The following is a 72,089-nucleotide window of genomic DNA, read 5'->3' as shown; positions in this document are numbered from 1 at the left end:
ATTTCTTAGGCAGAAAAATATTTTACCCTGGAGCCAATGCCAGTGACTCGCAGGAACCAGACAGTGGAGAGAGGAAATTAACTAAATGAAAGTAAAATGCAGAGGGTTTGGACAGACAAAGTACAAGGGAAAGAAAGAGAGCAAAGAGAATGTAGATAAAAGTGTCCCTTTTAGTCGCCTCTTACGACAAGCAGGGAATACTGGGGAAGTATTCTATCCCCCCTTCCCCAGGGGGGAATACTGATAATAATAATAATAATAATAATAATAATAATAATAATAATAATAATAATAATAATCCATCCATCCATCATCCAATCCTACATGGCCCCATGAGGAGCGTAGGAGCCTGGGGCTAGGCTGTTGATCCTGACATTTAAGATGAGAGTGACCAGCCTCACTCATCCCTGAGTGGCATTACATGAGCAATAAACCCCAACCACCCCTTGGATATAAACCTTCACCGGCTCAATCCGATTGAAGTGCAATAATTACCCACTAAACCACCAGGCGCAAAAAATTTGGTTATATGGTTACCACCCAGCGTAGTAAATGGTTTCCTGGTGTTCAGGAAACCATTTGGCTTGTCACTCAGTATAGAGTCACCCACAGGCAGAAGGAAGAGGAAAGAATGAAGGAAAGAAAAATAGAAGAGGGAGTGTTAAGTCACCCGTAGGCAGAAGGAAGAGGAAAGAACGAAGGAAAGATAGAAGATGGAAGGAAAGAAGGATGGAGGAGAGGAAAGGGCAGGCACCCAACAGCAGCACTACATCGATTGGGTGGATGGTGAGCGCCCCCACCCACCACTAAATAATAATAATAATAGTAATAATCATCATCATCATCATCATAACAATAATAATAATAATAAATAATAATAATAATAACAGGAATGATAAGAACAAGGGGAATAATAATAACAACCTCACCCAGGGCAGGACACAGGGGTGACATCCACAAGCCACTGATGGACTGGGTGGGCAGCAAGTTGAAGGTGTGCACAACGAGCCTCAGTCCTTCTTTGTAGCAAAACATCATCAGTTTAGTGCGGTGGGTTGCGTATATGCTTTTCTGATGGACCTGGGACAAAACACAAGCACCACTGGTCATATTCTAATGTGGAGAGGATGGAGAGTGAGAGACTGATGAGGAGAGTGCATGTGAGTGAGGAGGAGAGGGAGGGGGATGCCAAGGATTAGATGAAGGGATGGAGTGGAGAGGTATATCAGAGGGGGGGGGGGTGTTGGGAGCAGGGCAGTGAAATGGTGGGGGACAGGGCGACATGGAGGCGATTTGTTTGTGGCCACCCCTTATGGGATTAAGGCGCCTGGCAGTAGACAGATAGATAGATACTGTCACTAGGTGTAAATGAAGATGCTAATAATTAAATGGGGGTAAGTAAATGTAAATTATGTATAAAAGAAGCACAAATGGTACTGAAAATAGGTGTAAATGGGTAAGCTGATGTAAACAGATGCCAAATAACACACCTTAATTTCTCCGATGTGTGGATCATCAGCCGGCTCATAGGTCTGGCTCCTCAAACACAAATAAAGGACCGTCACTGGGAGGTGGAGGACTTTGGCGGCACGGTACTCCTCAGTCAGGTATTCCATGTCGACAGTACAGGTGAACTGTCAATGAGGGAAAGATGGTTACAGCTTGTGTTCATATGATGGAACTAATTACATGGAAGGTACACATGAACTGTCAATGAGGGAAAGATAGTTACAGTTTGTCTGTGTTCCTATGATGGAACTAAAAGCCATGGCTGTGTGAAACTCCATGAACTTTAGCTGTGAGGTGGGAATGACTCTCCTTGGTTACCAGCTAATATAAAATTTATCTTTCAGTCTGAATACACTTGTCCTGCAACAGAGGTGAAAGAAGCAGGTCTGCCATAAGCTAAATTGAAAAATACATAAAAACAGCACTTGGGTTAAAAGGGCTTAAGAAAATGGTATGTAATGAAGGTGTTAATGAAGGTTATTCATTTGTTTTTAAAGGCTCCAACATGCTTACACGTGTCAGCCTTGGTCACCTAATGGCGGCTCTCCACGCTGCACGATCTATTGCAGCCTCCCTGTTCAGTCCCTTAACCCTGAGGTCACACTTTATGACCTCGTCCCATGTCTTTCTCGGTCTATCCCTCCTAACCCCACCCCCAATATTAACACTTCTCACCTTCTGCACCCAATTATCATCCCCCATCCTCTCCACATGTCCAAACCATCTCAAACTACCTCTCCTCATCACAGCATTAATACACTCCAGTCCCATCCTACCTCTCAACTCTTCCATCGTAAACCCGGCCCCCCCCCCCAGACCTTGCATGCAGGGACGCACTGCACATCCACCTAATCATTGTCATTTCTGTACATTTGAGCCGGCGAATATCCTCCTCCTTTATCATAAACTTAATAACTTTATCTGTGAACAGTTGGGTAGGGACACCTTCACGTGGTGGCAGTGATATAACCACCTGGCTCCACTGCCTAAACTCCTTCCCCATCCTCCAAATAGAGGAATGTGCACTGCAGGGGAAAGACACCTTTGGTTTACAGCACTCCAGTCACAGGACAGGGCAGGAGAAGAGCAACATAACCAGGCAGTGGAACTGTCTAGTTATTTCAGTGCTACCATGTGAAGCGTCTCTCTCTCTCTCTCCATCACTAAAAATAATTAATGCACACACACACACACACGCAATGGGTCAAAGAAGAGACACGGTTTCGAGGTGAGGACACACCAGCAAGGTTAGATTTACTGTTCACCCACGAACCCGATGTAATAGAATCATTGAAATATCTCTGTCCTTCAGGAAAAAGTGATCATGTGGTCATTGAGTTCCAGATGTTAATAGGGAACGTCGAGCCAAGAGACGAGCTTCATAGACAGGGAAGATACAACTTTGGGAAAGCTAATTTTACAGGATTGAGAAACTTTTTTGAAAATGCGGATTGAAGAAAATTCAGAGAAACAAGAGAGATACAGAGGAAGTGGGATATCTTTCTAGACCTCTATAATTTGGGAGTGGAAAAATTTGTACCAAGAGTAAGAGGGAAAGAAAACAGGAAAAAGGAGTGGTTTAATAGAAGGTGTATGACAGCAAAAAAAGAGAGAGATAAGGCGTGGAACAACTGGAGAAAGAGAGGTAACAACAGAACAAAGGAAGAATATAAAAGAACTAGAAATGAATACACAAGAATATGTAGAGAAGAAGAAAGGAATTTTGAAAAAGGTATAACAGACAAATGTAAGGATGAACCCAAACTGTTTTATAGATTTGTTAATGGCAAACTGAAACAAAAGGAAGGAATCACCAAACTGAAAGTAGAAGGAGAGGTCTTTAAGGATGCGGCAATGCAAGCAGAAATAATGAACAAACGTTTCCAGTCAGTTTTCACTAAAGAAAAGGAGTTTGTGGAAGGGGAGGGAGTGATTAGAAATGTTCCGGTGATAAAAGATACAAAAGTGGAGGTACAGGAAATGTATAAATTACTGCAAACTCAAGATGTAAGGAAAGCCCCAGGACCTGATGGAATTTCTAATTGGGTACTGAAGGAATGCAGAGAACAACTGGCGGATAAAATTCACAGTTTAATCGTATGCTCACTGGAAGAGGGGAAAGTGCCACAAGAATGGAAGAGGGCAAATGTGGTACCAATTTACAAGGGAGGAAACAGGGAAGAACCCCTGAATTATAGACCAGTGTCTCTAACCAGCATGGTCGCAAAATTGTGTGAGAGAATCCTGAAAGACAGATGGATAAAATATCTGGAAGAGATGAATATTTTGGCTGAATGTCAGTTTGGATTTAGAAGTGGAAGGTCATGTGTTTCTGACTTGTTGAGTTTTTACTCAAGAGCGATTGACGTGGTACAGAAGAGAGATGGTTGGGTGGATTGTGTGTACTTAGACTTAGAGAAGGCCTTTGACAAGGTACCTCATAAGAGACTAATGTGGAAACTAGAGTATATAGGAGGACTGAAGGGGAAACTTCTGGAATGGATGAGAGACTTTTTGAGAGAGAGACAAATGAGGACAGTAATAAAGGATAGGATGTCTGGATGGAGGGAAGTAACAAGTGGAGTCCCTCAAGGCTCGGTGTTGGCGCCAGTAATGTTCCTGATTTACGTAAATGATATGGTAGATGGAGTGAACAGTTATGCAAGTCTGTTTGCTGATGATGTAAAGATCTTGAGGAAGGTAGAGGTTGAGGAGGATTGTAAAATACTGCAGGAGGATTTGGATAGGATACACAATTGGAGCCGGACGTGGGAAATAAAATTTAATGTAAAGAAATGTAAAATATTGGAAATGGGTAAAAGTACCAGGAGTCCATCACTGAATTATTTGTTGGGTAATGAATTAATCACAAAAGAGAGAGAAGAGAAAGATTTGGGAGTGCTGGTCCAAGATAGTTTGTCACCAGAAAAGCACATTAACAAGATAGTTGGAGAGACTTATAAACTCTTGACTAACATAAGAGTAGCATTGCATTATATGGATGAGGAGATGATGAAAAAATTGATAGTGGCCATGATCCGCCCCAGGTTAGAATATGCAGCGGTAGTGTGGTCCCCACACAAAAAGAAAGATATAAACAAGATTGAGAGAATACAAAGAACAGCAACCAAGATGGTCCCCAGTCTGACAGACCTGTCATACAGAGAGAGGCTGGAAAAAATGGATTTGCCTTCCTTAGAGGAAAGGAGAAAGAGAGGAGACATGATTGCAGTGTTCAGGACCATGGTGGGAGTAGATAATATTGACCGGGAAGATCTGTTTGTATGGGATAAGAGAGCAACAAGAGGACACGGCATGAAACTGAAGAAGCCAAGCTGCTTGAAGGATATCAAGAAATATAGTTTTCCTTATAGATGCACAGACCTGTGGAGCAGCCTGGGCAAAGAAATCGTCCAGTCTAAAAACTTAAACGAGTTTAAAGCTAAATTTGACTTATTGAGAAACAGTGACGGAAACCCACGAGCATAGTACATTCCGTGTATATCACAATTAGGTATATTAGGTAAATACTTAAATATTTGGAACGAATTAGACAAAGAGGTGGTGCATGAGAAAAACATTCACGTGTGTAAAGGTAGACTTGATAAATGTGAATATGGAGACAGGACAACACAAGCATTGCTCAATTCCTGTATACTACAAATAGGTAAATACAAATAGGTAAATACACACACACACACACACACACACACACACACACACACACACACACACACACACACACACACACACACACACACACACACCATATTTACCATGGGAGGTGGGTGGAGGGAGTGGGGGGGGGCAGCTTGACTTCAATTTCAGTGTGCACTTTCTTATGACTGTCTCCATGCCTTCACCTCAGGGGAGCCAGACTTCGACTCCTGTGAAACAAAATAAATCAATTAGGAAAAGGTGTTAGGGAGCTTTGATGGTGCTGGATGGATTTATGTAACACAGGACAGAAGGGTGTAATAAGCACAATAAATCACTTAGGAAAAGGTGTTAGGGAGCTTTGGTGATACTGGAAAGATGGAAAATACATACACACACACACACACACACACACACACACACACACACACACACACACACACACACACACACACACACACACAATATCACTTAGGAAAAGATGTTAGGAAGCTTTGGTGGTGTTGGAAGAATTTCTGTAACACAGGACAGTAAGGTGTAATAAGCAAAATAAATCACTTAGGAAAAGGTGTTGGTGATACTGGGAAAGAAAAATCACTTTGGAAAAGGTGTTAGGGAGCTTTGCTGGTGATAGATGGATTTCTGTAACACAGGACAGTAAGCTGTAATAAGCCAAATAAATCACTTAGGAAAAGGTGTTAGGGAGCTGTGGTGATATAGGATGGATTTATGTAACACAAGACAGTAAGGTGGAATAAGCAAGATAAATCACTTAGGAAAAGGTGTTAGGGAGCTGTGGTGATATAGGATGGATTTATGTAACACAAGACAGTAAGGTGGAATAAGCAAGATAAATCACTTAGGAAAAGGTGTTAGGGAGCTTTGGTGATATAGGAAGGATTTATGTAACACAAGACAGTAAGGTGCACTAAGCAAAATAAATCACTTAGGAAAAGGTGTTTGGGAGCTTTGGTGTTATAGGAATGATTTATGTAGCACAGGACAGTGAGGTGTAATAAGCAAAATAAATCACTTATGAATAGGTGTTAGGGAGCTTTGGTGATACTGGAAGGATGGAAAATATAGGAAGACAAAGAAGAAGAAAAAAAAGGAAAAAAAAAATCACTTATGAAAAGGTGTTAGGGAGCTTTGGTGTTATAGGAAGGATTTATGTAGTACAGGACAGTGAGGTGTAACATGCAAAATAAATCACTTAGGAAAATTTGTTAGGGAGCTTTTACTTATATATGCTCCTGTGGGGGAAACAGAGAAGGAAAATACCAGGTGTGAGTCTCCTTGGTTACTAGTCAAATTTATCCTTCACTCTGACTACACCTGGCCATCAACTCAGCTGAAAGGGGTTACAAAGCTTTGTTTAGGAATGAGTCTCCTTGGTTACTAGTCTAATCAACTCTCCAATCTGACTACACTTGCCATCAACAAAGCTGAAAGGGGTTATGGATCATTGTTATGAGGCAGGAATGAGTCTCCTTGGTTACTAGTCAAATCAACTCTCCAATCTGACTACACTTGCCATCAACAAAGCTGAAAGGGGTTATGGATCATTGTTATGAGGCAGGAATGAGTCTCCTTGGTTACTAGTCAGATCAACACTCCAATCTGACTACACTTGCCATCAACAGAGCTGAAAGGGGTTAAGGATCTTTGTTATGAGGCAGCAGGTCATTTGTTTTTCCTTTCTCTGTTATCTGAAGGCAAAAAACAACAAGCCAGACATGGCAGCACCACCGGGCTATTCCCGCCTGTCCTGGTGGAAAGTTTTCGTGTGACCGTAATTTCCAAACGGACACAAGCGTTTTGTCCGGATAGTGGGTAACATTGTACGAATAATGGTTTGCAACAGCCAGGTGACAGGGTCCAGGTAATGGATGGTCTGGGTAGTGGTCATCTGGATAATTAAGAGATTACTGTATATAAAATATCTAATAGATAAAATGCAGAAAAATTATAGATACAACAGATAATATGTAGATACAATGGAGATAAAATGCAGGTTCATCCATCCATCATTCAATCCTACATTGCCCCATGAGCAGCGTAGGAGCCCAGGGCTAGGCAAGTTGGTCCTGACATTTAAGATGAGAGTGACCAGCCTCACTCATCCCTGAATGGCATTACATGAACAATAAACCCCAACCACCCCTTGGATATAAACCTTCACCGGCTCAATCCAATTAGAGCGCCTTAATTACCCACTAAACCACCAGGTGCCATAATTTGGTTATATGGTTACCACCCAGCGTAGTAAATGGTTTAAAGTGTAAAGGAAACCATTTGGCTTGTCACTCAGTGTAGAGTTACGCACAGGCAGAAGGAAGAGGAAAGAATGAAGGAAAGAAAGATGGAAGAGGGAGTGTAAAGTTACCCATTGGCAGAAGGACAAGGAAAGAATGAAGGAAAGAGAGAAGAGGATGGAAGGAATAGGCAGACACCCAAAGCAGCACTATACTGAGTGAGTGGATAGTGAGTGTCCTCATCTACCACATAATAATAATAATAATAGTAATAATAACAATAGTAACAGTAATAATAATAATAATAATAATAATAATAATAATACCTGTACTGTATATGGAATTCTGATCTACCCACATACACCAATATACAGTAGTTGCCTCAGCCCTACTGTATTTCCCTATTACAAATACTGTACTTACCGAGATATGGTACTTATAAAGGAAAGAGGTGTGGGGCCATCTGTTGTGTGCAAGGGGAACTGCCAGGCCTCAGGTTATATGCTGTATGGAGTAGAAGAGTTAGATGTACAATATTAATAATAATAATAATAATAATAATAATAATAATAATAAAATAAATAAATAATAATCATCATCATCATCATCATCATCATCATCATCATCATCATCATCCAGACCTCCTTTCAAACCCTAGGACAGGGTGAGGAGTAGCAACATCCAGACAGCCCAAGGTTGCCCAGTCCAATAGGCCACACTTCCATTCACTCATCATTCAAGACCCCAGAATCCTGGCTCTATCCGATATGCCAAAAACTTTCACCACATTCTGTAGCTTCACATAAATGTATCTGATAGATAATAATAACTAATTTATTTATTTATTTTTTATTGCCAGATGCCATAATCCCATAAGGGGTGGCCATTTGACCTTGAGTTACCGGTATTTGTTTTACAGGGAGGGGCACTAACCCTCCACCAACCCACGTATGGTTTGGTTATATGGTTACCACCCAGCGCTGTAAATGGTTTCTTGGCTTACAGGAAACCATTGGCTTGTCACTCAATGTAAAGCAACCTGAAAAGGAAAGAAAAGCAATAAGAAGTGACAGGAAAGATGGGAGAAATAGGAAGAGAGGAGGGCAGGCACAGAAAAAGAATGATAAAGGCTAAGGAAGAAGTAGGCAGCACTACATCAAGTGAGTGGATGACGGTCGCCACCACCCACCACTAATAACAATAATAATAATAATAATAATCCAAGAGGTGGTTGGGGTTGATTGCTCATGTAATGCCACTCAGGGATGAGTGAGGCTGGTCACTCTCATCTTAAATGTCGGGACCAACTGCCTAGTCCCGGGCTCCTACACTCCTCATGGGGCAATGTAGGATTGGATGATGGATGGATAATAACAATAATAATAATAATAATAATAATAAAAATAACAACAACAACCAAATTATTACCCTACTTGGTGATATGATGAGCAATACCGGTACATTAATAACAATTACCATCACAATAATAATAATTATAATCTATCTATAGTCAGACGCCTTAATCCTGTAAGGGGTGTCCACAAAAAAATAGCTTCCATGTCGCCCTGTCCCCTGCCATTTCGTTGCCCTCTCCCACAGCTCACACCCCCCTCTCTCACATACCTTTTGACTCCATCTCATTCTTGCTCTCCCCCTCCCTCTCCCCCCCCTTCCACCTCCTTGCATACATTCTCCTCGTTAGTCCCTTGCTCTCCATCTTTTCCACATAAGCAAACCACCTCAGTGTATTTCTCCTAACGCTTCCTATCATATCCACATCCACGTCCACAATGCTCCTTCACTTCCTCATTTGTCAGGCTGTCTCTCCATGTGACTCCACAGGCTCCTCTTAAATAACTCATTTCCACTGCTCTCACTCTTGACTTGTGTCCCTCCAACAACGTCCAAGCTTCACTTCCTTACGTTAGAGTTGGTATCACAATACTGTCTGCAGTGACTTTTTTACTTCCATACTCACTTCCCTGTTCCTCATCACTGCTTTCAAAGAACCAGCAACCTTTTGTCCTTGTTGCACTGCCTCCTCTAAACTTCCGTCCTTCCTCAATTCAAATTGGAAACAAAATCCACTCCACAAAACAATCGTCAGTACAGCAGACGAGACATGGATAATAAGTAGGATACAATGACAACACAAAAAATCACTTTTACACCCAAAATAGTAAAAAAAAGAAAAAAAAATGAAATGGAAAAAGTAAATGCATTTGGGTACATTTGAGTCTCTTCCACTATGCCAGAAACAAACACTCACAGGCAGGGCTTAAGGAACATCATAACAACAAGGGGGACAAAATTAAGCAGGAAAAGCTCTGCCTCCCTCTGCTACTTGGTGGTGGCTCTGGTGACCCTGATACACGTCTACAAGTTGTGCGCCTGCTGTGTGGATTCCTGCAATCGTCAGGGCAGCTCACCCGCCTGTGACCGAAGACACTGCGTCATCGGCTGAGGAAAGGCAGTGGGTCATGTCCTCAACTGTGGTCCTTTATACCCAGAAGAAGATGAAGGTCATTTATCACCCTGAAAGTAATGAGAAAAATACAGAAAACAAACTGGAGGAAAACAGTACAAACTGAACTGATAAGGTCTTTTTGCTGTTTAAAGTGTACATTTACCAGATTTTTTTTTTTTTTTTTGGTAAAAGTACACTTTTATTGCTGAAATAAGTTTCCTGGCAATTATGATAGGATGTTTTAGGCATTAACCCACCCAGACCTCATTCAACCTAACTTATACCACAATAGTGAATGAGAGACCTGATACTGTACTACACTCGTGTGGATGTCTTGCTGAGGGGGAGGGCACAAATTTAAACCAAGTTTCGTTTCGTTTCGATTTCGTTTCGTTTTTAAAGGCTCCAACATGCTTGCATGTGTCGGCCTTGGTCACCTAATGGCGGCTCTCCACGCTGCACGATCCATTGCAGCCTCCCTGTTCAGTCCCTTAACCCTAAGGTCACACTTAATGACCTCGTCCCATGTCTTTCTCGGTCTGCCCCTCATAACCTCACCCCCAATATTAACACTTCTCACCTTCCTCACCCAATTATCATCCCCCATCCTCTCCACATGTCCAAACCACCTCAATCTACCTCTCCTCATCACAATACCAATACACTCCAGTCCCATCCTACCTCTCAACTCTTCCATTGTAAACCCAGCCCCTACAGGCCTTGGATGCAGGGACGCACTGCACATCCACCTAATCATTGTCATTTCTGTATGTCTGAGCCGGCGAATATCTTCCTCCCTCACTGCCCAGGTCTCACTGCCATACAGCATTACACTCCTAACACATGCTGCATACAAAGACCCCTTAGCACGTAGAGAGAGCCCTCTCAATGTCAGGAGAGGCAAGAGCTCCCTGAACTTCTTCCAACCACTTCTCACCCTAGCCACAGAGCTAGCTCCAGCCCCACCTCCAGCACACAACATGTCTCCCAAATAACAAAACTCTTCCACACACTCAAGAGATTCACCTGCAAGTTCAATCCTTTCATGTCTGACAATCTCCACCTGCTCACCCCAGCACGCCGTACATATAAAATCAGCATTATCTCGCAGTCTACCTCTGATACCACTACATCTTTTATGCACCCATTTATCACACACACCGCACAAGATGGAATTACTTCCCACGCCCTTGTGGCAAACTGCACATGGCCACTCTCCCTCGTCTTCGACAGTACCGCCACCAACCCTAGATATCATCACTTTTGTTTTATCTGCATTTACCCTTAAACCCTTTTGCCCCATACCATCTCTCCACTTCCTAAACCTTTCCTCCGCCTCCCTTTCATTCTCTGCAATCAACACCAAATCATCAGCATACAACAACTCCCACGGGAGTCCGTTTCTAAAGTCACGTGAAAGGGCTTCAAGTACCATGATAAACAACATGGGACTCAAGACTGACCCCTGATGCACACCAACATTCACGGAAAACTCATCACTCAAATCTCCATTCACTCTCACCTGGGTGTGAGCACCCACATACATGGCCATAACCACCCTAACCAGCCACTCCTCCAAGCCAAGCTTTCTCATTGGCCACTTCACCACCTCTCTAGGGACTCTGTCAAAGGCCTTTTCCAAATCAACAAAAACAAAATAAAGATCCCTTCTCCTACCAATATATTTTTCCTGAAGCTGTCGAACAATGAATATGGCATCAGTGGTCCCCCTACCTGGCATAAACCCAAACTGCATCTCATCAGTATTCACTCTTTCTCTAATCTTAGCTTCTAAAACTCTCTCCATTATCTTCATTATCTGATCTAAAAGCTTTATACCTCTATAATTTCCTCTTTTCAGGGCATCACCCTTCCCTTTATACACATTTACAATTACACTCTTCAGCCAATCATCTGGGACAACACACTCATAAATAATCCTATTTATCAGGTCAGTGACTAAACTTACCCCTATATCGCCTGAGGCCTTCAACATTTCGGCATTCAACCCAGACACACCTACTGCCTTCCCCACCCTCATCCTGCCTATTGTCTCACTCACAGTAGCAGTATCAATCAAAGGCCAAGGGCCAGACACTGGATCTGCTGGCTCCAAACCTTCACTGTCCCAGTCAAACTCCTCATTCAACAACCGGTTATAATGCTCTCTCCATGCATCTTTAATATCCTCACTGTTCACCACTACCCTTCCTTCATCATTCTTCACACATTGCTCACCTATGATATCCCGATTATCTCTCTTCACCTGACCTGCCACCTTAAATAAATTTTTTCTTTCCCCATGATTTAGGTTATCAAGTAATTGTCTGTGACTCAGACTTTGCCCTGTATACCTCTCTTCTAGCCCTACGCTTGGCAGCCAAATATTCTTCTTTGCTACCACCCTTCTTCCATTCCCGGAAAAGCCTTCTTTTCTTCTAATTGCAGCTTCTACACCCTCATCCCACCACCAAGTTACTTTATGTCTTGGTGGTCCTTTTGTCCAACCGCATGTTACATCAGTAACTCTCAAGAAATTGTTCTTGAGGGCTCTGTACTGTTCATTAATGCCTCTGTCTACAGCTTCCTGTTCAGCCACCATTCTCCTCAACTCACTATAGAAGGCATCCCTTACTACTTGGTTTTTCAGCTTCCATATTTTCCTCCTAGTTACATAAGTCCTATTTTTCATCACTTGTTCTTTAAGCACCATATCACAAATCAATAGTTTGTGCTGCTGCACACACTCCTCACTTCCTATAACTTTAACATCCCTCACTAACCTCCTATCGGCCCTCCTAACCAGCAAATAATCTATCTGACTGCTATTTCCCCCAGACTCATACGTAATTAACCTACTGTCTCTTTTCCTAAAATATGTGTTGCACACAATCATGTCCGTTGCCTCCCCAAACTCGAGTATCCTTTCCCCTTCTGCATTCCTTAGACCATATGCACATACCCCATGCACTCCTTCATAACCTTGTGCTGCTTCACCTACATGACCATTTAAGTCCCCTTCCAAAATCACTATCTCATCATCCCGCATACCACCCACTACACGTATTAAATCATCCCAAAATCTATCTTTCTCTGATTCATCCAATCCTGCCTGTGGAGCATATGCCGATATAATCGGAGCTATCTTTCTTCCCAACAGAATTTTCACTACCAATATCCTATCGCTTACTCTCAAAACATTCATAACATATTCCACCCATTTCTCCGCAACCATCACACCAACACCATATCCGTCTGTCCCCCCCTGCCAAAACAACTTATAGCAACAGTCCTTCCCAACAATCTTTCTCACTGATCCCCCCCTGTACCGGACTTCCTGCAAACACGCCACATCCACCCACCTCCTACTGAATGCCTCAACGACTTGCCCTCAAACTTCCCACATTCCATGAACCCACCCTCATCCCCATGGGTGATTTACTGTCCTCAGGCTTGCTTTGAAACTTATTTTGTTTTGTCATCTTCAGTATTAACCCCTTAACCGCGGGGCGTCACTTTCGTGACGCTTGGGAGCAAGGGATCATACCGCGGGGCGTCGCTTTTGTGATTCTGTGTTATTTTGAATTCACCCGGGCTTCCAAGTGGGGGCTTGTATCATCTATCAGTACTGCCAATGTCCAACACTAGTCAGCACTCCTAATCTCATCTGTACTCCCATCCATTGTTGACAATTTAGCCATTTCTCCCCATTCTTGACTCCCCTCCCTACCCCCCCTCCATTACCCTATCCTCTCGCCTGCCTGGCCGTGCTATGCTAAGTAAATCTTCCCGGGAATTTTTCACTGATTTCATCCATTGAAATAAGCCCTATGTCCTATTCTTATACCAAATAATATATACAAGAAAGAAATAAGGTAAGTGAGAGTGCCAAACACCTGGAATTAGCTAATTATCACCTGACAACACCTCACGTGCACTCGTTCGCTAATTTTCGCTGTTTTTTTTCCCCTTGAAATATGCCCTATAATCTATTTTCGTAATAAATATACATGTAAGGAGGGAAGGGAAAAGCCTAAGTGATATTTACATTCACCTGGAACTACCTAATTTATAATGTATTGTCTAGATTTCCTGCCAATCATATCAGTGCTAAACAAAGATGTTTCAAGATCTAACATTGGTAGCTCTGAATATATATCTCCCAAGTAGGCCTCTGATCTATTTTCGAAATAAATATACATGTAAGGAGGGAAGGGAGAAGCCTAAGTGATATTTACATTCACCTGGAACTACCAAATTTATAATGTATTGTCTAGATTTCCTGCCAATCATATCAGTGCTAGACTTAGCTGTTTCAAGAAGTAATATTGGTAACTCTGAATAACCCCTTAGCAGGCCTCCAGCTGGCCCTCCGTTATCGGGTTACTCTCAACTTCCAAAGCGAGAGTACGTATGTTTCTTCTTGCTGACTTCAAGGCCTTTTTTCACCCCCATGCAAATGGCCCTGTGACCTTTACCCCCTACTAAACCTCGTGTGGAAAGAGGTAAAGGGCTGACAATTGATAAAAGAGTGACTACGATCTTTCAATTGAGTAAAACAGTGCAAGTGGAATTGTAAATAATGTGTAAACAGCAAGTGAAAGTAATGAATGTAAATATACGTGAACAATGGAAAATAGTTTTATAAGTTATTTCAAGTGACAGTGCACAACACAGTGTAAATAAAATAGAAATGTAAATAACGTAAATAAAATAGAGAACGTAAATAGAAATGTAAATGTGTAGTATTATAAGAATACGAGTATATACCCTAGGAGTAATGAAAGTGAAAGTTTCACTCTAGCATGTCTGAATACTATGAGTTATGAGAGTGAAGATGAAAGTGACATTCACTCTCAATGCCAGTATACAGGACGAGAAAGTGAATGCTACGTATTTTACTGAAAGAAATTGAATCCCTACAGTGACAATAAACTAATACTACTGAAGGAAACTTATGGATAAAGACTGTAGATATATATAAGTGTTATATAGTAATAGAAATATAAAGTGTGAGGGGTTTTATGAATAATAAATGACAGACTACTAAGAGCGAACTAGTGCCAGTGCGACGATCAGACGCGCTCGTAATTTCCGTTGCTTTCACAGTGTTTTTTTTTTTTTAGTATGGATCCCAAACTACTTGAAAATTGTAGAATAGTGTTTATAGTGTTTTTATCTGGCTGTGGTAATCATATTACGGGTTGTCGGAAAGTGTAAAGTGGAGACTTCGTTACCCTACTTCAGAGGTCTCCACAAGTCCTACGGTAACCGACGAAGGCTCAACAATCATTCCAGGAGAAAGCTGAAGGTATGTGCCATAAGCATATATAATTTTATTATTCTAAGACTAATAACTGATTTTTGGCAAATATTTTTTGAGAGTCTGTCGGAGCCCAAATAACCCCGCGGCACACGCAAGTCATTGGTAAACAAGCCCGTGGTGTAGGGGTTAATAAGGGGGACAGACACAGCACAGGTCCCACTCACTGCACAGTCCCAGGTCCAGGCAATGGATCTGGGACCCCTAGCCCACCAGCTTACCAGTGGCTGTGGTAGTGGCCTCGGGGCACCCTGCCAGGACAGCTGCAGGGACACCCTCCAAGCGCGTCTTGGCACTGCAAGTATCCCGCCATTATACACCCACTGATAGGGCAGCCTCCTGGGGCATATATACAATACATACATACATATATAAAACACAGTACTGTACTTACATAACATATGGACAAACATGACGCTATGCTTCCTCAATATTTAAATCCCCTATACAGTGAATAGCCATAGTAGTCCTAGTTTCCATTGGACTGGGAGACAAAAGCTACATTAACTTCTAAGTAGTTCCTCACCTGGAAGCTGTTGAGTAAAAGATTGTGAAAAAAAAAAACTACATTTACACATAAATAGTTCCTCACCTGGAAGCTGTTGAGTAAAAGATTTATTGTGTGTGGTTGCTTATTACCCCTGTATGTCTTACCCTTTTCACCTTTCACTCATTCCTACACCGGTACGTTTTTGACACATATCTCACCTTTGCCTTCGTAGAACTGGGAATCAAGGCTTCATAATTCAAATTTACTCAAGCCTAACCTTGAATAATGTCAAGATGTGCATTTAACCCGCCCCATCCCATCGACGTATGGGTACATTGCAACGATTTGCATTTGCCAGTCCCGGCGACGTACCGGTACGTCGTGCAATTGCAATGTGCATAATTTCGACAATTTTCAAAATTCGCGCTTGATTTGCGGTACGTACCCTCGCATGACCTTCCCCTACCTGCCACCAGGCGGGGACACTCGGCGACCCCGCGTGACCCGCGCTAGCCCACCACTCGTCCACTCACCTGGTAGCCACGGTCCTGCTCAGACATGGCTAAGAGAGGTCTCTCAGACAGCGAAATTCAAGTCGCCCTGGACACCTTTACCAGCGACAGTGATTCCCCACTGGACGATGAGGATATGGACAAGGATTATGTGCAGCCAGAGGAGGAAGAAACCACCAGCAGTGACGAGGAAGTTCCGTCTCCCAGGAAGCGGCAGTACGTGACTTACCATGCTGCTAGAGAGGGGCAGGAGGCAAAGAAGGCATGTGCAATATCCTATCCCTATCCCCAGCGTGATTTGGAACCAGAATTCGAGGACGAGGATGAGGACGAGGACAGAGCCGTGGGATGTGCTGCCACGAGGTATGGACATGAGGTGATAACACATCTTGGCCCAGAGCGCACACCACGTCGTATGAGCAGGTATGGGCCTAGCATTTTGTTTGGGGAGCTAGGAAGTCAAGTGGAGGGAGTGGGGAGTGAAAGGAAAAGTCCAGGGAGGATTAGGGAAAGTGAGAGTGACGTGAGTGAGTCATTGCTCTCCCTACGTAGTGTGAGGCGGCGTAGTGGATCACGTGGGCCAGTGCGGGTGCGTTCCTTATCACGTGGGGTTGTGCTCCAAAGCACGTCTTATGCTCCCCAATATCCCCTAACACATGGTCGAGCTAGGGTGCGTGAGAGAGCACGTGGTGTTGTAATGGAGGGGGAAGGTGGGGAGGAACCACTCCCCAGCACGTCTTATGCTCCCCAATATCCCCTAACACGTGGTCGAGCTAGGGTGCGTGAGAAAGCACGTGGTGTTGTCATGGAGGGGGAAGGTGGGGAGGAACCACTCCCCAGCACGTCTTCTGCCCCCCAATATTCCCCTGTTTCATCCCCACAGCCCCCTAATGTTCCTCAAGGCCGTAAGGGTAAGGGAAAGGGAAAGGGTAAAGGCAGAGGGAAGAGGAGTGACAGTGGGGAAGCCCTCCACACTCCTTCTCCCCCACCTCCCCAACCAGGATCTCCTCCCCACCCAGACGAAGGCGGTGATGGGGATGATGGGGATGAGGGATTTGTGTCGTGGGATTGGGAGGATGGGAGTGATTTTTCTCCCCTCATTCACCCCTTCACTGAGCAGGGGCGATCTGGCTGCATTGCTCCAGGAATTCACCGTAATTCCACCACGTTGGATTTTTTCCACCTGTTTTTCAGTGAGGCATTCGTGGAGCAGATTGTTTACCAAACCAACCTTTTTGCAAGCACCCAGTGCCTAGAGAGTGAAAGATTGGGAACAAGGAGTAGGCATTCTATCATCTATGATTACCCTGTCTCCCTTCCAGAAGTGTTCTTATTTTTTGCCCTGGTCCTTTTGATGGGTATTATAAGAAAGAATAGAATTCCTGCTTACTGGACTAGGGACCCTGTTATGTTTACCTCAATATTTGGTCAAGTGATGAGCCGTAACCGGTTTCAACAAATTCTAAGTCGCCTCCATTTCTATGATGCTCATGACCCTGCAAATGCAAACAACACTGATAAAATGAGGCGAATTAGGCTGGTCTTTGATCACCTCAGGCAAACCTTTCGTTCCTCATTCTATCCCTATAGAGACCTCGTCATAGACGAGAGTCTCGTGTTGTGGAGAGGCAATATTTCATTCAGACAGTATATACCCAGCAAAAGGCACCGTTTTGAGTTCAAGATCTTTGTTATGTGCGACTGTAGGACTGGATACATGCAAGACATAGTCTTGTATACCGGTGCACAGACAGACATAATAGAAGATAGAAGTATTGGACTGTCGGGAGCAGTGGTAAAGATGATGATAGAAGACTACCTTCATCGTGGTCACGTTCTCTACCTCGACAATTGGTATATTAGCCCTCTTCTCGCTCGTTATCTTCACACGCATGAAACGGGAGTCTGTGGAACCGTAAAGGTGAACCGGCGTCACATGGCCAAGGTAGGGCGGAAACTTGCAAGGAATGAGGTTGTCTTCTTCAAAGCCAACAACATCCTTGCAACAATGTGGAACCACAACAGAGAAGTAAGCCTCTTGTCCACGGTTCACCGCCCCTTGATGCACCGTACTGATTCCGTAGATTACCGTAGCGAGAACAGACGTCGTGTTTGGAAACCTGAGTGTGTCATGGATTACAATATAAACATGCGCCTCGTGGACCAGTCAAACTCCATGATATCGACGGTAGAGTGTGCCAGGACCACGATGAAGTGGTATAAAAAACTGTTCTTTCACTTGCTAGATATCACTGCTCTGAATTGCCACCACCTTCACGCCATGACAACAGGAGTTCAGGAAACATTTGAAGGGTTTGTGAGGGAGCTCACAAGAGAAATCTTTGCAATGTATGCTGTTGAAAGGCCCCAACATCGCACCCACACTGCCCCTATTGCCCAAACTCCCCAGTGAATATCCGGCCGCCATTTCCCCACTCCTATCCCTCCCCAGCCAAACAGACCTAGGCCCCAACGCAGGTGTCACGTGTGCAGTAATTCCCAGGTGAGACTCACGACACAGAGGAAGGACACCCGCTATGAGTGCGTGCAGTGTGACGTGGGTCTCTGTATTCACCCATGTTTTAGTGAATATCACACGTTGATGCAATTTTAGTATGGTGTGAATGCAAAAGGACGCAGAAATTATGAGGTAAATGCGACAGACAGACGCTCAGTGATATTATCAGTCATGTTGATCTCCAAATATTAGTATAAAGTGCATACGGGTAGAACATAAGTGAAAACATTGTATGTAAGTATATAAATCTGCCCTAAGTTGAAACTTACATAGCGAGGGTTTTATGATGCGATATTCTGTCGCTCAGTGCAATAAATACGGCCCATAATTATGTAATTATTATTATTGGAAATTCTTACGGGTATAATATAAGTTCAAATTATTGTAAGTGCTGATATATATTCTAAGTCAAATATTCATAGCGTGTGTATAGAGATGCGATTTCCTGACGCTCAGTTGAATGAATAAGGCACGTATTAGTGAAAATAAAAGTCAGCAAGTGGCAAAGTGTGTAATATATGTGAAGAATTAGTATATAAGTGTGTGAGCATTATGTTGGTCGAAACATTCCTTGCGAGGGTATTTTCATGCGATATTCTCACGCTCACTTGAATAAATAATGGCAGTAAGTATGTACAGTGCAGTATAGGGGTGTAAACGTGTGTAATGTAAGTGGGAAATTATAACTGGAGTGAATAAATAAAGTAGATGATGAAACATGAGTGTTTGAGATCGTGGTTGTTACGTGAAAATGCGCTAGCATATCGCTAAATGCCCTCGTAATGAATGAAAATAATTGAAAACCTTTACAGTGGTGGAGGAAAGGTTCTATGTAAAGGGGAAAATAATTGGAAAGTGATAAAACAATTTGGTATGTTGAAATACGAGTCATAGCGAGTGCGCTTACTAAGCTGATGTGCGCCATACTTTTGCTGCATGTCATCATAATGAATGAAAACATCTGAAAACACTTACAAACAGTTGTAATTGGTAAAATGTCATTGAAACAGAAGTATACAAGTAGAAAAAATGATAGGTTGACTCATACCAGAAACTTAGCATATAGCATGTTACGGCTCGGACCAAACTCGCTATGCTCGCGCGATGGTACAATGCTTATTTTTCATATATATGTGTCTGAAATCCATTATATTATTACTGTTATTGTTTATTAGTTCAAATTCAATAAATATAGAGGTGTTGTGTGTTGTTTCTCCCATTATTCCTTACCATAGAAAACGTAAACGCATATCCAGCCCATTACAGAACACGATACCTGCCGGGGGGAACCGCACCTGTACGGACCACTTATAGACCGTGGGAACCACTTTCTTTGTGATTTTCCTTCGTTTCTCGACCTAAGCGGAAGTTTTAGCAAAAAAAATTTTTTTCCAAAAAGGCTCGGGGCTGGGGGATGTCATAGGTGCGGAAAACCTCGGGACGTGACGGGTTAATAAGAATATGTCCACACTTTCCAACACATTTATTTTAAAGGGTCACAACAACAGTTTCGGGACAATTCGTCGTCAAGCCAATTCGCCGTCACAACAATAACAAGACAATTCGGCCTCAGGTCAGGATCGGGAAGAGATTCCGATCCTTTCTTAGCCTCCAGTGTGATGGTCTTTTCAGTGGAAGTATAGAGACTTAACATAAACAGTACGGCATGTGCAATGCCGTTGAATTTCACTGGGACACACACTGGATGGCTGTTTTTTCGATCAATTTTTACACGTTGCCCTCATCCGATTTTCGACTTTTCGTTAACATTTTCTAGTAGAACTGGTCATTCTAATAATCTTTTCTTCTATGACATTTCTCTCGCAAATTGATAATAAACGAGTTACACGCGATTTACTTCCGCCAATCACAATCACAGACAAGCGCTCGCTCTGTCCGCTCACCCGCTCACATTTGAAAGTTTGTCCCGGAAGACCAAACTTTACACGTACTCCTCATTTTTACACGTTGCCCTCATCCGATTTTTTCATCCAACCTGAGTGTTTCCTGTTGTTTTTGGTGTGATTCGATCGATATTGACCTTCATTTCTATCGCAAGTCGCTAGTTTTTGTTGAACGCCACTAGCGACTTCCGGTGGAAAGGACCGGTCAACATCAACAAAAATCACACCAAAAACAACAGAAAACACTCAGGTTGGATGCCTGTTATCACGTGAAACGTATTTTTTTGCGGTTCTTCCCCCTCCCCCCAAGAATACTGGGGGACCTGTGGGAAACCGGGGTGTTGGGTGGGGGAAAAACGCAAAAGCGAGTGATTTCCTACTGGAACTGTTATCAAAATCAAACGAAAAACACTAAAATCCTTCGGAAGAAAATCATTTTAAGCTTCTTAGGGAGTTCGTGTTTCCTAACTGGGGGGCTTCGCCCCCCAGACTCCCCAACCATGGCCGTGCTTCCTAACTGGGGGGCTTCGCCCCCCAGACCCCCCATGACATTAACCAAACCTCATCTAACCTAACCTAACCGGGTGTAAATAAGAAATAACGCATTTACCTAGCAGTTTACAGTTCCTCGTCTGCATCTGAAGAGTCGTCTGTAGCTGTAACAGCAAATGGTGACGGGCGGCAGTGCAACACTTTCTGATCCTCACGTAAAATGAGACTTTTGCCTTGATTTGGGTACTTTATTTCTCTTGAAGGTAAAACACCATGCAATCGTACAAAGGCTACAGTTTTATCTTCTTGCTGGTAGAACTGTGAAATACCAGTGAAGTAATAAATTTTGCAGGCTTCACAGTCCATGGTTGGAGAAGAACTGACTTTCAAATCTTGCGGGCCCTAACTAACGTAGGGTATTTGAAATTCTACTTTGTGATTGGCTGATTCATGTGCCACGCATGCGCTTTATCCACCCACACACATAACACGCACCAACGAACACACACAACTGTCCGACCACGGCAGGGAAAATCTCTCTCCCATAGAAAATAATAAGTGTAATAAATTGCATAACTCATCAACGGTTGATTTAAGACGGAAGTGTCATAGAAGAAAAAATGCTTAGAATTGCGTAAAGTGTACGGTGAGTTAGCCACTTTTGTTGTCAGTGAGTTGGGTGTAAGTACGAAAAAATACCAATCTGTGATTGTGATTGGAGGAAGTATATCGCGTGTAACTCGTTTATTATCAATTTGCGAGAGAAATGTCATAGAAGAAAAGATTCTTAGAATGACCAATTCTACTAGAAAATATTTTTAAAAAGTCGAAAATCGGATGAGGGCAACGTGTAAAATTTGACCGTTTTTTCGTATTGTGGAAGATGCAGACACCATTACAGTAAGGTAAGTCATGTATTGTGATTATGTTGCTCAGAGAATTGCTGGAAGTATGCTGTATCCTCCAGTCCCGATCCGTCGGCAGGGGAGGGGTAGGCTGGCATCGATATATTTAATATTGGTAGTATGAGATGAACGCATGAATATGGCCGCACTGCATCTGAGAAATCTTGCGCTGGTATGGTGTTGCCAACCCGAAAATTCATTTTTGGTCCAAATATCTCTAAAGAAATCAAAAGTCCCTACGTGTCCCTACGTTTCAAGTCAAAGCCCCTATGCCCGTCCCTACATGAATTAAACTTATGTTTCAACAAGAAATGCACGTAGTATGTTTCTAATGAAGTGATTAATAAGGTTCATGGAGAAAGGAAAACCAAAATAATGAATGCAATGGCATTTAATTACCTTTCTTAGAGAAAAAGTTATTTTTTTTTCAATATGCATCCAGTTTTCTAAATTCCTCCTATATATTAAGAATAAGAAAAATAAAGTTTATATAGCTTGTTTTCAGCATAGTTAATGATAATATGTTTCTTTGTCTAGATAGTTCCTTTAAGTATTCATGATGCTCCTGAGGGTGAAAATACAAAGTATACTTTATATGAAAGAGGAACAGTAAATAAATACAGCGATGTCATATTTCCTGCCACGAAATTGGATGTGGAAATTTATCTTCAGCTCCGAGGAAACAGTTTATAACACTTTTGGCATTTCAGTATCAGATTTCATTGGTAATCAGCACAGCAGTATAGCTAACTTAAGGCCTGAATGGAAAGAAAACAGCAAAACTTTACTCTTTATAACTGCATAAAAGACACAGTATTTATTGGCTGTTTTTCTTATGAAAAATTCTACTAATTATTAATGAATATCTGAAATCCCTAGGTTTTTAAGAATTTTGCCTGGGCATATATGAGAGAGGGGTGTGTGAGTTGGGAGCAGGGCAGTGAAATGGCGAGGGACAGGGTGATGTGGAGGCGATTTGTTTGTGGCCACCCTGAATGGGATTGAGGCGTCTGGCAATGGATGGATGGTCTTTCCATCTCTACGTCTTTGAAAATTAGAAAAAAATTCCCAGGTTCAGGGATATGTCCCAACAGTTGGCAACACTGCTGTGGTGAGATGAGTAAAATAGGGCATCAGATAAATGTGGTGTAAGAAATGAAGGCCCCGTTGATGCCAAAGGCTGGTGGGAACTGGAATACCCGGCCATACAGGACCCGTATTCTCTTAGCCATTCACAAAGACCTCGTTCCATGTTTCCTTTTTGGCAGGATGTTCTGAGTGAGTGCCAGTTCAAAAGCCACACCTCAGTGAAGCAGCGATGACCCTCACACCAAGACCTGTGGCCGATGCTCAGAACTGTTCACCAAGATGGGCCGTGCAGTGTAGTGAAGGATTTTATCACCACCTCTTTAAGGCATGGTAGAGCCTGTGCATTTCTTCTTGCTGAGATGGGTAAAGAGTTTCATTTTCTGCTCTTGTTGTTATTTTCTTCTGTATGCTACATACTGTAGTGCTGTCACCCTCCATAACTCTGTGACCCCATTATTGCACAATTTTAACTCCCCAAAGAATACATTTTTACTTTCAGGCAAACACAATTTTGTGGATAAAAAAATGGTTTTCTGATTATTTTTTGTGGTTCATTTCATTTTGACTCATTTTCAGAATTGCCTCGTTTCCCTGTTTTTCCTGCCTCCTCCGTCCCTCTATTGAATGTAGGAACCCATGCAGAGAAAAGAAACATTTTTGCTGGAAAATGATGGTTCATATCAAATGGACTGAATAACAAATTGGAAAACCCATGTTTTATCCAAACCTAACCACATCTAACTTAACCTGACTGGGTGCGCCTTTGCTCCTCAGACTCCCCAAAGCATTAATGTAACCTCATCTAACCCAGTCACACTGCAGGGAAGAAAAATGAGACAATGAAGTTGGCAGTTTTAAGCATTAATCTAACTTCATCAAACTAAGGAAGTGGTTGTTGCTGGTGATGAGAGGAACCAGTAGAAAATAAAACTGTATACCCACTGTTTGCCAGTCAGTATAAAAAATGCAACACACCCTTGTTATACAGTCACTATAGTGTACAGTCATTTGCTTGTGAGATCAATACAAATTTAACATTTTTTTATTATACAGTCACTGTGATGCCTGATTTCTCATTACCAGTCTGTGATCTTTTTCTTGCTTTCATGATTACAGTGCAAAATACAATAAACAATTGGCCGTGTGGAGAGTGAGAGACTGATAAGGAGAGTGTATGTGAGTGAGGCAGAGGGGGAGAGAGGGAGGGGGAGGCCAAGGATGAGATGGAGGGATGGAGGGGAGAGGTGTATGAGAGAGAGGGGTGTGAGCTAGAAGCAGGGCAATGAAATAGCAGGGGAAAGGGCAACATGGAAGCGATTTGTTTGTGACCATCCCTTACGGGTTTAAGGCGTCTGGCAATACTGTAGATAGATAGAGAGTTTCATGGCAGTTGTAAAATGGTGGTGTGCCCTACCCAACTAAGCATCACCGGATTAGCAAGTGGAAAAGCAGGTGAATATACAATAATGAAAGTAGTAGAATCAGTTAGTTTCAGGAAAAGGTGTATATTGAATTTATCTCATTAAAACCAAGAAACAGTGTGCACCAAAGTGTGTGCTGAGTGAAGTATGGTATTCTTGCCAGCAGACTGGCAGAGTTCACCATCTAACCAAATCTCTCCCAGTAAATGGTACCATAATGTTAGTTTTTCATTTTCATTTTTTTCATTCATTTTTTTTTCATCATCCAATCCTACATTGCCCCATGAGGAGCATAGGAGCCCGGGGCTAGGCAAAGATGAGAGTGGCCAGCCTCACTCATCCCTGAGTGGCATTACATGAGCAATGAACCCCAACCACACCTTGGATATAAACCTGCACCAGCTTAATCTGATTGGAGCACTGTAATTACCCACTAAACCACCAGGCACCAACATTTAGTTATATGGTTACCACCCAGCGTAGTTTTTTTTTTTTTTTTTTTTTTTTTTTTTTAATATGTGAACAGTAACTCTAGATGTATGGGCACACAGCATATTTTCCTTAGAGTGATCCTTTTCACAGGCTGATATCTGAAAGCATCAGCCCGGTAAGGAAGGCACCAAGAAGGAGGCGCTGCAGATCTTGGCTGAACCATGCAAGTTATTATTGCTGGGAGATCCTGACGGGGGGAAGGGTGGTTGCCTGGACACCTGCATGAGGGGACCTTCGTGGATGGAGTGAGAAGGTGAGTTATGCTTAATTTGTACCTTACCCAGAATGAATGAGAATTACAAGGCTTGATGAATAAAAATATTGATGATAATGACATATGTATTTTCCTTTTTCTGGATCATAACTGCTCCATGTATAAGAGTGAGAAGAGAATTGATGGTGATGATACTGAATGGAGATTTGAGTGATGAGTTTTCCGTGAATGTTGGTGTGCATCAGGGGTCAGTTTTGAGTCCCATGTTGTTTATCATGGTACTTGAAGCCCTTTCACGTGACTTCAGAAATGGACTCCCGTGGGAGATGTTGTATGCTGATGATTTGGTGTTGATTACAGAGAGTGAAAGGGAGGTGGAGGAAAGATTTAGGAAGTGGAGAGATGGTATGGGGCACAAGGGCTTAAGGGTAAATGCAGATAAAACAAAAGTGATGATATCTAGGGTTGGTGGCAGTACTGTCAAAGACGAGGGAGAGTGGCCATGTGCAGTTTGCCACATGGGCTTGAGAAGTAATTCCATCTTGTGCGGTGTGTGTGATAAGTGGGTGCATAAGAGATGTAGTGGTATCAGAGGTAGACTGCGAGATAATGCTGATTTTATGTGTGCGGTGTGTCGGGGAGAGCAGGTGGAGATTGTCAGACGTGAAAGGATTGAACTTGCTGCTGAGTCTCTTGAGTGTGTGGAAGAGTTTTGTTATTTGGGAGACATGTTATGTGCTGGTGGTGGGGCTGGAGCAGCTCTGTGGCTAGGGTGAGCAGTGGCTGGAAGAAGTTCAGGGAGCTGTTGCCTCTCCTGACATTGAGAGGACTCTCCCTCCATGCTTAAGGGTCTTTATATGTGGCATGCATTAGGAGTGTAATGCTGTATGGTAGTGAGACCTGGGCAGTAAAGTAAGAGGATATTTGCAGGCTCAGACGCACAGAAATGACAGTGATTAGGTGGATGTGCAGTGCATCCTTGAGTGTGAGGCCTGGGGGGGCTAGGTTTACGATGGAAGAGTTAAGAGGTAGGATGGGACTGGAATGTGTTGATGTTGTGATGAGGAGGGGTAGATTGAGGTGGTTTGGGCATGTGGAGAGGATGGAGGTTGACGGTTGGGTGCAGAAAGTGAGAAACGTTAACTTTAGAGGTAGGGTTGTGAGAGGTAGGCAGAAAAACACCTTGGATGAAGTCATTGACTGTGACCCCAAGGATAAGGGACTGAATAGGGTGGCAGCTAGAGTTTGAGTTGCATGGAGAGGCGCCATTAGGTGATGTAGGCTGATGCATGCAAGCGTGTTGCAACCATTAAAAAACAAAGATGACAATGATAATGATTTTTGTCGGCAGATGGAGGAGTGGATGGTGAGTGTCATGGTGCCATCTTGTTCTGACATCAAGGTTGGCTGGAAATTGATGGAACCTGCTGACAGACAATACACCAGAGAGGAAGAAGATGGGAGAAACCTTTACTTTGCAGTGAACCAACGTGGGCTGCTGCTGTGATGATGATGGTGGACAGAATTGCAAGAAATCTGCATCCATTCATCTCACAGTGATGTTAAAGGTAAACCAGATTTCCTTTCCATATCCTTTGTAGATGCAGGCCTGGTCAGTCAGCCACACCCTAAGGATTTTTATACGCAGTGTCACTCTACCAGGGACCCGTTGGGTACGTCAGCTTAGCACCCTAGGAATTGTCAGGCATTAGGTTCTTCACTAGTTTAGCAAAGGCCAGTATGATCCCACATGTCTAGTGCTTCTGTATGTGTGAGAATTATTATTATTATTTATTTATTTTTTTTTTTTTGCTGGAGTTTTTGTGTATTATCTCTTCTTTAGTGATTACTGTTTGCATAGTACATGATAACATTTGTCTTTTGTTGCTGTTTATACCTTCTTAGTACTGTATCAGCATAGTCTGCATCAGTAGCAGCAGCACAATCACCCATACCTCTTTTCCTACCCTTGGATGGGGGGCGTGTGAGGTCGGGTGTAGAGAGTCAAAAAGAGAGAAGAGAGGGAGAGAGAAAATAACTAAGTCTGTCCAGTTGAATGAACCACACTAATAATTCCAGCTTCACTTTAGTAACATCAGTTTAACAACATAGTATTTGCATCAGTTAACATCATAGTATTTGTGTCAGTTAACATATTAGTATTTTGCATCAGTTAACATATTAGTATTTTGCATCAGTTAACAACATAGTATTTGCATCAGTAAACATATTAGTATTTGCATTGTTACATAGCCTATGATTTTATCATCCTTTGTATAATTCTAACGTACAGTATGCTGCATGTTTGATCACGATTCGCCTCGTGGCTTCCATAGTGAGTGTTCTACCTCACTCCCCCCCTCCTCCCTTATAGTAGAGTAAGTCGTTCTTTCTGTTGTTCAGAGCAGGATTGTCAACTCTTTGTCCCCTATGGCTTCATTTGCGCGTCCTTCTTACAAGTTGTATCAAGCTCTGCCGGCCCCTATATAATGAGCTCAGTCTCTGCATTAATTGCCACTTAGATCTACTCCTCATTTTGCTCACATCTCTGTCCTCCCCTGTACAGTTGTTATTATTGTGAGTGCTCAGGAAGTCTCCAACCATCTAGCAGCTGTGTAATTTGAGCATAAGTGTTATTACATTTTTCTTGTACTGTATAGCATAAGGTGTTAATTTGTAGGCCTAGTGAGGTTTTTGTGATTCATGTATATTTATGTCAGTCATTTTTTATAATATTTCGTATCTGTAATAAGATATCTTGCATTAACTGAGCATTATCTGGTTTTCTCATTTTATCAGGGCTGACTTAGATAAATTTACTCTTGCTAATTTCGTGTTAATAGAGGCTATTGCAGTTAACTATATATTTAACCTGTTTTTTGCCATTACATTATCCTTATGAGTCCTGAATGTTTAGTTGTTAGTTTGAGCATTAAACTTTAACTTATAATTTTACCTAACTCTTTTGTTTTGAACCTGGAACTTTGCGGGACAGTTTTCTCTGTTCCGTAACATAAATTTGGCGACCTCGCCAGGATATTCAGGATATTATCATAAGGATATTGCTTGATATTTTGTGACTGTGATCTATTCATGATGTCTACTATTACTACTCTTGATGAAGCCAAAGATTTTTTGTCAAATGTGCAAACAGTGTGTGATGTAGAAAACAGAACAAAGAATGAACTTAAGCTTGTTGCTCAACAATTGGGAATTGTTGTTCGCTCTCATCATTCTAAAGATCAAATTGTCGACATGATTAATGAAAGCTTGTTTAATGTAACTCCTCCAAATAAGCAAACGCAGATTGAATTAGCTAAGTTACAGCTAGCCCTGCAGGAGGCTCATGCTAAGGAGGCTGAGTTTCAGGCACGTTCTCAGGAGGCACAAATTGAACTTGCTAGGATTCAGACAGACCATGAGTATCGCATGAAACAAGGTGGAACTGGATCATCTAGCTCTGATGATTTTGATGTGGCTAAAAATGTTAAACTTGTCCCTCCTTTTAATGAATCTGATTTAACAAAATATTTTCAGTTGTTTGAGAGGGTAGCTACAGGTTTTAATTGGCCCAAAGAGTATTGGCCAGTACTCCTTCAAACTGTTCTCACCGGTAAAGCTCAAGTAACTTATGCATCTTTGCCTCAGGATCAATCTGATAATTATGATGTAGTTAAGAGCTTGATTCTTAAGGCCTATGAGCTTGTTCCTGAAGCCTATAGAGTAAAATTTAGGACAACTTACAAGCAAGATAAGCAATCCCATGTTGAGTATGCAAAAATCAAAGAAGATCTGTTAGAGCAGTGGTTAAATTCTAAGAATGTGGATTCTGATTTTGACAAATTTAAGCAGATGATTTTGCTGGAGGACTTCAAAAGGTGTATTAATAAAGATGTAAGCCTATATCTTGATGAGAGAAGAATAGATAATTTGTCTGATGCTACAGTTTTAGCTGATGAATATGTTCTCACTCACAAGAGATATTCTAAAGAAAAAAAGAAAGCTGAGAGTAAGTACGTTGCCTCTACTCAGAGTACAGGCAACAGGAAAGAGAATAAAGATGATGTTTCTCAGGAAGTAAATACCAGCTTCACCTCTAGATTTCAGAAAAGTAAATGTACTTATTGTAGTAAGCTTGGTCATACTACGGAGAAATGTTTCAGGAGACAGCGTGATGTGAACAAAAAGGAGTCTTTAAATATTCAGTCAATTGGTCTAGTGTCCACCCTTGAGAGTTCCCAAAATTCTTTAACTGAGTTAACTGAACCTGCTTTGAGGGGTAAATTAAATTCTCATGATGAAGCTTCTCTTTTGAGCAGTAACGTGGGTGGCAATCTCAAGAGTTCATGTGCTAATTTCCTGTCTGATGGTTTTGTCAGTCCTCTGGACAGTAATGACAGGAAATCAGTTAAAATATATCGTGATACAGATGCTTGCCAATCCCTTATGCTGACCAGTGTTCTAGGCTCTAATGTTAATTCCTTTGATGAAACTGTAATCTTACAAGGTGTAGGGAATAATTACTTTTCTGTCCCTCTGTGCAGAGTGAATTTAGAGTCTGGTTTTGTTAATGGTTCCGTTATGGTTGGGTTGGTTGAGACACTCCCAATGTCAGGTGTAACTTTCTTACTTGGAAATGATATTGGTGGAAGTCAAGTGTGTCCAGCTCCTCAGTTGTCTAGTGAGCCAGTGGCTGCGGCCCAGGATTGTGATGTCCCTGATGTGTTCCCTGCATGTGCTGTCACTAGGGCTAAGTCTAAAGTTACTGGTGACTTAGAGGATAATGATGATGATGATGTTATCCTAGCTGACACTTTTCTTGCTAATTTGGACCACTCACCAGATGAGGCAGTACCCCGTAGTGTTGATAATTTGTCTCGTCAAGAGTTGGTTGAGTTGCAGGTTGCTGACCCTGAGTTGAAAGGTCTAGCTAACTCTGCTTGCAGTGAGGAAGAGTCAGCTGGTGCTTCTACTTGTTATTATATAAAGTCAGGAGTACTTATGAGGAAGTGGAGACTGTCTGTGCAAAACAAATAAAAATAATTCCAAAGCTTATTTTGTGTGGATGTGATGGAGTGGAGAGGTACATGAGAGAGGGGGGTGTGAGCTGGGAGCAGGGCAGTGAAATGGCGGGGGACAGGACGACATGGAGGCGATTTGTTTGCGGCCATCCATTACGGGATTGAGGCGTCTTGCAGTAGATAGATGGGTAGATTATTTTCTATATAGTGCACATCACATGTTTGGTCCTCCCTTGGAAAGCTTATTGTATTTAGCATCTTGTTCCAGAGTTCTTTCTGTAATCTATTCATCTGTCTATCTATCTATAGCCCGACGCCGTAATTTCACAAAGGGTGGCCGTAGACAAAACGCCTCCAAGTTGCTCTGTCACCCACCATTTGACTGCCCTCCCCCCAACTCACTCCCCCCTCCCTCATATACCTCAACTCCATCCCTCCACCTTATCCTCGGTCTCCCCTTCCCTCTCCCTCCCTCCACCTCACCTACATACACCCTCTTAGTCAGTCTTTAATCCTCCATTCTCTCCACATGTCCAAACCACCTCAGTGTTGTTCTCTTTCTGTAAACACTAATATTTTATAATGTCAGTAATGTCACCAGGGTTAACCAAATGTATAAAACAGCAGTAGACAAAATTTGAACATGTTACTCACCCAGGTCAACTCTGGAACTGTCTCCCTCTGTCTGTATTTCCTACTTCCTGTGACCTCCAGTCTTTCAAACGCAGTGTGTCCAGGCATCTCGAAATGAACAGATCTTGAATTTGGCTCTCTTTTGTGTTGTTTTTGTTTTTTCTTGGAAGGAACGGTTTGCGGGCTCCTGGCCTTTGGTTCCTTCTTCCTTGCATTACAACAAAAACATTATTGCTGTTTCTTGTGCTGATGTCCCAGCTGTGATCACTGACATGTGCTACTTCAGGGGTATTCCCCAGGGATTCCCCAGAATAAATACAACTTCTATCTATCTATCTATTGCCAGACGCCTCAATCCCATAAGGGTGGCCACAAACAAATCGCCTCCATGTTGCCCTATTCCCCACCATTTCACTGCCCTGCTCCCAGCCCACTCCCCCCTCCCTCATATACCTCTCCACTCCATCCCTCCATCTCATCCTTGGTCTCTCCCTCCTGCTCCCCCCCTCCACCTCACTCACATACACTCTCCTTGTTAGTCAGGCGCTAATAATAGATGGTATAAATATACCATAGCATGTAATTAACCTCTGATGTAGGCAGCTGTGTTCAGTGGGATGTTTTATATGTTATCCTACACCATTGTCTGGGTTAGATAAAGCTGAAATAAATTCTCTTACAGTTAATTTTGTAGTAAACCATTATTATCATGGATATGTGGTAGGTGGGGGCGCTCACCATCAACTCACTCAATGTAGTGCTGCTCTTGGGTGTCTGCCCTTTCCTCCATCCTTCTTTCGTGTCTTCCTCTTCTGTCTTTCTTTCCTTCATCCTTTCCTTTTCCTTCTGCCTGTGGGTGACTCTACACTGAGTGACAAACCAAATGGTATCCTATACACCAGAAACCATTTACTACGCTGGGTGGTAACTATATAACCAAATTTGGGCGCCTGGTGGTTTAGTGGGTAATTAAGGCGCTCCAATCGGATTGAGCCTATGCAGGTTTATATCCAAGGGGTGGTTGGGGTTTATTGCTCACGTAATGCCACTCAGGGATGAGTGAGGTTGGTCACTGTCATCTTAAAAGTCAGGACCAACTTGCCTAGCCCCGGACTCCTACGCTCCTCATGGGGCAACGTAGGATTGGATGATGGATGGATGGCTTGTCATGGATGTTCTACACTGACACTGAGGCTACACATACATGCAGACATAGTTGCCCAATACAGACAGAAAGCCAGCAGGTGGTGGAGTGAAGCTGACTGTATGGACAACAATTTGGGACAATAAAAAGTGAGAGACTGACGAGGAGAATGTATGTGAGTGAGGTGGAGGGGGAGGGAGAGAGAGGGAGGCCAAGGATGAGATGGAGGGGTGGAGTGGAGAGGTATATGGAGAGGAGGGTGTGAGCTAGAAGCAGGGCAGTGAAATGAGGGGGGACAGGGCGACATTGAGGTGATTTGATTGTGGCCACCCCTTACGTGATTAAGGCATCTGGGAATAGATAGATAGATAGATAGAAAAAAGCCCATGGACCTTATTGCAAGCTTCTACCAAAAATGGCCATCCCTCTGCCCTTTCTTTGCTACTGTCTGTACAGGTATACCTCGATATACGATGCCCCTAGATGCCATACCCCGGCTTAGCAATGGGGGTAAAAATACTGTACCAACATACCCTGCCTATCGATGGCCAATCCCCAGTATAACGATGGGTATTATTTTTTTACCAATTTTTATGATATTTTAGACTAAAATTGTGTGTTTAGGTTGATTTATAAACTGTTTTTAGATTAATGTGTTTTAGCCGTAGGTGGGGTGAACATTGTCATTTTGGGGTACAGTTTACTAAGTTTGATTTTTTCCAGACTTATATTTGGCAGTTTTTATCTTTTATTTGTTGGTTTTAGTGAGTTATTTACAGGTGTTAGGCTTAGGTTAGCTTCTTTTACAGCTGTTAGGCCATTAGATTGGCTTTAAACTTGTTTTGGGACTCATTTGGGTGGGTTTAGGACTTGGTTGGGGTGGAAACTCAAGGCTCAGAAACGCATCCCATTACTTTACATGTTAAATCTACTCCGATGTACGATAGCCCGCCTAATGATGGGTTCTTACTTAACCTGTTGCATCATTAAACTGGGGTATACCTGTATTTCCTATTGTCTTTGTCTTTATTTCCCACTTTCTTCCCCTGTCTGCATTTCCTACTTTCTTCCCCTGTCTGCATTTCCTACTGTCTTCCTCTGTCTGCATTTGCTGCTGCTTTCTTCTGTTTATTTCTGTTTTCCCCTGTTTACATTTCCTGCTGTCATCCTCCATCTTTATTTCTGTTTTCCTCAGTCTGTATTTCCTGCTGTCATCCTCCGTCTTTATTTCCTACTGTCTGTCCTCCAAATGTCGGGCCAGCACTGAACAGACCCAGCCCCCAAGTTGACGAAGGCTGGCTGTTGATATTACGTTTCTCTTTCCACAGTGACACCATCAGCAAGGCCTTGAAGCAGCTGCCAGTCAAATTTGCCTGCCAGGGTGTTGGTGAGGCCTGGCTGGACTGGTGGTGGTGGCACAACACTGGCTGCCAACAGGGTCATCTGGGGCAGCAGTTTTTAACCTGTGGTGCTGGCGTCCCGAGGGGGCGCTGAAAGCAGTATTAAGGGCTGCTGGAAAATGCTGTATTATTATTATTATTATTTATTTATTTATTTATTTATTTATTTGCTTAGTATTGGCATCCTTGATGTTTTACTTTTGGAGATTGTATAAAATAAATTGGTCAAGCTGTACTTCCCTTTACTTTACAGTACTTTATCCTTGTAGTTGTGAAGCAGCTGTAATGCCAGTACCAGATGCTGTAGTGCCAGTACCAGATGCTGTAGTGCCAGTACCACATGCTGTAGTGCCAGTACCACATGCTGTAGTGCCAGTACCACATGCTGTAGTGCCAGTACCACATGCTGTAGTGCCAGTACCTGATGTAATGGTGCTGCACTAACACCACACTACAAGGGCTGCTGATGCTGGAATAGGTCAAGAAACACTGACCTGGCAAGTAGGCTGGACAACAGGTTAGACAGCAGGTTGGATACCAGGCTGATATATCCTATTACTACTACTGCTACTATGACTACAAAAGCAAAAGCTACTAGTTACAGCTACAATAAACTACTATTACAACTACAAGAAACTACTACTACTATTACAACTACAACAAACTACTACTACAACTACAATACAAAAAAACTAAATAAGAATAATGCTGCACCTCCACCACAACTACTACTACTGCTACTAGCACACCACCACTATTGCTACTACTACTACTACTACCACCACCACACCACGACCACCACTACTATTACTACCACACCACCACCACTACTACTACTACTACTACCACCACCACACCACGACCACCACTACTATTACTACCACACCACCACCACCACCACTACTACTACTACTACTACTACTACCACCACCACCACCACCACTACTACTATACTACTGCAACTACTACAACTGCCCTACCACCACCACCCCTATTACTATACTACTACCACTACTACTACCCCACCACCATCACCACTACTACTGTACTACTGCTATTACTATTGCTGCTGCTGCTGCTACTACTACTACTACCACCACCACCACCACCACTACTACTGCTTCTAGTACCACCACCAATACCACCACCAGGTCCACCACTACTACTATTGCTACTACCACAACCACCACCACTACTACTGCTGCTACTACTACTACTAGCACCACAACCATCACCACAACTACTGCTACTACAACTACCACTATCATTACTACTATTACTACTACTGCTGCTGCTGCTGCTACTTCTATCACCATCACCACCACTACCACTACTACTACTACTACCGGTACTACTACTGCTACTACCCCTGCTACTGCTACTACTACCAGCATCTCAACCACCACCACCATTACTACTACTACAACTACTACTACTATTATTACCACCACCATCACCACTATTACTGCTACTAGTATTACATATACTACTACTACTACTAGTATTACATATACTACTACTACTACTACCACCTCCACTACTACTGCTACTCCCACCACCACCACCACCACCATTACTACTACTACTACTGCTACTACTACTACTACTACTGCTACTGCTTCTACTACCACCACCACTACTACTACTACAACTACTACTATTGCTTCTACTACCACCTCCGCCACCACCACCACCACTACTACTACTACTACTACGTAGTACTACTACTACTGCCACCACCACCACCACTACTACTACTACTACTACTACGTAGTACTACTACTACTACTACGTAGTACTACTACTACTGCCACCACCACCACCACCACCACTACTACTACTACTACTACTACTGCCACCACCACCACCACCACCACTACTACTACTACTACTACTACTGCCACCACCACCACCACTACTACTACTACTACTACTACTACGTAGTACTACTACTACTGCCACCACCACCACCACCACTACTACTACTACTACTGCCACCACCACCACCACCACTACTACTACTACTACTACTGCCACCACCACCACCACCACCACTACTACTACTACTACTACTACTGCCACCACCACCACCACTACTACTACTACTACTACTGCCACCACCACCACCACCACCACCACCACCACTACTACTACTACTACTACTGCCACCACCACCACTACTACTACTACTACTACTACTACTGCCACCACCACCACCACCACCACTACTACTACTACTACTACTACTACTATGTAGTACTACTACTACTGCCACCACCACCACCACCACCACCACTACTACTACTACTACTACTACTACTACTACTACTACTACTATGTAGTACTACTACTACTGCCACCACCACCACCACCACCACTACTACTACTACTACTACTACTGCCACCACCACCACCACTACTACTACTACTACTACTACTGCTACCACCACCACCACTACCACTACTACTACTACTACTACTACTGCTACTGTTTCTACTACCACCTCCACCACTACTACTACTACTACTGCTTCTACTACCACCTCCACCACCACTACCACTACTACTACTACTACTACTACCAGTACTACTGCTACTGCTTCTTCTACCACCTTCACCACTACTATTACTACTACTATTACTACTGCCACCACCACCACCACCACCACCACTACTACTACTACTACCACCACCTCCACTACTACTGCTACTCCCACCACCACCACCATTACTACTACTACTACTGCTACTACTACTACTACTACTACTACTACTACTACTGCTACTACTACTACTACTACTACTACTACTACTGCTACTACTACTACTACTACTACTACTACTACTACTGCTATTGCTTCTTCTGCCACCTTCACCACTACTATTACTACTACTGTTACTACTGCCACCACCACCACTACTACTACTACTGCCACCACCACCACCACCACTACTACTACTACTACTGCCACCACCACCACCACCACCACTACTACGACTACTGCCACCACCACCACCACTACTACTACTACTGCCACCACCACTACCATGGTCGGGGTTGGGATGCACGCCAGCAGAGATAAATAAAAATGTGATATTTCAGGTGAATATCATCAACCCAGACGACTAAATTAGCGCTGGGAGTATGGAGGGTGAGAGACTAACTAGGAGAGTGTATGTGAATGAGGTGGAGGGGGAGGAGAGCGAGAAGACCGAGGAAGACACGGAGGGATGGAGGAGGGAGGTATAGTTTGAGGGATGGGGTGAAAGTGGGAGGGATGGAGGATGAGACTAACTAGGAGTGTATGTGAGATGGAGGAGGAGAGATGGAGGGATGAAGTAGAGAGGTATATGAGAGGGGGGTGTAAGTTAGGGGTGTCCCCCCAACTTACACCCCCCTCTCATATACCTGCGACATGGCGGGGGACAGGGCGACATGGAGGCGAGTTGTTTGTGGACACCCCTTACAGAATTAAGGCGTCTGACTATAGATAGATAGATAGATAGATACGGATCATATTAAAGATAAATATTAATCAGCAGGATAAAAACGAGTCTTTCATCTCGAACTAGAGCTCGGTGAACCATAGAAGCTTCGAATCCTGTCAGTCACCCACTAACCGTGAGAGGGGGAGGACGCTCGAGCTGTGTGCATATTCTGTGTTGATGGTGTTTAAACAGCTTCCCCATCTTGCCGAGATGAAGGAAGGTAAGCGAGGATATTGTTCATCAGTTCTTTGATAATTACTAGTTCTTTGAGATGAACCAAATCGTCCTTATAATTGTGAAAGTGGTGTGGAAATAAGTTATCTGAGAGGAATGTGGAGCTACGTGGAGAGACAGACAGACAAATGAGAAGTAAAGGAACGCTGTGGTGTTGATGTGGATGTGGAGTTACGTGGAGAGACAGACAGACAAATAAGGAAGTAAAGGAGCGTTGTGGTGAAGATGTGGATGTGAGGAGTTACATGGAGAGACAGAAAGACATAACGAAGTAAAGGAGAGTTGCGGTGTTGTTGTGGATGTGGAGTTACGGGGAGAGACAGCCACACGAGTAAGGAAGTGAAGGAGCGTTGTGGTGTCTGTAGAGTTAAATGGAGAGACAAACAGACAAATAAGGAAGTAGGAGCGTTGTGGTGTTGATGTGGATGTGGAGTTACATTGAGAGACAGACAGACAAATGAGGATGTGAAGGAGCGTTGTGGTGTCTGTGTGGATGTAGAGTTACATGGAGAAACAGACAGATAGACAAATAAGGATGTGAAGGAGCGTTGTGATGTTGATGTGGATGTGGAGTTACGTGGAGAGACATACAAATAAGGAAGTAAAGGAGCATTGCGGTGTCTGTGAATGTAGCGTTACGTGGAGAGACAGACAGACAAATGAGGATGTGAAGGAGCTTTGAGGCGTTGATGTGGATGTGGAGTTACGTGGAGAGACAGACAAATAAGGAAGTAAAGGAGTGTTGCGGTGTCTGTGTGGATGTAGAGTTACGTGGAGAGACAGACAGACAAATAAGGATGTGAAGGATGCTGTGGTGATGATGTGGATGTGGAGTTACGTGGAGAGACAGACAGACAGATGGGGAAGTGATGGAGCGTTGTGGTGTGATGTGGATGTGGAGTTACGTGGAGAGACAGACAGACAAATAAGGAAGTAAAGGAGCGTCGTGGTGTTGATGTGGATGTGGAATTACATAGAGAGACAGACAGACAAATGAGGATGTGGAGGAGCGTTGTGGTGGTGATGTGGATGTGGAGTTACGTGGAGAGACAGACAGATAAATGAGGATGTGGAGGAGCGTTGTGGCGTTGATGTGGATGTGATTGATAGTGTTGGGAAAAGCACCCTGAGATGATTTGGCAACGTGGAGTTAATGGAGAGTGAGAGACTGACTAGGAGAGTGTCTGTGTGTGAAGTGGAGCGTGATCGAGGGAGAGGGAGACCGAGGAAGAGATGGAGGGGTATGGTGGAGAGGTGTATGCATGAGGAGAGTGTGAACTGGCGGGAGGACAGACAGATGCTGGACAAGGTGACACGGAGATTGTGTGTGGCATAGCACTTCTTCGTGACTAGCATCATATTAGAGTTTATTTCACGTAGCTCAGTGGCAGAATAAGACAATGCTGCGGCTCCACTTACAGAGCACTTCTTCGTGACTAGCATCATATTCCAACGTTAATCTATTGTTACATCTTTGCAGTGAAGATGGAGAGAGGGCAGTAATAATAATAATAATAATAATAATAATATGATGATGATGATGATGATGATGGTGATGATGAGTATGACTCTCTCTCTCTCTCTCTCTCTCTCTCTCTCTCTCTCTCTCTCTCTCACACACACACACACACACACACACACACACACACATACACCACATTATTTCGTCAACCCCTTCATTTGGTGACATCCTATTTCTCCCCTTCTCCTCTCTCTCTCTCTCTCTCTCTCTCTCTCTCTCTCTCTCTCTCTCTCTCTCTCTCTCTCTCTCTCTCTCTCTCTCTCTCTCTCGTGCGGTATCAAAACATAATAATAATAATAATGATAATAATAATAATAATAATCTCATGCCAGGAAGCTTTTTAGTCAGAGGTATAACTTCATTACGAGAATTAGACAAAGAAAACGGAAAAAATGGGGATAAACACTATGAGGCGAAAATACAGGTGTGGTGGCAAGATTAATTAGGCTCCTAGCACCTGTCCCCATCGGTCTGAAGGATCGGGGTTGGGTGGGGTGCAGTGGGGTAGGATTGGGGTTGGGTGGGGTGCAGTGGGGTAGGAGTGGGGTTGGGTGGGGTAGGAGTGGGGTTGGGTGGGGTGAGGTGGGGTAGGATTGGGGTTGGGTGGGGTGCAGTGGGGTAGGAGTGGGGTGCAGTGGGGTAGGAGTGGGGTTGGGTGGGGTGCGGTGGGGTAGGAGTGGGGTTGGGTGCGGTGCAGGGGGGTAGGATTGGGGTTGGGTGGGGTGCAGTGGGGTAGGAGTGGGGTTCGGTGGGGGGGGGTGCGGTGGGGTAGGAGTGGGGTTGGGTGGGGTGCGGTGGGGTAGGAGTGAGGTTGGGTGGGGTGCAGTGGGGTAGGATTGGGGTTGGGTGGGGTGCAGTGGGGTAGGATTGGGGTTGGGTGGGGTGCAGTGGGGTAGGAGTGGGGTTGGGTGGGGTGCAGTGGGGTAGGAGTGGGGTTGGGTGGGGTGCGGTGGGGTAGGAGTGGGGTTGGGTGGGGTGCAGTGAGGTAGGAGTGGGGTTGGGTGGGGTGCGGTGGGGTAGGATTGGGGTTGGGTGGGGTGCAGTGGGGTAGGAGTGGGGTTAGGTGGGGTTGGGTGGGGTAGGATTGGGGTTGGGTGGGGTGAGGTGGGGAAGGATTGGGGTTGGGTGGGGTTGGGTGGGGTAGGAGTGGGTTCTGTGGGTGGTGTGGGGTTGGGTGGGGTAGGAGTGGGGTTGGGTGGGGTGCAGTGGGGTAGGATTGAGGTTGGGTGGGGTGCAGTGGGGTAGGAGTGGGGTTGGGTGGGGTGCAGTGGGGTAGGAGGGGGCTGGGTGGGGTGCAGTGGGGTAGGATTGAGGTTGGGTGGGGTGCAGTGGGGTAGGATTGGGGTTGGGTGGGGTGCAGTGGGGTAGGATTGGGGTTGGGTGGGGTGCAGTGGGGTAGGATTGGGTTCAGTGGGTGGAGTGGGGTTGGATGGGGTGCAGGGGGTTGGAGTGGGGTTGAGTGGGGTGCAGAGGGGTAGGATTGGGGTTGGATGGAGTGAAATGGGGTAGAATTGGGGTTGGGTGGGGTTGGGTGGGGTAGGAGGGGGTTGGGTGGGGTGCAGTGGGGTAGGATTGGGGTTGGGTGGGGTAGGAGGGGGTTGGGTGGGATGCAGTGGGGTAGGAGGGGGTTGGGTGGGGTGCAGTGGGGTAGGAGTGGAGTTGGATGGGGTGCAGTGGGGTAGGATCGGGGTTGGGTGGGGTAGGAGAGGGTTGGGTGGGGTGCAGAGGGTTGGAATTGGGTTGGGTGGGGTGCAGGGGGTTGGGTGAGGTTCAGTGGGGTAGGAGGGGGTTGGATGGAGTGCAGGGGGTAGGAGGGGGTTGGGTGGGGTGCAGGGGGTTGGGTGGGGTGCAGGGGGTGCAGGGGGTTGGGTGGGGTGCAGGGGGTGCAGGGGGTTGGATGGGGTGCAGGGGGTAGGAGGGGGTTGGGTGGGGTGCAGGGGGTGCAGGGGGTTGGATGGGGTGCAGGGGGTTGGATGGGGTGCAGGGGGTTGGGTGGGGTGCAGGGGGTTGGGTGGGGTGCAGGGGGTGCAGGGGGTGCAGGGGGTGCAGGGGGTTGGGTGGGGTGCAGGGGGTTGGATGGGGTGCAGGGGGTTGGATGGGGTGCAGGGGGTTGGATGGGGTGCAGGGGGTTGGGTGGGGTGCAGGGGGTGCAGGGGGTTGGATGGGGTGCAGGGGGTTGGATGGGGTGCAGGGGGTTGGGTGGGGTGCAGGGGGTTGGATGGGGTGCAGGGGGTTGGGTGGGGTGCAGGGGGTTGGATGGGGTGCAGGGGGTTGGATGGGGTGCAGGGGGATGGGTGGGGTGCAGGGGGTTGGGTGGGGTGCAGGGGGATGGGTGGGGTGCAGGGGGATGGGTGGGGTGCAGGGGGTGTGGATGGGGTGCAGGGGGTTGGGTGGGGTGCAGGGGGTGGGGGATGGGTGGGGTGCAGTGGGTGGAGTGGGGTTGGGTGGGGTGCAGGGGGTGCAGGGGGTGCAGGGGGTTGGATGGGGTGCAGGGGGTTGGGTGGGGTGCAGGGGGTTGGATGGGGTGCAGGGGGTAGGAGGGGGATGGGTGGGGTGCAGGGGGTTGGAGGGGGTTGGGTGGGGTGCTGGGGGTTGGATGGGGTGCAGGGGGTAGGAGGGGGATGGGTGGGGTGCAGGGGGTTGGAGGGGGATGGGTGGGGTGCAGGGGGTTGGACGGGGTGCAGGGGGTTGGGTGGGGTGCAGGGGGTAGGAGGGGGATGGGTGGGGTGCAGGGGGTTGGAGGGGGTTGGATGGGGTGCATGGGGTTGGATGGGGTGCAGGGGGTTGGATGGGGTGCAGGGGGTTGGGTGGGGTGCAGGGGGTGCAGGGGGTGCAGGGGGTTGGGTGGGGTGCAGGAGGTAGGAGGAGGATGGGTGGGGTGCAGGGGGTGCAGGGGGTTGGATGGGGTGCAGGGGGTTGGATGGGGTGCAGGGGGTTGGGTGGGGTGCAGGGGGTAGGAGGGGGATGGGTGGGATGCAGGGGGTTGGAGGGGGTTGGATGGGGTGCAGGGAGTTGGATGGGGTGCAGGGGGTTGGATGGGGTGCAGGGGGTTGGATGGGGTGCAGGGGGTTGGATGGGGTGCAGGAGGTAGGAGGGGGATGGGTGGGGTGCAGGGGGTGGAGTGGGGTTGGGTGGGGTGCAGGGGGTTGGGTGGGGTGCAGTGGGTTGTGAGGGGTTGGGAGGGGTTCAGTGGGTAGAGTGGGGTTGGAGTGGGGTGCAGGGGGTTGGAGTGGGGTTGGGTGAGGTGTAATATTAGTCGGAACAAATGTAATAAATCGTTCTCAGTGTGGCAGTTAATGAAGACGGTTCCTGTGCCATCATCTTGAGAGGGTTTCCTTAAGCTGCTTGGAATCCTCTGAAGCCTGACAATGAGAAAGAGTAAAAAATGACGTCAGCAGATGGAATGCGTTGTTCTAGGCGCCAGGGATCGAGTCCTGGAGGTGGACAGATGTTTTTATGTAGTGTAGACGTATTATACTTTATTTCTGATACCTCCAGACGATGTTATGTAGCTTCAGGTAGCCTTGTCTTATGGAAGGACTCACTGGAATGTATGTCTAACCTCTCCATTTCGAAAAACTGATTTGCGTCGTCGTACTGAAATGACCTGGCACTCCCGCATTCCTCGCATTAGATGGCGCCACCGCTGCACTGTGCGACGGGAGGAGGTCAAGCGGTCCAGACCTCTCTTTTTACCCTAACTTGGCCTAAAATTGCCCTCTCTGTCTGTCTGTCTGTCTGTCTGTCTGCTCTCTCTGTTTCTCTCTCTCTCTCTCTTTCCCTCTCTCTGTCTCTGTCTCTGTCTGTCTGTCTGTCTGTCTCTCTCTCTCTCTCTCTCTCTCTCTCTCTCTCTCTCTCTCTCTCTCTCTTGAATGCTGAGTCGTAGGTATAGATGAAGTGGGTGGAATTTTTCGTCCTGTTGTATGTTATTCCCGTAGCTCAGAGGCAAAGACAATACTACGGCCCTGCATCCACTTCATAGCACTGCTTCGTGACTAGCATCGTATTCTAATGTTTGCTACAGGTCAGAAATGGAGATGGGGAGATGGCAAGTGCATATATAGCCAGGCTAGTGTGAGTATTTATCGCATCATCTCTGCCAGACTCCTTTGCATCTCTCTCAGCCAAACAGCATAGTCCCTCCGTCAGCTGGACATAGAGCACTGCCGAGCATTAGAGGGTTAGCTTAGGCATTTATTAACCCCCTGATGCTCGGGACAGTTCTAGTGACGTTGCAGTTAAACCAGACGATTTTACTGAGCTGAGGGCGAGTCATAGGAGCCTTAGAGAGTTAATACACTGTCAGCACTAACGCCCGCATGATTGGAATAACTCTAGCATTTCTTTGCAGCTGACAAGAGGCGATTTGATTCAGCCGAGTGCATAGGAGCCTGACAGATACGGTAAATAAAAATAACACAGGGAAGGTGAGGACAGTATTGTAAATTATGCAAAATAAAAAGGAGAAAAAAAACACTAAGTCCTGTTTTATTTGCTCCCTATACTGTATGTAAGTAGATATACGATACTCTTTACTTCTTCGTGACTAGCATTAAATTAGTCTTATGCATCTTAAGTGGTTCTAGATCGTAACAACGCTTCCTTAGCAACTTATTCTGCATGGTACACTTTAATATTACTTTGTTTTTTGCAGGTAACAACTTAGGAAAATACAGTAGAAGTTTCCGACCTCCATCAGGTGTAACCGTAATGGCCGAGTCTGTATAGGCTTGGCTATCTAAATCAGATGACCCGGGTTCAATCCCTGGGAGGATAGAGGTGAAAGTTTAAAGATATTTGTGGCGGGTCTGTATTGACTTGCTGTGCACATGCATACTTACACGAACTGTTACACACACATAAAGACACAGACATACTCTTAAGCACTCAGTCACACACACCTATAGACAGACACACAACATACTGCATCAGGGTAGGGCGTGGAAGGTAGGGGGGTTTTATTTCAAAGTCCACAAAAGGTATACCTTTTTTGGCCTTTGCAATAAAACCCCCCTACCTTCCACGCCCTACCCTTATGCATGTGTTCTGCTGTAGGTGGCGTGTCTGTCTTGGTGTGTGTGTGTCTATGTTGGTGGATGTGTGCGTGTGACGTGTCTTGTGTGAGTGTGTGTAAGTGTAGACTTTTACATTCCCCCCCCCGGCAGTTCAACTGCGTGACTGCCCCACCCCCGCCATGTCACTATGTGACTGCCAAACAACCTTAATTAACCACTAAGTCAACCGGGAGTCGAACCCGGGTCCAAATGACATGCCACTAAGGACACTGCCCCATGTTTAAATATACCTCTATCTCCCGGGATTTGAACCCGGGTCTTCAAGGTGGCAGGCCACCTCTCTATTCACTCGGCCACTACGGCCCTGGAAGAATTGCGGCCAGAACTGGTGCTGTATTTTAGTTATTTGGTACCAATAATAAACAAGGGCAGACTGACCTGTATTGCTTATACAGTATTAAGTTGTATTAAGTCGCTAAGGAAGAGTTGTTACGATATCTCCAGAGCCACCTAGAACACTTAAGACTAATTCAATACAATGCTGGTCAAGAAGAAGTGCAGTATTATGTTTCTGGGCCACATTCGGAGCAGTAATAAGCTTTGATAAGGGGGCAGTGTCTACCTAATAGCAAAACCCTGATGGCTTTTGGCAAGGGTGACTATGACATAAGCCTGGAACGTAGAGCGGCTTTGATGACAGTGCCAAAGGTGTCAAAGGAATCGGTGTTTGGGTCTCCTTTAAGGCATAAGGCAAAGGAATAACCATAACTACACTGATAATGGCTTGGATAAAAGGCCACCACTTGTACAGTACCTACAGTGGCTTGGATAACACAGCCAGCCCTCCTCCTAACACAGACAGCCCTCCTCTAACACAGCCCTCCTCCTGACACAGCCCTTCTCCTAACACAGCCCTTCTCTAACACAGCCCTCCTCCTAACACAGCCCTCCTCCTAACACAGCCCTTCTCCTAACACAGCCCTTCTCTAACACAGCCCTCCTCCTAACACAGCCCTCCTCCTAACACAGCCCTTCTCCTAACAGACAGCCCTCCTCTTAACATGGGCAGCCCTCCTCCTAACACAGACAACCCTCCTCCTAACACAGACAGCCCTCTTCATAAATCTCCCTCCATCTCCTCCTCGTCCTCCTCCTCTCCACCTCACTCTCATACACTCTCCTAGTTAGTCTCTTATGCTCCATCCTCCACACATGGCCAAACCACCTCAGTGTCTCTCCTAATGCCATCTCAAAGGACTTTCAGTATATTATCTAGCTATCTATAGCCCGACGCCCTAATCCCGCAAAGGGTAGCCGCAGACAAAACGCCTCGAAGTTGCTCTGTCACCCACCATTTGATTGCCCTTCCCCCAACTCACCCCCCCCTCCCTCATATACCTCTCAACTCCATCCCTCCACCTCATCCTCGGTCTACCCCTCCCTCTCCCTCCCTCCACCTCACCTACATACATCCTCTTAGTCAGTCTTTCATTCTCCATTCTCTTCACATGTCCAAACCACCTCAGTGTATTTCTCCTAATCTTCTCAACCACATCCACATCCACCCCACAACGTTCCTTCACTTCTTCATTCGTCAACCTGTCCCTCCATGTCACTTCACATGCTCCTCTCAAGTAACTCATTTCTGTATACACTCATTATATAGAACTTACAAAACTAGGGGAAGCTGACAAATCTGTTTCTATCTATCTCTAGCCAGACGCCTCAGTTCCGTAAGGGGTGGCCACAAACAAATCGCCTTCATGTCGCCTTGTCCCCTGTCATTTCGTTGCCCTCCTCCCATCCCACATCTTCTCCCTCATATACCTCTCTATTCCTTCCCACAATCTCATCCTTTGTCTCCTTGGCCACAAACAAATCGCCTCCATGTCGCCCTGTTCCCTGCCATTTCACTGCCCTCCTCCTAACTTACACTCCCTCTCTCATATACCTCTCTACTCCTTCCCTCCATCTCATCCTCTGTCTCCTAGGCCACAAACAAATCGCCTCCATGTCGCCCTGTCCCCTGTCATTTCGTTCCCCTCCCTCATGTTACACCTCTCTCACAATACCTCTCTGCTCCTTCCCTCCATCTCATCCTCTGTCTCCTAGGCCACAAATAAATCGTCTCCATGTCGCCCTGTCCCCTGCCATTTCACTGCCCTCCTCCCAACTTACACTCCCCCTCACATGTACCTCTCTACTCCATCCCTATCACATCCTCTGTCGCCTCCCCTCCATCTCTCACATACACTCTCCTCGTCAGTCCGTCACTCTTCATCTTTTACACAAGGCCAGACCACCTCAGTGTATTTCTCTAACGTTTTCTACTATAAAGCTGGTAAATCTGTTCCGTAAGTAGCAATGGAACTTTTAAAATCTTTGCTCCGCTTTAGGCCCAAGTGATGAAGACTTTCTGTACTGGTAACTGAACAGCTTTGAATATGAGTTCTGATAAATATATATGGAACTGGTTTGGCCATGTGGAGAGGATGGAGAGCGAGAGACTGACGAGGAGAGTGTATGTGCGTGAGGTGGAGAGGGAGGGGGAGGCTAAGGATGAGATGGAGGGATGGAGTGGAGAGGTTTATGAGAGAGGGGGGTGTGAGCTGGGAGCAGGGCAGTGAAATGGCGTGGGACAGGGTGACATGGAGGCGATTTGTTTGTGGCCACCTCTTAGGGGATTAAGGCGTCTGGCAATAAACAGATAAATACACTTAACATGACTAGTAAATGGGGCCTGAGATTCAAGAGCTAGTATTCTTGAAAGTTAAGGAAGCTCCCCAACACCTTTTCCTAAGTGATTTATTTTGCTTATTACACCTTACTGGCCTGTGTTACATATATCCAGTGTGGTCATACTCATGTAGCATACAGAAGGATATTAACCAGCCACATCCAAAACTAAATGACTAACGAAGAGGTTTTAGGGAGAGTAATCCGATGTGGCCAGACTCATAAATAGCATTCAAAATATTAACCAGCAACACCCAAAACTAAATCACTCAGGTGGTGGTGTTAGGGAGCTTCCTTAACGATTGTGAACCAAGCGGTCATAACTACAAAATGCCATAGCTAACCATTACCTAAAAGTTATGGTAGTTATCCATTAATAATGCATTATTGATGGAAGGACTAGTTTTGCTATCATCATCATCATCATTATCAATCAATCAATCATCATCATCATTATATTCGTAGTTGAAACGTGGGTTATATCCGTAGACTTTTTATCCGCTTCCTTATGGTATAAAAATACCAATACAGTACCATAAAAGGTGGAATAAATTGGCTATACAGCTTGTTTTATTATCGTTAATATTCTTACAAGTATATTTACAAAGTACATCAGTTGCTATGACAGCTGTGTTAAGTATCTCTGGCAGGAGGTGGTGTAGAATAGCATAGAAGAGAACTATGTCAAAGTAGTTCAGGCATTATCAATTATATTCATTCATTCATTCATATCTAATCCTGTGTTGCCCCATGAGGAGCATAGCAGCCCAGGGCCAGGCAAGCTGATTCTGACATTTAAGATGAGAGTGACCCGCCTCACTCATCCCTGTGTGGCATTAGATGAGCAATAAATCCCAACCATCCCTTGGATATAAACCTGCACCGGCTCAATCTGATTGGAGAACCGTAATTACCCACTAAACCACCAGGCACCATAATAGCGTTATATGGTTACCACCCAGCGTAGTAAATGGTTGCCTGGTGTACAGGAAACCATTTGGCTTGTCACTCAGTGTTGAGTCACCCACAGGCAGAAGGAAGAGGGAAGAGTGAAGGAAAGAAAGACAGAAGAGAGAGTGTAAAGTCACCCGTAGGCAGAAAGACGAGGAAAGAATGAAGGAAAGAAAGACAGAAGAGGAAGGAAGGAAAGAAGGGAGAGAGGAAAGGGCAGTCACCCGAGAGCAGCACTACATTGAATGAGTGGATGGTGCGTGCCCCATTACCACTCATTATCAACGTATATCAGTGAAATCATAAGGTATTTCCATCTCCAGCTCACGTCCTCTCCTCCTGCTGTCTACCCTGCACACCCCAGAACAACACACATCACACCCTACAGGAAAAACACACACAAAAATATACCCTGCACCCTGGCCTGTATGGGGCTTCCTTCGCCTGTCTCTCCATCGGTTCTCTCCTGTCTCTCCCAGTCAGTTCTCTCTCTCTCCTCTCTTCCTAGCCACCAGTCTCTCTCCTCCTCTCGCCCTAGCCACCAGTCTCTCTCCTCCTCTCGCCCTAGCCACCAGTCTCTCTCCTCCTCTCGCCCTAGCCACCAGTCTCTCTCCTCCTCTCGCCCTAGCCACCAGTCTCTCTCCTCCTCTCGCCCTAGCCACCAGTCTCTCTCCTCCTCTCGCCCTAGCCACCAGTCTCTCTCCTCCTCTCGCCCTAGCCACCAGTCTCTCTCCTCCTCTCGCCCTAGCCACCAGTCTCTCTCCTCCTCTCGCCCTAGCCACCAGTCTCTCTCCTCCTCTCGCCCTAGCCACCAGTCTCTCTCCTCCTCTCGCCCTAGCCACCAGTCTCTCTCCTCCTCTCGCCCTAGCCACCAGTCTCTCTCCTCCTCTCGCCCTAGCCACCAGTCTCTCTCCTCCTCTCGCCCTAGCCACCAGTCTCTCTCCTCCTCTCGCCCTAGCCACCAGTCTCTCTCCTCCTCTCGCCCTAGCCACCAGTCTCTCTCCTCCTCTCGCCCTAGCCACCAGTCTCTCCTCCTCTCTCCCTATCAGTCTCTCCTCCTCTCTCCCTATCAGTCTCTCCTCTCTCCCTGGCATCATCCCTACTACAACACCTACAAATACACACTACACGCTCGTATGTGACCTTGAAGGTTTCTTGACAACTCTTCCTTGCGTATTTAGTCGACACTCTAATCTTGTTACCGATGCAAACTATCGATATGAAAAGGAAAACAAATCGCCGAGGGAAAGGTGTTAACCAAGCCTCCTAAGCCACTCTTGAGACGCTGATGGCTTGTCCGGGTTGCCACTCTTGCCATCTTGGGTTGTCCTCTATTGTTGCCGTTTCACTGTCCAAGGTTGCCATCTGCCATCCTAGGGTGCCACCTGTCTGGTCTACGGGGGTGGCCATCTGTCTGGTCTACGGGGGTGGCCATCTGTCTGGTCTACGGGGGTGGCCATCTGTCTGGTCTACGGGGGTGGCCACCTGTCTGGTCTACGGGGGTGGCCACCTGTCTGGTCTACGGGGGTGGCCACCTGTCTGGTCTACGTGGGTGGCCACCTGTCTGGTCTACGGGGGGGGCCTCCTGTCTGGTCTACGGGGTGGCCACCTGTCTGGTCTACGGGGGTGGCCACCTGTCTGGTATACGGGGGTGCCATCTGTCTGGTCTACGGGGGTGCCACCTGTCTGGTCTACGGGGGTGGCCATCTGTCTGGTCTACGGGGGTGGCCATCTGTCTGGTCTACGGGGGTGGCCATCTGTCTGGTCTACGGGGGTGGCCATCTGTCTGGTCTACGGGGGTGGCCATCTGTCTGGTCTACGGGGGTGGCCATCTGTCTGGTCTACGGGTGTGGCCATCTGTCTGGACTACGGGGGAGGCCAACTGTATGGTCTACGGGGTGGCCATCTGTCTGGTCTACGGGGGTGGCCATCTGTCTGGTCTCCGGGGGGGCCATCTGTCTGGTCTACGGGGGTGGCCATCTGTCTGGTCTACGGGCTGCCATCTGTCTGGTCTAGGGGGGTGCCATCTGTCTGGTCTAGGGGGGTGCCATCTGTCTGGTCTAGGGGGGTGCCATCTGTCTGGTCTAGGGGGGTGCCATCTGTCTGGTCTAGGGGGGTGCCATCTGTCTGGTCTAGGGGGGTGCCATCTGTCTGGTCTAGGGGGGTGGCCATCTGTCCGGTCTAGGGGGGTGGCCATCTGTCCGGTCTAGGGGGGTGGCCATCTGTCTGGTCTACGGGGGTGCCATCTGTCATGTATACGGGGGTGCCATCTGTCATGTATACGGGGGTGCCATCTGTCATGTATACGGGGGTGGCCATCTTGCCTTTTTAAAGTCGTGGGGTTGATGCCATCAGTTTCTGTGGAGGAAAATAAAAACACTGAGGTGGTTTGGCCATGTGGAGAGGATGGAGAGTGAGAGACTGACGAGGAGAGTGCGAGAGAGGTGGAAGGGGGGAGAGGGAGGGGGAGGCCAAGGATGAGATGGAGGGATGGAGTGGAGAGGTGTATGAGAGAGGGGTGTGAGCTGGGAGCAGGGCAGTGAAATGGCGGGAGACAGGGCGACATGGGGGCGATATATTTGTGGCCACCCTTTATGGGATTAAGGCGTCTGGCAATAGATAGATAGATAAGAAAAAGAAAGTAATTTGAAAGAGCTATCACTGCTATTATAAATGTCCACAGAATTATTCATAGATTAATTGATGTCTCTTGAATCATTTCTAAGCATCACAAAATTTTACGAATTCCTAAAATGTTTTTGGTAGTACTGATCGGCAACTTCAAATTCAAAATAGCCACAATTCTTAGTTACTGGTATCGAAGCTTCTCAAAAAAAATTCTCTATGTCAAAAAGATGGAGTTGAGAGGTATATGAGGGAGGGGGAAGTGAACTGGAGGGAGGGCAGTCAAATGGTGGGTGACAGAGCGACTTGGAGGTGTTTTGTCTGCGGCCACCCTTTGCGGGATTAGGGCGTCGGGCTATAGATCGATCGATAGATATAGATAGATAGATAGAAAAAGTATAAGTTTAAAAATTCACTCAAAATTACATGTCCAAAATTCTACCCATAAAAACACTAGCTGGCAACTTTCAATTCCAAGATGGCCGTCCTTGTGTTGATGTTGAGAGTGGTTGGTACAGTCACTGACAAAAATACTGCTCCATGTTGTTAGTCCACGAATTATGAGAGTGAGAGACTGACTAGGAGAGTATGTGAGTGAGGTGGAGGGGGAGAGAGGGAGGGGGAGGCCAAGGATGAGATGGAGGGATGGAGTGGCGAGGTATACGAGAGAGTGGGGTGTGACTTGGGAGCGGGCAATGAAATGGCGGGGGACAGGGCGACGTGGAGGCGATTTGTTTGTGGCCACCCGGTATGGGATTAAGGCGTCTGGCAATGGATAGAATTATGGAACTCAAACGTAATATTCCGAGAGGTTTGTTGTGCTTATAGATACCTTCACTGGGTTTCAGAAGGCATTGCTCACTTCCTGGCTAATTTTCGTGGATCAGTATTTATGTCCGCGACTGTACACACACTCCCACTTGCCCCTCTCTTTCCTCCACGTGTCTTCTACAACTCTCCCACTCCTTCGCCCTTCCTCTCTCCCCCTGCTACTTGTTACAGTGAGGGAGGAAGAGGAAAAGGCAGGGGAATATTTGGACTGTGCCTATTTAACACTATTCTCTCGTTTCAGGCTGTCTCCAGATTCAGATTACGAAAGACGACGCGAAAACTGGTTAGATTAATGTTTGCAATCCAAGAAAATCCATATTCGGCCATTTTTTGAAGAATATCTCTAATTTTTTCCATATATTGCTTTCTTGGCATTTTATTTCAAATTTATATATATTTTCCATTTTTTATGTTTTTGAAAACTATTTTGAACGAAGGTTTTTGGTTTAAAATTTTCCATGTTATAAAATTTAAATCTAGTTCTTCTCTCCGACGCAATTAATATGTTAAAGATACTCATAGGTAAGCCAGGTGAGGTGGAGGGAGAGAGAGGGAGGGGTAGACCGAGGATAAGGTGGAGGGATTGAGTCGAGAGGTTTATGAGGGAGGGAGAGGGAGGGGTAGACCGAGGATGAGGTGGAGAGATGGAGTTGAGAGGTATATGAGGGACGGGGGGGTGAGCTGGGGGGAGGGTAGTCAAATGGTGGGTGACAGAGCGACTTGGAGGCGTTTTGTCTGCGGCCACCCTTTGCGGGATTAGGGCGTCGGGCTATAGATAGATAGATTTAAGGTTACGCTGAAAAACTACAGAAAAATGAAAGTTAAAAATACAGCACATTAAATTTCAATATTATACAGCATATTAAAAATAAATAAATAATACCCAATTAGAGGCATGTGATACGAGCAGATGGGTGTTCTTCATCAGCACTCAGCACCACAGTCAGCATCCTTCACCATCACTCAGCACCACAGTCAGCATCCTTCACCATCACTCAGCACCACAGCCTCAGTCCTTCACCATCACTCAGCACCACATCCAGAGTCCTTCACCATCACTCAGCACCACAGCCAGAGTCCTTCACCATAACTCAGCACCACAGCCAGAGTCCTTCACCATCACTCAGCACCACAGCCAGAGTCCTTCACCATCACTCAGCACCACAGCCAGAGTCCTTCACCATCACTCAGCACCACAGCCTCAGTCCTTCATCACTCAGCAGGCCACCACAGCCAGAGTCCTTCACCATCACTCAGCACCACAGCCAGAGTCCTTCACCATCACTCAGCACCACAGCTAGAGTCATTCATCACTCAGCAGGCCACCACAGCCTCAGTCCTTCACCATCACTCACCACCACCACCACCACCACCACCACCACCACCACCAGAGTCCTCAGGCATTACTATGACCACTGTCAGTCCTCTGGCATCACTTGGCAGGGGCAGAACCAGTTAATATCACCCCATAAGAGCTCGGCTGCATGGGCACGATGACCTCAGCTCTCCGGCAGGGACAGTACTAGAGTTCTTCAGTATCACTCAGCAGGGGCCGGAGTTCACCAGGGTGGCAGGGTCAGCAGCAGGCACACGCAACACCTACGGAGCATGTGTGTATTGATTCAGATCTATCAAATCAATATCAATTATAAACATAACTTTTGTTCAGATATCAAACATTATAAACTTAAGATTTAAACCTCAAAAGGGTAAAAGCACTCACCATCAGTTCCAGCAGCACTTGGCAGGGGCACGAGCAGATTCTTTGCCATGACAGCAGGCTTAGCAGCATCCACAAAAACCTATGGAGGTTCAGGGCAGTAGTCGAGATCCATTCTCAGCCAGGGTACAGTCCTCCAGCACCACTCAGCAGGAGAAAGACCAGAGCAGCACGCCAGGACTACAGGGTCAGCAGCCAGCACACGAAACCTGTGAGGCAGAAGCTTATTATAGTCCATGTTATCGTTTAATTCTTTTTAAACACCCAACAGTGACAAACTTCATATGGTCCTATACTAGTAAGCTTAGTAAAGGCTTAATATATCAGTAGTTCAGACTATGGTGGTTTACATACGACATTTCTACACACCACAGGAGGTCATAATACAAGTAAATGCAAATAGATGAAAGAAAAACAAGTCTGCTGGGAAGCCTCCATAACATCCATCCATCATCTAATCCCATGCCACCCCATAAGGAGCGTAGGAACCCGGGGCTAGGCAAGTTGGTCCTGACATTTGAGATGAGAGTGACCAGCCTCACTCATCCCTGAGTGGCATTACGTGAGCAATAAACCCCAACCATCCCTTTGATACAAACCTTCACCGGCTCAATCCGATTGGAACAATAATTACCCACTAAACCACCAGGCGCCAAAATTTGGTTGTATGGTTACCACCCAGCGTAGTAAATGGTTTCCTAGTGTACAAGAAACCATTTGGCTTGTCACTCAGTGTAGAGTCACCCACAGGCAGAAGGAAAAGGAAAGAATGAAGGAAAGAAAGACAGAAGAGGGAGTGTAAAGTCACCCATAGGCAGAAAGACGAGGAAAGAATGAAGGAAAGAAAGATGATGGAAGGAAAGAAGGATGGAGGAGAGGACAGGGCAGACACCAGAGAGCAGCACTACATTGAGTGAGTGGATGGTGAGCGCCCCCACCTACCACAAATTCAAATAAATATCAACTCACTCGATGTAGTGCTGCTCTCGGGTGTCTGCCCTGTCCTCTCCTCTATCCTTCTTTCCTTCCTTCGTCTTCCGTCTTTCTTAACTTCATTTTTTCCTCTTCCTTCTGCCTACGGAAGACTTTACATTCCCTCTTCTGGCTTTGTTCTTCATTCTTTCCTCTTCCTTCTGCCTATGGGTGACTACACTGAATGACATACCAAATAGTTTCCTGGTGTACGCTGGGTGGTAACCATATAACCAAATTATGGCGGCTGGTGGTTTAGTGGGTAATTAAGGCGCTCCAGGTGGATTGAGCCGGTGAAGGTTTATATCCAAGGGATGGTTGGAGTTTATTGCTCATGTAATGCCACTCAGGGATAAATGAGGCTAGTCACTCAAATGTCAGGACCAATTTGCCTAGTCCAGGGCTCCTACGCTTCTCATGGGGCAACACAGGATTAGATGATGGAAGGATGGATAAATTTACTGCTAATATTTCACACAAGTTCTTATCATAAAAAGACTGCAAAGACTATTGTACATTTTCCACAGCTCTTTCGTGACTACTGTTTACTCTAACTTTGCCTATAATGTCATCTTTCCATCCTGAATTCAGATTTAATTAGATCATCACTAGAATATGGTGCTAGTCACGAGGAAGTGCTGTGGAAAGAGTAGGGAACCATGGCACTGTCTTAAACTGCTCTCATCCAACATTATATAAACTGTAGAAAAGACCAAAATCTAGACCAAGTTAGTTTAGAAGTTAGGGAAGCATGTGTTAATTCCGATTTATTGGCTTTTTATACAGGTAATCTATTTTAAACATAACTTTTAAATCAAATATCAAACATTATAAACATGAGAGGATGGAGGGTGAAAGACTGACGAGGAGAGTGTATGTGAGTGAGGTGGAGGAGGGAAGAGGGAGGGGGAGGCCGAGGATGAGATGGAGCGATGGGATGGAGAGGTATATGAGATGGGGGGGGTGAGTTGGGAGCAGGGCAGTGAAATGACGGGGGACAGGGCGACTTGGAGGCGATTTGTTTGTGGCCACCCCAAACGGGATTGAGGCGTCTGGCAATAGATATAGATAGATAGATTTAAACCTCGTAAGGGTAAGAGCACTCACCATCAGTTCTCAGCAGCACTTAGAGGCACAAGCACTCGGCAGGGGCAGGAGCAGATTCTTTGTCATAACAGCAGGGTTAGCAGCAGCCACAACAACCTATGGAGCTAAAGTGTTTTACTTCAAATCCATGCTCAACAGGGGCACACAGTCCTTCAGCACCACTCAGCAGGGTAAAGACCAGAGCAGGACGCCAGGACTACAGGGTCAGCAGCCAGCACACGAAACCTACAGGGCAGAAGCTTTTTATATTCCACGGTATCTTATTTCTGTTTAAACGACAAACAGTGACAAACTTCATATGGTCCTGTACTATACTCCATTTCACCTGGTCTGGCAGCATCAGTGATGTCCTCAGCACCTGTAGCATTGATGAAGGTCCTCAGTACCAGATATACCTTGTTGTATTGCCTTTATATTGGGTCTTAAGGTAATGAGTAGAGGTTCACCTAGTGCCAGTGATTTCCATGAACACTACAGGCGCTGAGGACATCACTGATGGTGGCAAACTTGGTGAAATGGAGTACAGTAAGCTTAGTAAAGGTTTAATACATCACTAGTTCAGACACTGGTGGTTTACATGACATTCCTACCCACCACAGTGCTTCTTAATAAAGGTAAATACAAATATGAAAAGAATTGTGAAGCCTTTAACATACTAATTTTAGATATTCATTCATCACCTAATCCAGTGTAGCCCTATGAGGAGCGTAGGAGCCCGGGGCTAGGCAAGTTTGTCCTGACATTAAAGATGAGTGACCAGCCTCACTCATCCCTGAGTAGCATTACATGAGCAATAAACCCCAACCACCCCTTGGATATAAATCTTCACCGGCTCAATCCAACTGGAGCGCCTTAATTACCCACTAAAGCACCAGGCGCCATAATTTGGTTATATGGTTACCACCCAGCGTACTTAAGGTATACAGAAAACCATTTGGCTTGTAACTCAAGGAATGAAATATACTGTTAATATTTCACACATGTCCTTCACATAAAAGACTGTCAAGATTATTTTCCACAGTTCCTCCATGACAACATAATATTCTGTATTTACTTTAACTTTGCCTATATTGTCATCTCTCCAGCTTGAACTCAGAATTATAACAGATTAACACTGGAATATAGTGCTAGTCACGAAGAAGTGCTATGGAAAGAGAACCATGGCACTGTCCTAAACTGTTCTCATCCTGCATTATATAAACTGTAGAAAGACCAAAATCTAGACCAAGTTAGTTTAGAAGATGGGGTGCTATGGGCTATCCCACCCTGGGGGTCTATGGGCTATCCCACCCTGGGGGTCTATGGGCTATCCCACCCTGGGGGTCTATGGGCTATCACACTATGGGGGGAAGGGGGCTATGGACTATCACTACGGGGGGAGACTACCACTACTGGGGACTATGGGGAGGGGGACTCTCATCACTACGGGGAGGGGGACTCTCATCACTACGGGGAGGGGGACTCTCATCACTACGGGGAGGGGGACTCTCATCACTACGGGGAGGGGGACTCTCATCACTACGGGGAGGGGGACTCTCATCACTACGGGGAGGGGGACTCTCATCACTACGGGGAGGGGGACTCTCATCACTACGGGGAGGGGGACTCTCATCACTACGGGGAGGGGGACTCTCATCACTACGGGGAGGGGACTCTCATCACTACGGGGAGGGGGACTCTCATCACTACGGGGAGGGGGACTCTCATCACTACGGGGAGGGGGACTCTCATCACTACGGGGAGGGGGACTCTCATCACTACGGGGAGGGGGACTCTCATCACTACGGGGAGGGGGACTCTCATCACTACGGGGAGGGGGACTCTCATCACTACGGGGAGGGGGACTCTCATCACTACGGGGAGGGGGACTCTCATCACTACGGGGAGGGGGACTCTCATCACTACGGGGAGGGGACTCTCATCACTACGGGGAGGGGGACTCTCATCACTACGGGGAGGGGGACTCTCATCACTACGGGGAGGGGGACTCTCATCACTACGGGGAGGGGGACTCTCATCACTACGGGGAGGGGGACTCTCATCACTACGGGGAGGGGGACTCTCATCACTACGGGGAGGGGGACTCTCATCACTACTGGGACGTGGACTCTCATCACTACGGGGAGGGGGACTCTCATCACTACGGGGAGGGGGACTCTCATCACTACGGGGAGGGGGACTCTCATCACTACGGGGAGGGGGACTCTCATCACTACGGGGAGGGGGACTCTCATCACTACGGGGAGGGGACTCTCATCACTACGGGGAGGGGGACTCTCATCACTACGGGGAGGGGGACTCTCATCACTACGGGGGGAGGACTCTCATCACTACGGGGGGAGGACTATCATCACTACCGGGGGAGGACTCTCATCACTACGGGGGGAGGACTCTCATCACTACGGGGAGGGGGACTCTCATCACTACGGGGAGGGGGACTCTCATCACTACGGGGAGGGGGACTCTCATCACTACGGGGAGGGGGACTCTCATCACTACGGGGAGGGGGACTCTCATCACTACGGGGATGGGGACTATCGTCACTACGGGGATGGGGACTCTCATCACTACGGGGAGGGGGACTCTCATCACTACGGGGAGGGGGACTCTCATCACTACGGGGAGGGGGACTCTCATCACTACGGGGAGGGGGACTATCATCACTACGGGGAGGGGGACTATCATCACTACGGGGAGGGGGACTATCATCACTACGGGGAGGGGGACTATCATCACTACGGGGAGGGGGACTATCATCACTACGGGGAGGGGGACTATCATCACTACGGGGAGGGGGACTATCATCACTACGGGGAGGGGGACTATCATCACTACGGGGAGGGGGACTATCATCACTACGGGGAGGGGGACTATCATCACTACGGGGAGGGGGACTATCATCACTACGGGGAGGGGGACTATCATCACTACGGGGAGGGGGACTATCATCACTACGGGGAGGGGGACTATCATCACTACGGGGAGGGGGACTATCATCACTACGGGGAGGGGGACTATCATCACCACGGGGAGGGGGACTATCATCACCACGGGGAGGGGGACTATCATCACTACGGGGAGGGGGACTATCATCACTACGGGGGGACTATCATCACTACGGGGGGACTATCATCACTACGGGGGGACTATCATCAAAACGGGGGGGAATATCATCACTACGGGGGGACTAACATCACTACGGGGGGGACTATCATCACTACGGGGGGGACTATCATCACTACGGGGGGACTATCATCACTACGGGGGGGACTATCATCACTACGGGGGGACTATCATCACTACGGGGGGACTATCATCACTACGGGGGGACTATCATCACTACGGGGGGGACTATCATCACTACGGGGGGACTATCATCACTACGGGGGGGACTATCACTATGGGCTGTAAGTAGCGATATCAGTAACAAAGCCTACATAAACTACTTTCTCTTTCACCCGAGGGAACTGGGCCACTTCCACTTACTACGTCGTGTCTGCAGTCATTCTCGTAGTCTTAGTTACGAGCACTGCAGACCAAAGACCGCTACAAACCAAACACCACTACAGACCAAACCACCCCTACAGACCAAACACCGCTACAGACCAAACACCGCTACAGACCAAACACCGCTACAGACCAAACACCACTACATAAATACCTAAAATACCTAAAAAAAAAAAACTAAAATACCTAAAAATACCTTTAAATAACTTTAAATGCCTAAATACCTATAAATACCTAAATACCTATAAATACCTATACCTAAACACCTATAAATACCTAAATAGCTATGAATATCTATAAATACCTATAAATACCTAAATATCTAAATACCTAAATACCTTAAAATACCTATACCTATAAATACCTTTAGAAAACTTTAAATACCTAAATACCTATAAATACCTAAATACCTATAAATGCCTAAATACCTATAAATACCTAAATACCAATAAATACCTATAAATACCTAAAAACCTATAAATACCTAAACACCTATAAATACCTATAAATACCTAAACACCTATAAATACCTATAAATACCTAAACACCTATAAATACCTATAAATACCTAAACACCTATAAATACCTATAAATACCTAAATACCTATAAATACCTATAAATACCTAAATACCTATAAATACCTAAATACCTATAAATACCTAAATACCTATAAATACCTAAACACCTATAAATACCTAAATACCTATAAATACCTAAATACCTATAAATACCTATACCTAAAAAAGAAAAAAAAACGGCCATGACTATAGGAGCAAAGCACCACAACATACCGTGAGGAGGAGGAGCCCGAGTATGATAGTCCCCCTGCCGTAGTCCCCCTGCGATAGTTCCCTGCGGTAGCCCCCCGCGCTAAAGCCCCTGCGGTAGCGCCCCTGCGGTATAATCCTAGCGATCCGGGCAGCATCTGAAATAAAACAAATCGCCTCTTGAAATAACCTTGACCTCATCACCTCTGAACTGCCCCGTCATCACGACCGTTACCCAGACACGCAACTGTATCGGTAACGTCTTCCATATTCAAACAACAGAGGCGTTGGTTCAAATATTTAAAACGACTCGCCAATACAGAGAGAGAGAGAGAGAGAGAGAGAGAGAGAGAGAACTGCATCGGTAACGGCTTCGGTATTCAAAACAGCAGAGGCGTTGGTTCAAATATTTAAAACGACTTGCCAGTGCAGAGAGAGAGAGAGAGAGAGAGAGGGAGAGAGAGAGAGAGAGAGAGAGCTACGCATCTACGGTATCTAAACACTAGAGGGCGTATGTCGTATGCTAAATGAAATCGCTAAAGTAAAATTGCTAAAGTCAAATCGCTAATGAAGAGGTGTTAGGAAGCTTTCTCTGCTGGCTAGAATACAGTCCTTTACTTTTAATAATACAAATAATACAGTAACCAGTCATAAGGTAACAAATATCCTCCAACTCAAAAATAATAATAATAATAATAATAATAATAATAATAATCTATCTATCTATCTATTGCCAGACTCCTCAATCCCGTTTGGGGTGGCCACAAACAAATCGCCTCCAAGTCGCCCTGTCCCCCGCCATTTCACTGCCCTGCTCCCAACTCACACACCCCTCTCTCATATACCTCTCCATCCCATCCCTCCATCTCATCCTCGGCCTCCCCCTTCCCCTTCCCCCCTCCACCTCACTTACATACACTCTCTTCGTCAGTCTTTCACCCTCCATCCTCTCCACATGGCCAAACCACCTCAGTGTGTTCCTCATAATGCTTCCTATCACATCCACATCCACACCACACCGCTCCTTTATATCCTCATTCGTCAGCCTGTCTCTCCACGTGACTCCACAGGCTCCTCTTAAATAACTCATTTCCACTGCTCTCACTCTTGACTTGTGTCCTTCCAACAACGTCCAAGCTTCACTTCCATACGTTAGAGTTGGTATCACAATACTGTCATGTAGTAACTTTTTCACTTCCATGCTCACTTCTCTGTTTCTTATCACTGCTTTCAAGGAACCAGCAACCTTTCTTCCCTGCTGTACCCTTTCAAGCACTTCACCCTCCAAACCTCCATCCTTACTCATCACACTACCCAAGTACTTAAACGTACTCACATTTTTCCAATTTCTCACCATCCAGCCTCGCTGTACATTCACTGACTTCACTTCTCTCGAGGACCATAACTTTACTCTTCCCTACATTCACCTTTAGATTCCGTTTCTTACACACTCTCCCAAACTCATCCACCAAGCCTTGCATCTCCCCTTTGTCAGAACAAAATTTCATTAAAGGTCTAACATGAGATGTGCATGGTCATATCATGAATTCGGAGGAACGGCAGATGGTGAATTTTTAAAAATTTGTAGCCACACCCCATCTTTACCAGCCACAGTGCGGCTATGGTGGTGGCACCTCAAATATCTATCCATCAGAACGGCCAGGTCTTTACTCACAGTTGTTAATGGGACAGGATGATTACTTATAAAATATTGGCCAAAAGGCTGAGGCACAATCCAGTTCCTGCCAAACCTAAGTGTACCACACTTGTCTGGGTGAAGGTGTAGGCCCCAAGACTCGCCAATACTGTTCACCATGTCTATATCATGTTGACTATTGGTAAGTCCACAGAGAAGACACAGACGACTGTTCCTGTTAACTTTTACATATATTTTTAATCATTAACAAATCTCTTGTACTGGCAGTTCAAAGATGAAGTTAAGTGGCTGATGTACAAAAAAAAAAAAAAAAAAATACAGGGCCCAACACTGACCCCTGGAGTACTCCACTAACACAGGTCAATAGCATCTCTGCCTACCATCCACTGAAACAGACATTTTCCTCCCAATTAGGAATTGGTGAAGCCATGCGAGAACATTTCCAGAAATACCCAAGCATCGTAATGTTGTGATAGAGTCAATCAAGATAATACGAACCTTTCCCAGCACACTCAGTTTAAAATGTCGCAACAATCCAGCAGACGACAGCCATTGTGGTAGGTTGTGTTTACGTCGCTTAGAGCAACAAGTCTACTAAAAATCTCATTTAAAGGTCTCGTCAAAATAGTTAATTGAGTGTACGGAATTCCTCCAAAAAATTAACAATGTAAAATGATATAGAGAAGAACACACTACATTGTAAGTTTATGAAAATAACCTAGGATAAATTATCAAACGAATCTCGTATCCACTTCCATCTAATATAAATGTTGATATCTATAGTTAAAGAAGAAATGCATAAATAAACGCTGTATTGTAAATTTACGAAAATCTATAAGGACGAAATATCAAACCTCCCCTGCCATTCTAAATCCTGATACTGGTGCTTTATTTAAAAACCATTTTTTGTTAAATCTGTACCATTCAAATACATAATCTTCATTCATTAACTCCTCAGATTCCTGCTAAAGCCTCAGATAACTCTCTCAGGCTCCTGTAATTCACTCTCAGCTGAAGGAAATCATCTGGCATTAGCTGGTGTGAAATATTATATCTGTTCCAACAATGACACACTCAAGCCCCAGTCTCTTCCTCATCCTCCACTCCTCCTTCACCCATCCAGAAAATTACTCTCGCTCCTTCACTCCCCAAATTTACATCTCGCAATCCCTCACTCCCTATTTTCCCTCTCTCACTCCCTCCATCTCCTATAAATACCTCTTCTTGCTCCCGATTGCACTTCTCTGCTATAATTTCACACGTTCAGACTTTCTCTCTCTCTCTCTCTCTCTCTCTCTCTCTCTCTCTCTCTCTCTCTCTCTCTCTCTCGCGTCTGTTCCCTTCCCATCACTCCTTCCCCTCCAATATCATCTCTGTACAAATCATAGCTCCTGTGCGATGTTTTTTTTTTTTTTTTTTTCCCTTACAAGGCTTCTATTCTGCCGTTTGTCTCGCTCCTTTCCCACTGCCCCATGGAGGGAGGGAAAGAATCTATCTATCTATCTATTGCCAGATGCCATAATCCCGTAAGGGGTGGCCATTTGACTCGGAGTTATTTGTTTTACAGGGAGGGACACTAACCCTCCACCAACCCACTTGTTGACACGTAGGGAGCACGTATGGTTTGGTTATATGGTTGCCACCCAGCGTTGCAAATGGTTTCTTGGCTTACAGGAAACCATTTGGCTTGTCACTCAATGTAAAGCCACCTGTAAAGGAAAGAAAAGCAATAAGAAGTGACAGGAAAGATGGGAGAAATAGGAAGAGAGGAGGGCAGGCACAGAAAAAGAATGATAAAGGCTAAGGAAGAAGTAGGCAGCACTACATCGAGTGAGTGGATGATGGTCGCCACCACCTACCACTAAGGGAAAGAATGCTTGCCCAGTATAGTAGCCCTGCTTGTGGTAAGAGGTCACTACAAAGAGTCGGTCTGTCTTCCATCTTTCTCTCCTTGCTGTCCTCTTCTGCTCTTCTGTCCCGCCTCTCTTCCTGATATTTCCCTGTCTCACCTTCACCTTTTATCCCGTACACCATTTACACGCCAGCCTTAGTGCCACACAGCCACGGGGCGCCTTGATGCTACTTCTTACCTTTCCCTAATTCCTTCCTTCCTTCCTTCCTTCCTTTTCTTCCTATTTTCTTACTTTTCAGGAACGGTCCCCTTGTTATTCTCAGAACGGTCCTTGGTTTCTGATCTGCGTATAATTCAGGAACGGCCCTACTGACCTGTTCCACAGCCTCACACCTCACAGCAAACCATCTCTCTCTCTCTCTCTCTCTCTCTCTCTCTCTCTCTCTCTCTCTCTTTTATCCTTTACACTTTTTTTCTTTTAGTCTACGTTGGTTCTTAGTCCAGAGAGAGAGAGAGAGAAAGAGAAAGAAAGAAAGCTATCCTTCTTCTTACCTGCCACAATCATTAATGAGGCCCAGACAGGTGTATTAAGTGTGTGTGTGTGTGTGTGTGTGTGTGTGTGTGTGTGTGTGTGTGTGTGTGTGTGTCTATCTATCTATTGCCAGACGCCTCAATGCCGTTCGGGGTGGCCACAAACAAATCGCCTCCACGTCGCCTTGTCCCCCGCCATTTCACTGCCCCGCTCCCAACTCACATCCCCCTCTCTCATATACCTCTCCACCCCATCTCTCCATCTCATCCTCGGCCTCCCCCTCCCTCTTCCACCCTCCACCTCACTCACATACACTCTCTTCGTCAGTCTTTCACCCTCCATCCTCTCCACATGGCCAAACCACCTCAGTGTGTTCCTCATAACGCCTCCTATCACATCCACATCCACACCACAACGCTCCTTTATATCCTCATTCGTCAGCCTGTCTCTCCATGTGACTCCACAGGCTCCTCTTAAATAACTCATTTCCACTGCTCTTACTCTTGACTTGTGTCCTTCCAACAACGTCCAACCTTCACTTCCATACGTTAGAGTTGGTATCACAATACTGTCATGTAGTAACTTTTTCACTTCCATGCTCACTTCCCTGTTTCTTATCACTGCTTTCAAAGAACCAGCAACCTTTCTTCCCTGCTGTACCCTTTCAAGCACTTCACCCTCCAAACCTCCATCCTTACTCATCACACTACCCAAGTACTTAAACGTACTCACATTTTTCAATTCCTCACCATCCAACCTCGCTGTACATTCACTGACTTCACCTCTCTCAAAGACCATCACTTTACTCTTCCCTACATTCACCTTTAGATTCCGTTTCTTACACACTCTCCCAAACTCATCCACCAAGCCTTGCAGCTCCCCTTCGTCTTCACTCAACAACACAGTATCGTCTGCAAACAAACTACAGGTATTTTTATTTTACTCTTGAAGGATAGGTTAGGTTATCTTGAAGAACAGAACAAAAATAGTTTATGAGAAACATGCCACAAACATGCCTTAGAATTGTCTAAAATACCAAAAAAATGGATCAAAATCTGGTACTTCTGTGGCTGGCTGAAACTATAATTTTACCACAGCTTGTTTCAGGCCATTCTGTCAGGTGAACTACCACAGCTATGACTTACACTCACAACCTTTCTCATATCTTGTACAGAGTTAGGCTACACACCGTGCCTGTTCAATTTCTAACGGGTGTAAAGACGGTAAATTGGCCATTTCAGTCAGGGTTATTCTGATTTTGTTTTCTTATCTAATTTAACTGATCAAACCTAACTAACGTAGGTTGTGAGGTGCGACTGCCTTGCATTTCGGTGGGTTAGCCCTTAATAAATTACCTATAAACACTACACACAGACTTAAACATCCCACTAACTGTAAATATACTGGTAATCCTAATGTCTGCTGCAAGGGGCTTTAAACACAGCAAAAAGTTTCCTTGTCAGCGAATTGTCAGTGAAGGTACCGGGACCTGGGCTGCTCAAAACACTAACCCCCCACTACTGCCACTATAAATTTCCCCTATTTACCCTCCTAAAGATAAAATAACTATATACACAGCCGCTCACGTGTATACTTACCATCTAAGTTTGATTCTGTATCTATACATAAGTGTCAACAAGATTCATATACGGTCTGCTCTCGTTTATATTTTGGTGAACAGCTGTCTAAACGCAACAGATGACGATCGCCATCCGCATGAAAAGTACGGTACGGTAAATTGATTGGGAGTAGGGTACAGTAGATTGAAAAGGAGTATAGCAGAGTTGACTGAATAAGGTAGAGTAGACTTAAAAGGAGTACGGTAGATTAGACTGGCAGCCGCAAAAGGAGTAAGTTCAGATAAAGTAGACTGGTAGCCGCAAAAGGAGTGTTCCCGACTCATGCAGTGATCTATCTACTTAAACATATTCCTGTTGCAACTCTCATCTCATCCTACCATGCTCCTTTTGGCGCTGTCAGTCTCCTCTACCGTACTCCTTTTGCGGTTGTCAGTCTACTCTATCACATTCCTTTTGGCGCGGTCTGTCTACTCTACCGTACTCTTTTTGCTGCTGTTTATCGACTCCACCGTAGTAGTGGATGTATAGTGCCCACAGTAGGGTAGACCATCCAACAGCCTTAAAATGAGTTGAGTTGATCGAGAGCAGTAAAAGCTGGTAGAATTTTGAGTGAACTAATCCCCTGAATCCCTAAACATCAAGACCACTGTTCCAGGAGGAGAGGGTGCAATGTATTAAAACTAATCGAAGTATTTTGTTCACACACACACACACACACACACACACACACACACACACACACACACACAGGTCGAAATTTGACCATGCCGTGCGACCTTCACCTTTGACTTAATGCTCTTATAAAAAATAGTTTTTGCATGGGTTGATCCTCAACCCATCCACCAAGTTTGGGTAAAATCCGATAAAAATTGCACGTTATCTTATGGCCGGAACTATTCTCACAGGAGGAACGCCCATGAGAATAGTTCCTGCCACGAGATAACTCACTTTTTATCCGATTTTAACCAAACTAGGTGGAAGGATTGAGTGACAGCCTAGAACGAAACGTACTTATTAATATTATAATTTTTTTAGGAAAGTAAATAAAAGGTAAAGGTTTGAGGGCTAGGTGAAAGTTTGAGAGAGAGAGAGAGAGAGAGAGAGAGAGAGAGAGAGAGAAATCAACAACTAAATAAATTCATTATAGATAAACCTGGGGCAAGGCTGGAGGATAAGACTGAAGTGAAGTGACTGGCTCTTTAGGACAAATATTTACAGGTCAAGGTCACAGATCAAGGCCAAAGTCGGTGTGTGAGGGGTTATTAAAATAAATCTGTTCTGATAAGATTTTAGCCAAATTTGGTAGAAAGATGACGATGTAAGATTTGCAAGGTGACGTTCATTACCAGATCAGCAGTCACTACTACTACTACTACTACTAATACTACTACTGCTACTACTACTGCTACTACTACTACTAATACTACTGCTACTACTACTACTACTGCCATTTTCATTATTATCATCATTATTATTATCATTATTATTATTATTATTATTATTATTATTATTATTATCATGGTGGTAGGTGGTGGCCACCATCATCCACTCACTTGATGTAGTGTTGCCTACATCTTTCTTCACCTTCATCATTCTTTTTCTTGTCAGTCCTTTCTTCCTATTTCTTCCATCTTTCCTGTCACTTTTTATTACTCTTTAAAATGCGTGGCTTGAAAAACAGTGCCCCCGAAGAATACCATAGTACCCCCGACGACAGGGCAAGCCAAAAACAGCTTAGTATGCCCGCAGATGCGCCGACACCCCCACACGGACCCCACGGGGTAGCCGCCACCAGCCACCACCACTCCCGGCAACAGCGACACATGTCAGCCCAGGCCGTGCGCCCCTGTGACATGCAGCCACCACGCCGCCGCCACCGTAGGAGAAGGACACTACCTTCGCGGAGTGGAATTGCTGAGCCAGCTAGGGGTGGAGTTAGAAAATATACTTCAGACGGCGCCCCTCTGGTAGAGACGATCTATGGTCGCTCCCAAAGTGTTCTGGTAGAGACGATCTATGGTCGCTCCCAAAGTGTTCCGGTAGAGACGATCTATGGTCGCTCCCAAAGTGTTCCGGTAGAGACGATCTATGGTCGCTCCCATCCTTGTGAGACGATCTATGGTCGCTCCGAAAGTGTTCCGGTAGAGACGATCTATGGTCACTCCCATCCTTGTGAGACGATCTATGGTCGCTCCGAAAGTGCTCCGGTAGAGACAATCTATGGTCGCTCCCATCCTTGTGAGACGATCTATGGTCGCTCCGAAAGTGCTCCGGTAGAGACGATCTATGGTTGCTCCCATCCTCGTGAGATGATCTATGGTCGCTCCAAAAGTGCTCTGGTAGAGACGATCTATGGTCACTCCCATCCTCGTGAGATGACCCTTGGTCGCTCCGAAAGTGCTCCGGTAGAGATGATCCATGGTCGCTCCCATCCTTGTGAGACAATCTATGGTCGCTCCAAGAGTGTCTTTGTAGAGACGACCTATTGTCGCTCCCTCCCTCGTGAGACGATCTACGGTCGCTCCGAGGGTGTGCAGAGAGAGGTGAGTAGAGAGACGTCCCCACGGCAGGAGACTGGAGCCCAGGCTTCCTGTCCCAGAGTGACCCAGACAGGCCTCCCAGCCTCCCCTGGTCTCTGTTCCCTACGCCTGGCTCTAGAGCAGACGCACCTGACGGACCCCAGTGGAAGTTGCTGCCGCAGCCCTCCCCTGTCGGCGCCCCTAGACGCTGGAGACCGCAGCCCACAGTCTCTCTCGGTTCTCCCCAGGACACCCAGGCGTGATCTCTCTATGCCCCCACGACGCCGGGACTTATCACAGAGGTTCCTGGAGCTATTCGGACGCGCCTGAGCCAAGCCCGGAAGCCACGGGAAGCCCAGGACGCAAGAGTACGCCCTTACGAGTTATCCCGTGCCCTCTCGGCACGCCTCGCATTGGCGGTGCCCCTAGTCCAGCAGGATTGCCGACGACATGTTCCTGCCTATCCCCCTGATGAATACGTGTGATATTGTAGCACGAGTGATTTAGGTTAAGTGTGATTTTCCCTAATGTAAGTATTGTGCAGTGATTTCATATAGTGAATATCGGGGTAAATCAGATCACAGTGAGATGTTAAAGGACGAGAGTGTGGAACAAGATCTGATTGACTATACGTGTGAGTGACATCCCTGTTATATAATTAATAAACCTGTGCCGCCGGGAGATTCCCCTATAAAGACATACCCCCATTACTGTGAAGGAATATTATGAAAGAAAGTATTAATGGTATTCTCTCCCTCCCCCACGCTACCCATAAATCTTGTTTACCACCCTCTCTCACTCCAATATCTCGAGTAAGTGTAAATCAAGAATAAAATCAATTGCCAAAGTCTTTTGGCTAGTGGAAACCATATAAACTTCACAGTTAATATCTGCCGCCCTCCAGTATTACCATAACTTTTCCCTAGCCGTCACAAGTCACTCCCCGCACCTCCCGTATCTCCTAGTGAGACTCAACCCCCCTCCTGCGCCCCCACGCGCGCCTATATTTACTGCACTCCTGATACACTAGGATTGTTTGTGTTGTCATTAGTATCAGAGAAGCAAGTATCCTGCGAGATACACATATCCTAGATAAGGTTTCATATTGCTATATATTGTGCTGTAATATCTGCTGATTTGTCCTGTGTCTGACTGTGGTAATATACGTGTAAAGGTTGTTGCCTAGAGTTTTTGTGTCCTGCCTCTCTTTATTGCACTAGCTCCGGTCTCGAAAGAGGACCCCGCTCCACGTTAGGTGAAATAGGAACGAGAAGTCGAGCCTAATTTCACCTATCATTACACTGGTGGCCAGCGGTGGTTCTAGACCCGGGCGTAAGAGAGAGGTAATCAGGAAATATTTGGTAAAATGGCAACCAAACCGCACGTTCAGTTGCCCAAGTTTGACCCCGACCAGTATGATATACACACATATCTGGCAATAATTAAACCCTTACTGGATATTGGCTTTGAAAATGACCAACAAAAAATTGCAGTCACACTACCACTATTGGGTAAAGCGGCGGCGAACATAGAGCCGAAAATCGTCCCAGAACTCACCTGGCAGAACTTTACAAAGTTCACTGTACAAGCCATCACCCCATCATTAGGGAAAGTAGTGGCTCTATCCAAATTGGATAGTTTTGCATTCGACGGGGAGTTAGATAATACCCTGATACGGGCAAGACGCCTGGTTACCGCTGCCTACCCGGAGGCAGATGAGGAAACCCAGGATCAGCATACATTTAATACTCTGCTCAGAGTACTCCCAAGTGTTGTGAAACAACACTTCACTATCCATGACCCAACAGGAGACATGGATAGAGATATACAGCTGATGCGGCGCCTCCTGACTGCCTGCCCTTCTCCACAACAAATTAATGTTGTTAAGAAATTCCCCACCCGACCCCCGGCTCCCCCAGCCACACCGTGTCCACCTCTGCCTCACACCAGCCCGACCCCGACGCCTAGCCTGCCCAGGGCACACCCCTCCCATCGGCGCCCCGCCCCGCGAGAAAACCCGAACCTAATTCTGATCAACCCATGGAAATTCACAGCCTGCAACTCCCGCTGCCCCCTTCATGACATACGGGACCAGCTTAAAGCTGCTCGCCACAGAATCACAGCCCCGGGTTCACGTAAAGTGTCCGCCTTAGAAGGCGAGGCCCCAGGGGACGAGCTGACGCCCGTGAACGAGCCCCATTCAGGAGAATTGGAGCAGGAACAGGAGAACAAAAGCCTTAGCCAGCTGGATTTTTAGGCCCGCCCCCGCACCAACCCACGGTGGCAGGGGCCATTACCTCTAAGTATCACCCTCCAGTATACCACAAGATGAAAATAAACGGCGTGAAGGCCAGACTACTAGTCAATATGGGAGCGGCCAGGTCCTGCCTTTACAGCCACTATTTCTCCTGCTACAAATCACGGTTTGGCCCACTCCACCCTACTACCACTCACCTTGTGGATGCGGGGGATGGCCTCCTGCCCATCCACGGGGAAATTCAGGCCCTACGGGTCGACACCCACCAGCCAGTGTCCACCCAACATCCATTCATCATTTTTTATTCCTCCTGCCGGAGTTATGACGGGTATTTAGGGTTAGACTTGCTCCAAAAACTCGGAGCCATGATCGACTGTCGCCACCGACAACTCCAGTTCCGCCCCCCACCCCGTTCCACCCCAGCCGTTTGCACATGCACGCCGCGGCCCCAGCCGGAGGATTCGCCCTCTTCCTCCCTCCAGTGCCCCCCTTCTCCCCCCATTTTTCCACCTCCCTCTCCCCCCCCCTCCCGTGCCTTTCCACCCCACTCCTGCCCCCTCTTTCCCTGCCACCATCTCTGCCGCCGTTACCATCCCCTCCCACCATGAGGCATGGGTGCCCCTTAACAAGCCCTCAGGTCCATCAGTTTTGTTCTCCCCCCTCCTCCCCTCCGGACCCCTTTCTGCCTGCCTTGTGTCCCCCACCTTCCTCCCTCCCCACCACGCCGCCATCCGCATCGCCAATCTCGCCCCGTCCCCTCTCACCCTCCCGAAAGGGCTTATCATTGGAGAGATGGAGGAAGCCGAGCCCTGTGCCCCATCCTCCTCCCACCACCCCACCCCCTACCCCCCATCCCTGACCATCTCTCCAACCAGCAGTCAGACACCTTACGCCGCCTCCTCCTGGATTTCCAGGATTGGTTTGCGACAGGACCAGCAGATATAGGGCATACTACGTACCTGTCGCACGAAATCCATACGACAGGCCCACCTATATGACAACCTTCCCGACGCAAGAACCCCTGACAGAGAGAAGAGGAGGATTGCCAGGTGCACGAAATGGAAGAGGCAGGTGTTATCTCCCCCTCCACCAGCCTGTGGTCCTCCCCCGTCGTTCTAGTAAAAAAGAAAGACGACACGATGCGGTTTTGCATCGACTACCGCCATGTGAATGACATCACCATTAAAGATGCCATCCCCCTCCCCCGCATTGACGATTCCCTAGACTCCCTCTACGGGGCGTCTTGGTTTTCTACCCTCGACCTCCAGTCTGGATACTGGCAGGTCCCCGTCCACCTGGACCATCGAGGCAAGACGGCCTTTTCCACCAGTAATGGCAAACATTACGAATTCAATGTTCTGCCATTCGGCCTCTGCAACGCCCCTGCCACTTTCTCCAGACTAATGGAATCTGTCTTGAGCGGCCTCACTTGGGAAATATGTTTAGCTTATGTTGACGACGTCATTGTTTTAAGCCAGACCTGGGCCGACCACTTGCAGTGCCTCCGTCGAGTTTTCACCAGAATTCGCCAGGCAGGCCTCAAGCTACATCCTTCTAAATGTGTTCTGGCCGCTAAGACTGTCTCGTTCCTAGGACATACTATTTCCCAAGCAGGAATTTCCCCCGATCCCGACAAGCTCCGTGCCATAACGGACCTACCACCTCTGCAGGATGTCCACGGCATCCGCGCCTTCCTGGGACTCACGTCCTATTACCGTCGCTTTGTGAAGGGATTCGCACAGATGCTAAGCCTCTTCACGACTTGACACGAAAAGGGGAACCTTTCCTCTGGACCAAGGATCGGCGAGCTGCTTTTCAACAGCTAAAAGACAAGCTTGTTTCGGCCCCCATCGTGGCCTTCCCTGACTATGCCCTCCCTTTTCGCCTCTACACGGATGTATCCCTTACCGCGATAGGCGCCGTCCTAGCCCAGGTACAGGCCGGCCGGGAACACATCATCGCCTGTGCCAGCCGCACTCTGAACCCAGCGAAAAAAATTATGCCGCCACCAAGCGAGAATGCCTCGGCATAATCTGGGCCCTCCAATATTTTAGGGCTTATCTTTCCGGGACCCAAGTTACGATAATCACTGACCACCAATCACTCCAGTGGTTGCGCCAATCAGACTCCCATAACGCCCAACTCGTTCGGTGGCGTGACACCCTAGAGGAGTTTCAGTACGAGATTTCATACAGACCTGGAAAGCTCCACACTAATGCAGATGCCCTCTCCCACCTTCCCATCCACGCGGTACAACCGGACCCCGACCTACTACAACTCTGGCACCACAAGGAACGGCCCCCCCTGGATCCCTGCTCACCTATTCCCCAAGCTGTGCCGACAGGGCGGCCACCTTCTAACCCCGTCCAGACACATCCTCTTGACCCCCGATGCGGCACGTGACACCCTACGCCACCTACATGCTCACAACGGCATCCACTTGGGCACCAAAAAATTACTACAGGTGCTCAATGATATTTACTGGGCCCCAAATCCCTCCACCCTCGCCAAGGAAATTATCCAGACTTGCCGCGCCTGCGCGCTTGGGAAAGATATCACCCGGACCGCCAGGCCATCTGGCCATATCACCACCCACAAGCCCTGGCAACTCCTGGCGATCGACATAGTAGGCCCTCTTCCCCCTAAATCTGGATATAAATACGTGATCACTTTTGTAGACACGTACTCCAAATTCGTAGTAGCCTGCCCAGATAAGGAACATCATGCCGTCGCTGTCGCCGATGCCCTGCTCCAACACATGTTCCCTTA

General features: G+C 46.1%; 1 long non-coding RNA gene across 1 annotated transcript; it reads left to right on the top strand.

The window, feature by feature from the left end:
• The first annotated feature begins 25,223 nt into the window (after positions 1-25,223).
• Positions 25,224-33,436, top strand: LOC145409627 (uncharacterized). The gene is made up of 3 exons (XR_013899146.1): positions 25,224-25,287; positions 26,600-26,816; positions 33,375-33,436. It is a non-coding gene; the product is annotated as an uncharacterized LOC145409627 (long non-coding RNA).
• Positions 33,437-72,089: the final 38,653 nt, after the last annotated feature.

Source organism: Coenobita brevimanus, chromosome 9, assembly GCF_032717465.1.
Source record: "Coenobita brevimanus isolate Jiangsu-jjx chromosome 9, ASM3271746v2, whole genome shotgun sequence".
NCBI classification, from domain to species: Eukaryota; Metazoa; Arthropoda; class Malacostraca; order Decapoda; family Coenobitidae; genus Coenobita; species Coenobita brevimanus.
Note: the sequence above shows the minus strand (reverse complement) of the source record. Positions and strands in the feature narration are given on the sequence as shown.